General features: G+C 37.3%; 1 protein-coding gene across 1 annotated transcript; it reads right to left on the reverse strand.

The window, feature by feature from the left end:
* Positions 1 to 16,380: 16,380 nt before the first annotated feature.
* APOB (apolipoprotein B) lies at positions 16,381 to 51,975 on the reverse strand (the record flags this gene model as incomplete). Its single annotated transcript, XM_082302382.1, is given in 31 exon segments — positions 16,381 to 16,457; positions 16,460 to 16,584; positions 16,586 to 18,195; positions 19,273 to 19,456; positions 20,295 to 20,409; positions 20,849 to 28,420; positions 29,279 to 29,655; positions 31,310 to 31,455; positions 31,724 to 31,911; positions 32,037 to 32,212; positions 33,480 to 33,690; positions 34,259 to 34,380; positions 34,598 to 34,780; positions 35,301 to 35,512; positions 36,692 to 36,859; positions 37,642 to 37,833; positions 38,125 to 38,301; positions 38,849 to 39,086; positions 39,424 to 39,635; positions 41,111 to 41,257; positions 41,398 to 41,515; positions 41,702 to 41,929; positions 42,712 to 42,931; positions 43,676 to 43,761; positions 43,951 to 44,075; positions 45,055 to 45,210; positions 45,395 to 45,548; positions 46,520 to 46,665; positions 47,519 to 47,634; positions 50,207 to 50,245; positions 51,918 to 51,975. Coding segments are annotated over 31 exon segments (13,878 nt in total).
* Between the last annotated feature and the right edge of the window lie 20,114 nt (positions 51,976 to 72,089).

Genomic DNA, 72,089 nt, shown 5'->3' on the forward strand with positions numbered 1-72,089 from the left:
TGAGCATTTGATTCCTGTTTCCCAGAACTAAAAGCCGAAATGGAGGACAACTGAGGGAAAAGAGGGAAAGCAGCATGTTTACAATGTTAATCTATGTGGGGTATGAATGAATAAGGTTAAAAATGGAGAGGTTTTATAAGTAAAAAAATAGATTGAATAATGACCAATGTTTGCTGTAAATGCAATCACAGTTTAACAGCATTTTCAACTGTGGGAGCCGCAAAGCAAAAGCAGGACTGGAGTTCTTGTCTATGGCCAGGTTTCATCCTGTCTTCAATGGGACAATAAATGTGTATCAAAGTCAAGGCATAAACTCTGCTAATTCTTCAGTATAAGCTTTTCACATCACTTGGCAACCGCCCATTTAACTGAAAAACTGCTTTTGGAATATGCTAACAAGGAGATCTAAAGGTCTTTTTTATAAGATCAACATATCTTTTCTCCATATAAACTCTGAGAAAAAGAGTAATTAGTAAATAGAGCTGTAAATCCTTCTCAGTTTTTGAATTAAAATTTTAGCTTTAGTAATGTAGTAATTTTTCCTCTTCAAAATATGACAGAAGTACTACAAAAAGTTAGATAATTTTATTTTGTTAAAAAAAAATCTTTTAAGTTCTCTCAGATGTTGTTTTACTGTTTTGAAAAGGCAATTAATTATGAGTGGTTCTGTCAAAACTCGCTTGTTTTTCATTTTTCAATGTAATTGTAAAATCAAAAGTGTTTTTCATGCAAAAATGTTGGCCAACTATAACAATGCAATGTTTGAAAAGTACCTTTTTTAAGAAGAGCAATGCCACTCATGATGATCAGGCAAATTGCTGATATTCCTTGCTGCTCCTTGGTTTGCAATGAGTGGCATAGGAAAGAGGACTATTAAAATTCAGCTGATAGTCTAGAATGATTACTGTGTTTTATCCCCAGGGCTGCAGAAAAGGAGAGCTTTGTTGCTGCTAAGAAACATTTAGCTTGGATTGTATCAAGCAAGATAACTTCAGGAATTAAAAAATAAATCTCTCAGGCTCTGCTGAATGTTTTTTCCTCCAATTTCCTTCACAAAAAATCCCCCCCAAAATGGAGTGGAGAGTTTGAGTCATGCACAAGTTCAGTGCAAAGATACTTTTTAGCTATAAGAACCAGCTTGTTGCCAATTTCCGTCAAAATAATTCCCCAGGTTAAATCCTGGTCCTATTGAAGTCATTGTCCAAATGCTCATTGGCTGTGAGGGGAGATCAGGATTTGTCCCGTTCAATTCATTAGTGATGGTATAAACCTCAAGTAGTATTACACTTCCTTTAAAGAAAAAGAAGCTCCTACTTACTGTTTATATACTAACGTTATTTCTCACACGTTTATTGTGTTACTCTCCTTAATTTGGTGCCATGCTGGGTCCCTGTGGGATGCCACTCAAACATTATGTCAATGTTCTCAAAATTGAACTCCAATGCTTTATTTTACAAATGGCTTCTAGCAGATGTGTGGCACACTTTATTAACTTAAGTACCCATTAGTTGAAAATTTCATTAGTTTGGGGGAAAGGGATCAGTTTCGTCAATAGATCTGGTATGGGTGGACCCTTTGTGTCAACCTGACCCATATCAAAACGGATTATTGTTGTAAGTGAGACAAGTGACCTAATGTTCTGCCTATTATGCACACATGATCTATAACCTTTTAAAATACTAGTGTGGGAAAGGAGCACACTTCACTGCATCCCCAAACCATGGATTCTTAACAGGTGGCAGTCCCTCTCTTAGCAACGTTTGCCATGGGCTGTCTGCGCCAGCATATGAATTATCAGGGGGTACAGTTTCCAACCAGGTAACCGGGGAAAACTGGGATGGAGAATGAAAACAGAATAATGAACGGCCAAGCAAAGGTTTTAATGAGTGCAGGAGGCAGCTGGTGGACCTGGGTCTGCAGTGCCATCATCTGACTGACCAGTGTATTTCAGACGAAGTGTTCTGCATGCTGCCTGGATCTTTCGGGTTAACAAAGCCCCAGAGGTAAGGCTGGATGTCATTACAGCAGGACCATATGGTACATTTTACTCCACACTTTTAATATTTTGATGCTGTTTGTTCTTTGAATGATGGCAGCAGTAGTTTCCAATGCATTCCCTTGACCTTGTTTTGGAAACCATTTTAGGGCCAACTTGAAAGTCCATGCAAAAATATTTGGCGGGACCACACACTGGAAGGTGCACTATATAACCCTTTGGCTGTTTCGTGCAACAGCTTTCACACCTGCCTTGAACTCATTGACCTTCTGAAGAGGAAAAAGTAAATCTGTCTGGAAGCAATGAATCATAGAATCATTGAGGTTGGAAAAGACCTTTAAGATCATTGAGTCCAACCATCAATCTGGCACTGCCAAGTCCGCCACTAAACATGTCTCTAAGTGCCACATCTAAATGTTTTTTAAATACCTCCAGGGAGGGTGACTCAACCACTTCCACAGGCAGCCTGTTCCAGAGCTTGACAACCCTTTCCATGAAGAAATTTTTTCCCAATATCCAAACTAAACATCCCCTGATGCAACCTGAGGCCATTTCCTCTTGCCCATTCCTTGTCATTTGGGAGAACAGACTGACCCCTACCTGGCTACAACCTCCTTTCATGCAGTTGTAGAGAGCAATGAGGTCTCCCCTGAGCCTCCTTTTCTCCAGGCTAAACACCCTCAGCTCCCTCAGCAGCTCCTTATAAGACTTGTACTTCAGACCCTTCACCAGCTCCTGCACCTTTAGGATCTCCCTGTTTCAGAATATCCAGTCTTCCTGCACTTCTTTGCCCTTCAGGACTGCCTGCTGTTGTAGGGAAGGTAGTACAGCTCACTTCTGAGCTTTGCACACAGTGGAGTGGGAAGCAAGAGTTAGGCTGGATGAACTGTCCTGTCTGGGACAGCCCACTTTAAGTGCCATCCTTGGGGCAGCCCTTTCCCTGCCATATATTTGACACCAGAATGCTGGTGATGTGATTGGAGGTGTGAGAAAACCAGGAAGATACCAGCTGGGGTAAACAGATCCTGTTGGAGTCTTTGACCTGATTTGCAGCCAGTTCCTCCCAGCATTATCTGGGTAGCCCACAGATGGGACCAGCCAGCCAGAACTGATGTGGAAAAAAAAGTCTTGTTTTCAATGTTGTGAATCTGGGAGGTGACGGGAGGCTTGGTTGTGCTCAGCGTTTGCAGAGAGGAAATTGGTCATGTAGCCACCTGCTCATCCTCAGGAATAGAGAAATGTTTTCCTGGAACAAGACACTTCCCTCTGCTGTTAATTAAAATCAAAGGCAAGACACAGAATCAGTAAACTCCAAAATCAAAGGAACTGAGATGGGCAAACTAGATTTCCTAGTTTAGTGGCGACTTCCTTTCTCCTTCTGGCAGCTTTGATTGATTCTCAAAGTTTGCGTTTTTGTCAGTCAGACAAAACAGAGAGAGGTTGTCTAGCTGCTGCAGACCAGACAGGTATGCACTGATTCCTCTAGGAGACACAGGTTAGGTACAGAAAAAATGGCTGATAAAATCAGAAGGATGGAATATGTGCCTTGGCCAACATACTCCCATATTCTAAGTGGTTGTGGGACATTTAGTTCACATTTAGTTGCTCATGCTTGTTTCCCACCACTGAAATTTAGGTCTATTTGCCTCCTACAGGAAGTGTTTTCAGGTAGACTGAAGAAAAATTTATGAAAGAATGAAGTATGTCAAATCTTATACAGTGTCACATCATCATAAATCATGTTCTGAAACAAAACCATGCTAATGTTATTATGTTTAATCTTCTGTCTAGTGCTGAACAGACAAAGAATTTATGGAGATTTAATTCCAATCACTGCTTCTGCTGACAAGCTGATGTCCTCCCTCTCTCAAGTCAGTAGGGAAACACACAGTTGCTTCTTCAGCTCAGGTTCATTGCAGTAATTTCAGTGTATTTTGCTGGGAAGTGCTTTCTCACAGCCAGGTCTCCCGTGATACCAATATGAAGTGTACACTATATTCTTTCCCTGTTTCCTCTAGAGCCTAATATATTCTTTGCAGCACTTTCAGCTTGAAATGAAGTGTATGACCTAAAGTCTATAGAATAACATGAATCACTGTATAATAATTTATAGGGTCACCTCATAATTACTATTGAGTATAACATGACTCTGTTTATTGGAATATATACAGGAGAAAGGTTATTTTTGAAATTTTTCTTGTTTATTCAAGCCAACATTGCTCCAGATTTGAATGGATTTATTGACACCACATTAAAAGTAATCATTGTCAAAACAACTGGGAGAAAAAAAAAATTAAAAAGGTAGAAACTTCCTGCTCCCAAATGTTTGTTGCAGAAAGGTGGGGAGCAACCTGTGGCCCATGTCTTTTCTGTGAAAGGTGATTTTTTTTCATATCAAAAGAACGGAGATCTACTCAAGGGTTGGTAACAAGAATGGACTAACTGAATGATAACAAAGCATGTTGCATGGTAACGTTCCAAAAAATCATGTTTTATTTGGAAGGAAAGCAAAGAAGCAAAAGAAAGCAAAGAAGAAGCCAACAATTTAAAGGGGGGAAAATTATGTTTTGGGCTTGTTTTGCATATTTTCAGGTTTCTGCACTTACTATCCCTAAGTTATAGTTCCCCATGCCTTTGTCCATGGGAGAGGTAGAAGCAGGGAAGGGTAGAAAAGGAAGTGTGTTCAGACTAGTGGTAGTAAATGGAAAAATCTTCAGGCAATTCCAGAAGTAGTGTTGTACAAAAAGTCTACCTTTGGCACATGTTTGTGGGACCAGAACCAGAGAACTTGCTGAATTTTACTAAAATTTGGTGGGTTAAAAAGCACCAAGACTCTTCAGACCTCTGCGTCCACAGAGGCTTCACAAACAAAGAATATCAAAGCCTGTGAAATAAATGTAAGTGCTGTGTTCAGAAGCCAAATTTGTTGCTCTTCTGGTATTTAGAATCTCTTAATGCCATCACACATTCCAGATGTGCATTCCAGACTTCTCCAGTTCCGAATGTATGCTTGGCTTGACCAAACATGGAGGGTTTTATTCCAAGTAGAGATGTATTCATTTGCAGTCATCAAAAAAAGTGTATTTATGGAGGAAATTTTGGGTGTATGCCAACACACCAATTATGAATGTGTAGAGTAAAGAAGTACTGTCAGGCTGCATATGTTTCAACTACATAAATTCAGAGACCAAAATACTTAGAGACAGTAGCTGGATTAGTGACACATTCAGAAAACTATGGGTGCATGTATTCTGGTAAATTAAACAGTGTCAAGGCATGGGCACAGGCATTGGAATGTACTCATCCACACTGTTCAATTATTAGAACAGTCCTCAGTGTGGTTTTGGCCTAGATCAACTAACAACCTCCCAAACAATTCCTAGGTATGGCTTGTGAGTTAGTTCAGGCCAGGGACCATTGCCAGCAGGCAACATGCAGGCAGCTGTCCTGTGCTAGAGGTTAAGAGAGTTTAATATTATGGATGCGTCAGATTGTTCCAGATGGCTTGATGGCCCTGACACTATTTAGTTTACTAATATAGATTTAACCTTTAGGTTTTTATACTCATCCGCTTGGACCTGTGACTCACGCACACCAAACAAGCAGCTGTGGTGATTTAAGATGTTATTGCACCTGAGCTCTTTGTTACTGGCTCTTGCTGGAGGTTGCTGACCCTGCTGTAGGGCTGCCAAAAGTAATGTACTTCAAGTGTTTTAGGACCAGTGAAGGTCAAGCCACAATGTGAGGTCTGTACATGTACTGAACAGGGGGAAAGGATCGGTTTAAGATTCTTCCCCATGCCTTGAATCCATGTATTTAGAGAGCCTAATGTAACGCCAGAGCTCTCATTGCTGCTGTTGCTGTCTCACTCTTCAGCACAGGATGCCCTTAATCATGAGTGACCGTTTGGATAATGACCCTTTCCTAGAGCCACTTTGGATTCCAGGGCTGCACTACTTCTTGTGAATCTGTGTTTTTCTCTGTTTTTCCTGAATCTGTCCTTTCCTGATGTTTTTGCACAAGTTTTGCACCCTAAAATCTGTATACCCATGACATTTTCCCATTTGCAATCACTATTACCTTTAGAGACAAATTAGCTTTATAGCTAATCAGTTTGATGACATTAGTTTGATGTCTGTTCAGTTGTTCCAGGCAGGTTTATTATGAATAGAGCTTCCAGCTGCCAGGAGTACTGTGGTAGGGTACAGAGATGCAAGGTGGTGGGTGTCCCCTTGTCCATGGCTGTGAGGAACTGTCAGCTGCTGGTAGAACTACAATGTGGCACTGGCTGGGACTCTGCCGCTCCCTGAAGGGCAAAGAAGTGCAGGAAGACTGGATATTCTGAAACAGGGAGATCCTAAAGGTGCAGGAGCTGGTGAAGGGTCTGAAGTACAAGTCTTATAAGGAGCTGCTGAGGGAGCTGAGGGTGTTTAGCCTGGAGAAAAGGAGGCTCAGGGGAGACCTCATTGCTCTCTACAACTGCATGAAAGGAGGTTGTAGCCAGGTAGGGGTCAGTCTGTTCTCCCAAATGACAAGGAATGGGCAAGAGGAAATGGCCTCAGGTTGCATCAGGGGATGTTTAGTTTGGATATTGGGAAAAAATTTCTTCATGGAAAGGGTTGTCAAGCTCTGGAACAGGCTGCCTGTGGAAGTGGTTGAGTCACCCTCCCTGGAGGTATTTAAAAAACATTTAGATGTGGCACTTAGAGACATGTTTAGTGGCGGACTTGGCAGTGCCAGATTGATGGTTGGACTCGATCTTAAAGGTCTCAATGATCTTAAAGGTCAAACCCACTTGCCAACAAAGGGCAAAATAGGGAGAAATCCACCATGGCTTCCTACCAGACACTTCTGGGGCAGTATCTGAAGGGACATGAAAAGGGCATAAACAACTTTAAATAGAAGAGATTGAAGAAATTACAGCCCCCTGAAAAAGGTTCATGACCTCTGGTGTACACACAGCAGTGCTACCTTAGGAAGATGCTCATGTTTGCATGAACGGTCTTTTTTTGTGTATTTTTTCTCTGCGAGGACAGCATCCCAAGAAAATTATACTTGACAACCTGATAGCAGAAGGCAAGCTCAGAGGTAAAAATAATTGGACATAGGCTTTTTGTACTGCTCAGGGTCTCCTTGTTTTCCTACAGTGCTTCTTTGGCTGCAGAAACACAGCAGTAAATGTAATTTAAAAGGCATCCTTGACATTTGTGAGATCCTTAGCATCATAGCACATGCCATTCTTGCCCTCCAAAATATGTGGGGAAAGTGTGGTCATCTCACACAGTGCATAAGAACAGCTGCTGGTTAATGGTTCTTCTAATCACAAGTGCAGTCTAACAAACAAATTCTACTACTTCTTACTTTAAGCCAAGTTTATGTGTTTATTTTAAGAACAAAGGCTCAAATGCATAAAAGTATCAGAATTGCTTTAGCCAAGAAAATTGTAGACATCCCATCCCTCCCTTCCCCAAAAGAAAAAAGAAGTGTTATCTGGTTGACTGCAAGATCAACATTCTTAGATTAATCTCAAAAAGGCATCTAATGAGTAAGAGGAATGCATTACATCAAAAGATCATATTTACTGGCCCATCTAACCACCAAAACAATTTCTACATGCGTTGAAGATCACATCAAAGCAGGGGACTCTATGACTACTAAATGTCGTGTAGGGCAATTTTCTGTGACTTGCCATGTGAGTGGGAGTATTCACATTACACTGAATAGCTTTGGGAGCACAAGTGCTGAAGCCAGGTTTAATACACATTTGTGTTGCATAGTCGAATGTGAGTTCCACTGGAAGATTTTCCTGTATAGGACATTCGTAACTAAGATTTCCTTTGAGAAATCTCTACCATAGGTGTGAACTCACAGCTTTTCTCTGTTTTTGGGGTGCCTACAGGGTTTTAGTCTTATCATGAAATAGAGTAATTCAGAGTGTAACATACCCCTTGCGATCATCTGATCCAATACCCTACACAAAGTAGGACTAACTTGGAAGTTATGTTGAATTTTGAAGTGAGATGAAGTTGTTTGTGACTGTTCCCATCTGAGTTCTGAACATGTCCAAAAAAGAACATTCCACAACCTCTCCTGGATCTGTGTTAGCGTTTGATTCTTCACAGGGTAATTTTTTTATCCTTCTTACAGCTTTTATTTATTGCTTTTTGTCTTTCTGCTCTAAGAAGAGCTTGACTCTGTCTTCTCCATAATCATGTGACAGGTCATGAAAACAGAAATAATGCCTCTCCCCAGCCTTTTCCTCTTAAGACTCAGCAACCCACCCATCTACCTCTTGTTTGCTCCAGCCCCCTGAGTAGGTTGCTGGCCACTGCTGAACTGACTCTGGTATGTCCATGGCTCTCTTTCACTGGGGATCCCCAAACCAGACACAGTAATCCAGATGTGGTCTCACAAATGCCAAATAGAGGAGAAGGATCTCTTCACAGACCTGCTAGCTACAACTTCCCAGTATGTGGTTGGCCTACTTGGGTAGAAGATAATACTGCTGACTCAAGTTCAACTTCTTGTCACAAGGAGAATACAGACAGATGTAACATGTAAATATAGTTATTAGATATAACATGTAAATGTATATATTAGGCATTGCACATTACATGTTATATCTATATATATCCTAAATTTTATCCTCCCCAGGGGAGCACAGTGTGCTTAAAATGTTCTGTTGCAACCTTATCCAGAGCGGAACAAATGGGCTATCTGCTAACTACATTATGGTGGATATCAGTAATCACTATGGGAGTACTCAACTTCAGAAACAGAGACTGGCTGCACACCAGACCCAGAACAGAAGTGGAGATGGGGTGAAGAAGCAGCTGAGCTTAGCATCAGACTTTCCAATATGTGCTGACTTTTCAGTATCAATCTTTGCAGGCTATGCTTTTCTACTTTAAACACTTTTTTTTTTGGTTGCAATTATTTGTTTTTTTAATGAAAAAAAAGTAATGTAATCTTATTAAATAAATCATCTTCTCCCTGTAATATCAACTAGTTTGCATGCCTTGCTAAACATTAAACCAGATGAAATGGGACTTAGTTTCATACAGTTAAGTAGCACACTTTTTGTGAACGGTAAATGAGATTACTATTTGTTATTTTTAAACAAATGTTCACCCATAAAAAGAAACATCTCTATTAGACAGAAAAGTGACTTCACAAAGGTGCATTATGTGGCAGCCAAAAACTGAAACGGGTGGCAGGTTATTTCCAAAGTTAAAAGTTTATGGTGAAACCACGATATAAATTAACTGCTAGCAGCCGCTGAGTCCAGTCCTCGGATCATTTATCTGTATGAGAGTGTTATATGTTTGATGCCTGGTATGTATGATGGTTTTGGGGTGGACTAGAGTGTTTCTGAGTGATTTAGCACATGAAATCAACTCCAAATTACTAAAACAATAAACATGATGATGGGAGAGAGAAGTCAATACATGTATCTTGATTTCTTGTTGCCATTACAGTGTGTCTATCTACTTCATGGTCTTCAGCACAACGAGACTTATCAGATTGTCTCCACGTCATGAGTTAGCTTCATTCTGACAATTCCACTGAAAAGCAGAGAAGTATAATTTCCATTTTACTCATGGGAAACTAATATATGAGAAAATGAGGTGGATGAATGACGCAGCGGATAAAAAGCTGGTCTAGGAACTGAACCCCAATCCAGAATGTTAGCTATTAAAACTTGACCCTGTCTTTACAATGGGTTTTTAAGGAAAGTCAGACATGGGGTATACATCAAGACGATTTGTAAAAACCAAAAAGACAGTGATGTTCAGTGGAAACCTGAAGAGGGATGACATAGAATGCAGGTCATTACTGGGCTAGTGAAATATCAACAAAATTTTTCTTTGAAAAAGTGTGTTTCCAAAAGGATTGGAAAATTTCAGCTCAAATCCTTTGGAGCAGGAACTGGCCATTGTTGAATAAGAACAACAGTATCACTTTACATAATTGTGCAATGAATTCATCAGCACATTCCAGCTGAAATGGAGTGCAAAAAAAAAAAAAGGAAAGCTGCAGGACCCAAAATCTATAACTTTCTGATTCTGTGTTTAAACAAAAATTGAAGCTTTGGAAGATGAACCTGGTGGAACACCACTGGTGAAACTGCTGAATTAATGGGTCCTGAGTGGGAAGAGTTACGTCAGCTTACTGCTGACAGGCATGTTGGGAAGGCTTGGCTGGCTCGATGTGCTGAAATGAAGGGGATGACCTAAGGATTAAGGATTAACTTTAGGCTTTTAACTTGACAGTAATGTACATAGTACGTGTGCATGTGTTTGCATGGATGTTTGCACATATAGACAGATGTGCCTGAGAGAGAGACGTTGTGGGGTTTGTACTGCTGGAATATGGGCTATGTGTGAGAGATGTGTGTTCCTTCAGATTTGGCTGGTTTTCAGTTCTGCAGCTTTAAAATGAAATGCCTTTGCATAACTGTCCATATTGTTTGCAAGTAGTTATAAGCCAATTATTTCCATAGAGAAAAACAAAGGCTTATTAAATAAACAAATATAGTAACTGAGAAAGACCATTATGGAGAGACAAACAGCCTGCTAACAATGGAAAATGTCTGTTCAAAGTGTCATGCAGCACAGAGGTAGTAGGTGTTGGTGAGAGCTTTTTTTTTTACCCAGCTTCTCTTTGAGAACATTCAAAGGTAGCAATCTTGAAATAAATTAAATTAACACCTATACTGAACTTTGGAGACAGTGATACCACCTTTCCATTTTTCTTCCTTTTTAGCAGCATAATATGATGCAGTCTGAATGGGATTGTGAAGTATAAAGGAGTGAGCATATACCAGGGGAAAGGGGAGTTTCTGCCTAAATGCAGAGGTTTGATCTGGTGGCCTTAGCACAGGGGCCTAATAGCATCTTGTAACTGGCTTTGGATCTTCACTTCCAGCCCGGTGAGCCACTGATTTAAAACTTAAGAATATTACAGGTATTAGAAGGAAAGAAACAAGTGACCTTTCAGAGTGACTGGTGGACACTGTGTGGGGCTGTTTATGAGACTAGTGACAAAACAACATGTTAACAGATGAAACTATTTCTGAGGTTTCCAGTGCAAAAACCTTCCATAGATGAAACCTACCAATAGAACTACAATTACCAATGCTCTCAGAGCAGAGGTAGAGCTGAATAGGAAGATATCCATAAAACACTTTCTAGAGAAAACTGAATAAAAACACTATGAAGCTTTTTAGAAATAAACTCCTGTAGTCATTGCAAATACCAGAAAATATATTACAGCAAAATAACAAGTTAACAAGTATGCTAACTTTTTTCCTCTACTTGGCAACAACATTGGAATACATCTTAACTATGATAAAGGTAGAGGTAGTAGGGAAAATGTGGGGAAAGAAAAGTATGGTTTGGAGGCTGTTGCCTTTCCATCCTTAGTCAAAACTGAACAGAAATGATGGCAGAATATTACCCCTGTAAGAATAACCAGGTTGCCCAGAAACCCAGGAGTTACCAGCCTCTTTCAGTAGTGTAATAGAAGTGGCAGGCAGCACTTAGAGTTGTAGGTTTGATATTTTTCCCCATGCATGGCCTTAATTAAGACCATCTTTACTCACCCCAGTGGCCTCCTCTAAGTATCTAACCATGCCATTTGTAGGGTAGATCTAGTGAATATTTTCATTCTTCAAGCTCTCTCTGCTGTGCATTTGGTTCACTCCTTGCTTCAGACCAAGTCTCAGGTCCCCCAGGCACCTATGCTGCATATGGCTTTTGGCTCCCTCTTTAAGGAAACTTGGACACTTGAATAGAGAGTTGTTCCAAGTCCTATTTCCTATAGGCTATATAATGTTTGAGCTAGTTCATATCACTTGTTCAGAGACAAGAACTTGTTCCTTGAGTCCCAAAGGCAGTGTAGATTAATAGATTTACCCATAAATTCAAGACTGTTTCTAATATGTCCCCTTGAATTCATTTGCTGGGAAATCAATATGAGGTTATAACTTGTGGTGGGTCTCTGCTTACAGCAAACAGCTGGCAAATTCTTCACAACAGATGCATGGTGTAAGCATTTTGCATGACCTTTGTTACTTCCCCAAGTTGGTGGTGGAACTGTTGCTCATGTACTTGATCCTCTCACTCTGCCAATGCCCAGCCTAGCAGAGGACCCTTCTCCAGCCATTCTGAGACGTGCAGTTTGTTCTTCTAACAGCTACCATAACCCTTTTGTCAGGATATGAATAGTAATAATCATAATATCAGTTCCTGCACGTTGGGAAAGTGTCTGTGGTTTGGTAAGGCAGAGGAGCACTTCTGTATAAATTCACATGAAGAGCATAGAACAGGAAAGATACAGAGCCAGCTGAGAAGGCTTCAGTTGCTGGAATGCTTCAGGGTATTTCAGGATGGCACATGGTTGCAATCAGAGTGAGGATGTGTTTACATGCAGGCATACCATAAAACTTCTCTGTCTTTGTATAATGATACATTACAATAATGATGCAGCCAATTGCTCATAAGCCATTTACCAAAGGGTAGGTACAGTGTTTGAGATGGTAACCTAAAGCCATATAAATTTAGTCACAAGAGAATCACAAAGTAACTCAGGTTGTAGGGGACCTTGGGAGGTCTGTAGTGCAATCTACTTCTCCGAACAGAGGCAAGCTTTAACTCAGATTGTGTTGCTCAAGAATTTGCCCAGTTGAGTCTTGCAAACATCCAACACAGGCTTTTATTCTATAAGGTCCCAGTGTCCCTTAACACCTCGGATGGATAATGAAAGAAGGGAAAGGGTGATGAGATGTATGTGTATATTTCCATGTCTAAGGCCTGGGACCAGAACCTAGAATTCTTGGCCCCAGCAGACTTTCTCTGTGATACTAAGTAAAACTGGGTAAAAGCTAATAAAGAAGCTCTGGTTAACGTTGTACAGGCAAGCTTCATTCTGATCTGTCTCAAGTTTGTTAGTGATTAATTTTCTTGTCTGCATGTTCTTTCAATGATATTTTTGTGTAGATTTTAATAGATAATAATATAGCTTTGTCCTACAGGATCCCAGAGTGCTTCTCAAGTTATACACCTAACTGGCCAAAGCCTACTCCTGCTGAGGCCAATAGACATTTTGCTATCGATTTCATTTGGGCCAGGATTTGGCTGTGCAGAAATGGAATACAAGCAATTCTGTATGTCCGCATGGCCTTTAATAAATTCTGGTTTCCCACCTGGGCAATAAATCTGCCAGCAGAAGAGTAGTACAAATTTTTGTGTCACTTACTGAACAACTAAATATTTTAATATAAAGTTTGAAAGGTATCAGTAGGCCATAATGGCAGTTACTCTAAAAGTATCAATAGCACAATTTAGAGCCAGAGGTGGGTGATGGTGTGTGTGGAGGTGGATACGAGTGTAGAATCTCTGTATATGAAACAAACTATGCATGTACTTTTCAATCACTTAATAAAAAATTAGCTCTTGTTGGTTGCATAATCTAAAATTATGGAACATTTTTTCTGCCCTACATCTGCAAAAGTTTTTCATTTAGGAACACACACGTTTCTTGTCAATGTTATTTCTACAATCACTTAGTTAGAGCAGGGCATATTGTTCTCTCAATTTCTTGTTAAAATGTTTCACGTAATTAAACTTTTACAACCAGTTCTGCTCTATGTCTGATACCTGCTGTAAATTATAAAGAAAAGCCCCTCTGGCATTTATGAGAATTCAGATGATGAAGACTGTAGAAAAAAAAAGAAAATAAAAGAAGCAGTGTCACTGAGCCCCAGATAGTTGCTGATTCCCTGTTATCTCTCACACAATTGGATTTAATGAAATAGAATCTTTCCTATTATATAAACTATAAAGAAGCCAAAATAGAACTAATAATATTACAAATTATTATACTGAAAACATTTCATAAGTTTCAACACAATTTGAATAATTGTGGTTTTGTCTATATTTCTGTAACATACTACATGGAAAATAAGGCTAAAATTTTCTAGATCTTGAAACAAAACAGCAGCAACAACCAAACAACAGGAAAAAGAATGGAAATTAAAGTGACACCTAGTTGTACGTGCTTGTGGGACATCCACATACAAGCACAAACAGCCTCTTCCTGTGCAAAAATACTGCCCAAGTTTCAAAGGGGTACTTGAGATGATCTCTCTGGTGTGGAGATTTACAAAACAGCTAAGTTCCAGTAAGACCAATTTTGAGAGCAGTGTTCTGCTTCCAGGCCGCCCCCCCCCCCCCCCGACCAACTGTGGGATGACTGCAAGATGGCACATCGATTACAGGATTGAGAGCTTTAATCCAACTGGCAGCAATGCTGCTATGAGACTTGGAAATCTCCTCTAACCTCTAACCACAGCTTAGTGTGCAAACTATTGTGTTTGCTCTTGGGAAGCTTCATCCTTGCCAATAAGAGCCAGTATTTATACTATTTGGCGTATTTATACTATTTGGCATATTTATTAATCAGTTAACCCATTCCTTATAAGTAAATCCTTTTTTAGCATTTATAATCCTTCCAAGAATGACGGATGATGGACAGAAATAAATAGACATGAGGGGGAAAACAAAAGAAAACAAAACTTCAAATCTCTTTTCTCCCATAACTATTATAATTTATGCTACTGTCCTTTGTTTCACAGGGCTGTTTGTCATGACAAAGGGAAGCAACAATCATTCAGTGTCTGAGAAATCTGGTTGTGCTTAAACATTTCTGAAATTCAGGGAAATGAGTGGTGCAATCTGACATCCAATAAAGATCAGATGACCCATAGGCTTCAGTTTCCTTGTGAATGAAGGTGAAAGGGCTCTGCAGCTGACATCTTTTTTTACTGGGATACTCAGTAGAACATGTAAACAGGGATTTTTATACCTTTTGTTCCCCTGGGCAGGGTGACATATGCAGATTGGTTCTATTCAGAATCAAAACTTATTTTATAGTTAAAGGGGACTATTCTATCTCTCATTCTGAAAATTTTTGCTGTAATTGTGATGGGTGAAAGCTCTGAAGAGAAAATGGATTTACCTTAGTTTCTAAGAGATACCCACTTGCTGACAGCTAGATAGGTGTATATATAGTACCACGCTTGCGAGATTCTGATTTCAGGGTTAAAGTAGCTTATCTGATAAGAATCATTACTGGCAAAGCTACTCAGGTAATAATATTATCTATCAATAGGGATATCAATGTCTTGGTGCTCCATCACTTCATGTATGTACTCCATCATACCATGGAACGAAAGCAGATTCTGTTTTCCCATTAATGAACAAGCAACAGCCATATTACAGAGTGAACTGATTTTATCAAAACAGACATGTGCACAAACTTTCTAGTGTTCTTTGTCAAAAAAGTTTATTCTCAAAGAGGCAACATTATTTCAGCCTGAGCATGCATTTCTCTAGGACTGTCTATATAGTATTCCAACAGCTGAAAGTACACCATTTGCAGGTCAACATATATTCCACTTAAAAATAGGCTTATTTTGTGAGGGTCTTCTTCACCGTACTTTAAATTCACCTTTAAATGAAAATTCATTTAAATGAATGATAGGTTTCAGCCTAGGAGGGGAAAACTTTTTGACTCCCATCATACACAGTGATGTCTGTGAAACTTTGACACTTGACTAAACTCACAATAAGTAAAAGATAGACAATTTAAAGTGAAACCAGAAATATCATGGGGAAACAGGTGAGAAAACCCTGTATTTCTGAAATATAAAATAGCCAGTAGAAAGAAAACCCATCTAAAATTCTTGGCATAGTTTTCTGAAAACTGATGCAGGCATAAATTAATTTTTATTAAGAAAACCTTTGTATTATTATCTGCAATTTTCCAGGAGTCATATTTCTACCTATGTTTATATGTTAATTTTCAATTTTTTATGCCATTTTCAGAATTTACCATTTTTTTAAATTCATGTTTTTATACATGCCCTTTTCCTTACTTATCTATGAAAGTATTTTTATGCTGGGAACTAGATGTGTTTCCAAGTCTTCCTTCAACTGGCTTATGAATGTGACCTTTATCTTAAAACCTGTTTATTCTATGTATTCCATAGCTTTTGTGACTATTTACAATATGCATTGCACATTATTGACTTGATCCAACATACTGAAATCAAAGAAAAGACTTCCCATTGACCTTGAAAATTGTTGGATTAAGCCTTATGCTCCAAGTAAAAGTAGTTGTAATGAATGACACAAAAATGTAATAAAGAACTCATTTATTGGCTTATTAAGCTTATTAAAATAACCTAGTGTAGTTTATTAAGTTTTAATTTACAAATTCAGATTCAAACATATCTACCTGAAGCTCCAGTATACTGACTGCTGTTATATTTAAATACATTTTGGTAGAAACTTGTTACTTCTCCTCTTCTACATGTCCATTCAGGTGTTCATGCGCTGCTGAATATTTTCCATAATCTTCTGAGGACTCACTTGCTCAGTGTCAAGTTGTTCATCAGTTGCATTTCTTTCCATTTCCTGGAGCCTTTCTCAATGCCTTGCTGAATCACTATGTGTGTCATTTCCACTTTCTTCCTGAGTGCCTGTCTGCTTTTCTGGGGCATGTGGTAAATGGACTGCCAGTCACATGGGCACCTGTATTCTAAGCTCTCCTTGACGAACAGCTACATACGGTTTTATGCTCTCAGCTGTTATTTGCTCAAGCCAGCGAAGAAGCTCTGAGATATATTGCAGGAAAGCAGAGTAATTTTCTATAGTTAGATCAATTAACCTTTTGGCTTCACTGATGAGCTTTGCTTGGGACTGACTAAGCTGCCCATAGATCTCCCGGAGTTTTTCTTTGAGTTGCTTGTTATGTTCATCAATTTTCCTCTTAGCAGCTGCAGACCAATATCGGATTTTTTCCTGAGCAGCAGATGAGAGTTCCATGATCTTCTGTTTTCCTTTTCCTTCAAAATCAGTTATAAGATCATAATATTCCTGACTGTAGATTTCCACCAATTCTCTTACTTGGTCTGTCAGGCGTGTAACAATGCCAGCAAGATCTCCAACATACGTATTGTGCCAATCCACGAGAAGATCTATGATATCCTTCAGCCATTCCAGTACCTTGTCTTCCACCTCATAGTATTTCACTGACAATCCAAGTGTAGTTGGATCAAAATATTCCTCCCGCAATGACTTTACGTAGAGGAGCAGCTGGTGCAGCTTTTCTGAGAGGTCCTGGAACGTCTTCTGGCTGAAGTCTTTGAACTGAGAAACATATTTTTTAACATCTTTTGTCAAGGATCTCAGCTTCTGGGCAAAGTCTGAAGCCATTGCATCTTTGTACAGCTGTTGTGTTTGGACTTTAATGTCTTCAAAATTTTTGGATTGCCAGCTTCTAACCATTTCTTCTACCTTCTGAAAAACTTGTTGCACTACTTGTTTCAGTTGCTTCAGCCTTCCTGCAAAGTCAGCTTCCTGAAGAGTAGCAAATGTCTGCCTGATTTTTTCCTGCAAATCTTTCAGCATTGCTTTAATTTGATCAAGTACATTACGGCCTCTAAGAATTGTTTCAGAAGCAGGAAGTCTGACTTCCAGTTCATTGATAGCTGCAATCAAGGCATCGAAGTACTCCTGAAGTTTTGAAAGGCATACATCAGCACTTTTTGCTACCTTCTCTGTAGTCATGATGTATATTTCTGCACCACTGTACTTTTCAGACAGCCCAGGGACCTGGAATTTTGTGGTTTTCAGGAATTCAGTGGCTGAGTCAATTATGTGTTTTATTTTCTGGTGGTACTCTTCTATTATGTCAATTAAAACATCCAGAAGTTTTGCTTTTATTCTTTGATAGTCAAACTGTTCAGCCTGATCTGCTGCTCTTCTATAAAGCCGTTTAGCTTTGAACTTCAGCTCCTGATATTTGTCAGAGGCATCATTGGCGGCCGTGCGAAGCTGAGCATCTATTTCATCTATTTGATTTGCAGCAAAAGTGTATGCTTTTTCAGCATTATTCTGCACTATATTCTTCATCTTTAAGGTGGCAGCACTAATTTCCAGTCCCATATGCTCCTTATGGTACCGATTAACATACCTATAGACTGCATCTGTCATTTTAGGCACTCTTTCTTTCAGACCCAACAGCAAGTCTTTGGCAGCATCCTCATTCCAGTTGAATTTCATTTGAATCCGCTCAGGTTCCTTGAAGGATATCTCACCTTTTAGTATGTCAATGTCCTCCTGGGGAGCAGACTGAAAATACAAAACAGGGTAAGAAAACTCCAATATTATTTATGAGCGTATTTCAACATTCTCATTGTTGCATCTTTAATTTTGTCATTGATTAAGACAAGCACTCTCCAATTTTTTGTCCACTGTCTGTTTGCTGTCTGTCTGCTCTCATCTTGAAAGGTTATTTTGGAAGAAATTATCTCGTACCAAGCTACTTCAAGCTTCTTCAAAGAGCAAGGCTAGAACATAACTTAGTCTGGTCTTCTTTAATATCTGACTGCAAATAAGATTTTTCCTTCCTTTGTATTAAATGCCTATCATGTCTCATAAGGGAGGTGAATTACTTGGAAAAATGAGCCTTCTACTCATTCCTGAAATCAATTAAAGTGAATTCAAAAAGCATTTTCTTCATATGAAAATATTACAGGATTTAATTTTGTAATCATTAAAATAAATGAGACAGTTTAGACAGAGTAGTTACTAAATCCTCAAATGAGAATATATTTACATGTATAGTTTTTCCATTTTTATAGTAAATATTGAATTATGAGTTTCTTGTGATGCCTAAATTAGTATATAATTTTGGAAGGTAAGATTTTAATTCTGAAATTATTGTAGTATGCCAATAACAAAAGCATGTATTGTAACATATTAAAGGATTAAAAAAGACACTTCACAGATGCTCTAACCTCCTCTGGTGGCCTTATTCCTATAATGGTCACTTATGTAGTAATTCTAAGTAGCCATCAGGCTACTTAGAATTACTGCAACCCTGGGCTATGGCTATCTATTAAACCTGATGGGTAGCTTATCTAAAACTGACTTTGTACATTCTACCCTTTCAGTGGGTGTGCCTTCTTGACCATAGGAGATGGAAAAAATAACTGTGTGAAGGAGTTGAAAACACCTCTTTACACACATAGTACTTTTAGTACTGGAAAGGCCAGTGTAGGAAATAAAACCTTTTATTACTGATAATATAGTTTTTATTTGGTAGTTAATTTATATCTCAACATAAGCACACACAAAATTTAAAAGAGAACTTTTCCTCTGACCACATCAAGCATTTTTGCTTTCTATTGCTCATATCAGACTTACCTGAGTTTGGTAGTAAACTCTGGCAATGAAAATTTCATCATCCCCTTCAAGGACATAAGCAAGTGTCCCGGCTGAGGGTGAGGATATTGAGCCGGATGATTTCCTTTCATTCTCTTGGTAACGCACATGAACATCTGTGAAAGTTGGGCTGATGATATCTAGTGACAAAGTGTCCTCCAGGGCTCTGAAACCACAGTAAATACACAGCTATGAATCAATGCACAAAGCACAAGCCCAATGCTGTATGTCTGAATACAGTAACACATATAATTTCATATATATACATATATGTATGTATGTAAACAATGCCTTTATCGTGAAAATAAAATGTAGGGTTTACTATCCACATTTCTTAGAATTTAGCCTGACACATTCAAAACTTCATGCCACTGCAATTTTCCTGTTTTAGATAAAACTACATTGAGCTCTGTTGAGAATTTTCATTAAATTAGGGTAGCAAAATAAAACCTGTAGCTGTACAGTTGTCAGCTTTCTACAGATTTTCACAAACTGACTGCAATTTTTCCACCAACACAAGTGTAGGCACTACTGTTTATCTGCATTTGTACTTGCCTTCACCGATTCTGTCCCTTGGATGTATCAATCCAACACTTGCAGATCAAAACAGGCAGTAAGGCAGCCAAGTCTGACGTGGGCACTTGTGAGTAAAAATTACTCTATAATGGTTTGTGGTGGCAGAGGGATCCACTGAGAAGAAACCCAGCTATGTTGATGGTTAGATCTAGAACTGCTCTGATTATAAAATACCGTGTTTATGTCTCAGCGGTTTTCTGACATGGGGCTGGTGAGAAAAGCTGTTCTAGAAACCCTGAGAGGGAATAGCTTTAAAGTTACCTTGAGAAGGAAAAGGACACAGCCAATAGTGTGTCAAAATAGGTGGGGTAGATACACAGGTTCTTATCGATTACTGCAAAGCACCCTAGGGCATTAGAGATCAAAGCAACAACTCATCACTTGCAATTATGTCTATTATAAATTGTATTATTAGAGCAAATCTTTACCCAAATCCTGAAATAGTCAGATTTTCCTTGTAGTTGGCACTCATGTCACGATGTGAAAAGCTGCCGGTTGTCTTCATAACAAACATTCCTTCTTTATATTCATAGTTTGAAACAACTGTGAAAAAGATTTCAAATGTGTGTATTACCAACAAGCAATATAAAAGACATATCCAGTTGTATGTTTGATGGCCAGTTGTGGGGTATTTCACTGGTATGTCAAATTATGATTCAAGAAACTGAATGTCCGTAATTCCCAAATAAAAAGATCTGAAAAAATTTGTTTGACAGGAGCATTTTAAAATTCATATTATATCTCAGCATGGATATGACACACATATATATAGTCATTAGCCTTCAGGGTGACTGACTGAGACTCTGATAGTAATTTATGAAAAAGTGCCACTGCTGATAAAAGAAGTGTTCTCTAACAGCAACACTAAATAGACAGAAACACCTTCATATGCAAAGGCCTGGGGAAAAAAGATCTGAAAAAGCCTAGTCTACAATAATTTTTATCCCCTAAAATTATGGAATATAGAATTTTAAGGTCTTACCATTCAGGTCATATTCCAGGAATTGCAATGTTGAGCTGCAGGTGGAGTCAATGGAATGTTCAAAAGAGTCTTTCCTATTTGTCAAGTCTGTTCTCCAGGTGACATTATACAAAGGGGAAGACACTTTGAAAGATCCAGTCAAGGCACCAAATGATGGGATGTAAATTCCAGCAGGCAAGGATATTTTCAGAGGGGGGATCTCAATTTTCTGTTCAGGAATGGTAATTGTAGGCAGTTCAAAATCTGCAATTCTATTAGCTACTTCATCAAGGTCTACAGAGAAACTGCCAAATGAAACACTCTTTGGTAAAGTGAATTGAGACATAGTTATTTGGTATTCAGGTATTGTCACCTCAAAAAATGGCATTTTATATTCTTCTAAAGTAATATAATTTGCTCCTACATCCACTTTGGGGAATCTTAGTTTTGGCAGTGTGGGCAAATGGACATCAAATGGCATTGTGCTTAGTGTCTGTGGAATTTTTATGTTGCGCATGTCAATGGTGTATGCTGGGACCTGGAGAGTGGTGAAAGGAAGGCTGAACTCTGGAGTGCTGAGAACAGGGCTTGGGGCCTTTAGGTGTAACTCAGGAATAGTGACAGTGAAGCCATCGGTCAGCTTATTCACAGGTATGGGGAAAAAGTAACCATCCTCACTCTTTGTGTACACGAGGGATGCCGAACCATTCAAGTACTGTTTCCTGTCAGCACTGGTAGTGACGTCCAGCTTCCAAATATCCCATAAGCTCTTCTCAGAAATGGGACACTTGATGTCTTTGAGGAAATCCATGTATCCTTCCAAAGATCCAGAAATAACAAATTTTGCCTTTGATTTTTCATTTGATAACTGCATATCATGACTGAGAGATAATGAGTGAATTTGGCCTTCACCCTTCCAGCTAGCTTTCTGGTTTGCAGGACTGATTTTCACTACAACAACCTCATTAAGTGATGCCATGCCCAGGTAGGGATTTGGCTGAATGGCTTGAATCTGAAGATCTGCTGATACATCCCAAGGAGCCAGCTCTAAGGTTGCTTTGCATCTCTGAGTCCCTGTTGTTGTGAAACGAGATGTACATCGTGCATAGTTCTTCCCATTGTGCTCCCAGACAGCATAAATACGACGGGTAGATGCTTCAACTGCAAGTAATTCTTTGATTTCAATGATCCAGAGTCCATCTGCTTTAGAGTGGGCCTCAAACTTGAGGGATGACCGAGCTCCATTAGCATTCAGATAGGCATTTGCCTCATGGTCTAAACTTCCAGAAAATGCATTTCCAGTGTAAAATACTCCATCAATATCCCCAGTTGTAGAAGATTCTACTGATATGTAATATGTAAGGCTCTCTAAAGCAAATTTGTGAGCAATTTCTCCCTTAGCATTTGTACCATATTTGGGAGTATTAAAATCATACATTAATTTTATTCCTGAGGAAAGAGTGGGTTTAGATTTCGTATTTCCAGAAAGTTCTTGGCTGAAATTAATTTTTAAAACTGGTGTATCAACCTCTATATTTGTTGCCACTGAAGCTTCCATGATCCTCTTTAAGAGAGTGATAGTGCTATCATGGTTTCCTCCTAGATATTTGTTATTACTCAGGGACAATGCTGTGGCCAGCTTCAACCCCCTTTTTCTTGTCAAACTTGTTGAACCATCCAGCTTAAATCGCAGAGTTTCAATGACAGAAGAGGATGAGACACTGAGATGTCCAACAATATCCGACTGATTGAACAGCCCAGCATTTGCAGCTAAAGTGATCACACTGGATTTAAATGAGAAGTCATAAGTAATGTTACCCATGGCAGGAACTAAGACATGGTTTGCTGAGCTGTTGATTCTGAATCTGGGAAGCTTTAGTGTGCGTAGGTCCTGAGGGATATGAAGGACTGGAAGCTCAACAGAAGGTACGACTAGTGTGTAAGATGGAACTGAAAAGCCAATAATTGGGACTGTGAATCCTCTTGTGCTTATTTCTTTTGGAAGAGTGAAACCAAAGGCTGGCATCTCAGCAGTGAAAGGAGAGACTTCAATATTCACAATTGGAATGGTGTATCCTGGAATCCTGAGGGTCCGTGGTAGTTTGTTCAGTGACGTTTGTATTTTGTATTTGTCAAATTTTGTTTTGGCTTCATTATATGACTTTGTGAGAAAATCTAAAGCTGCATTTCTTCCTTTCTCAAAGTGTTTGTTGAACAAAAGGATGTTTTTATTAAGTACTTCATGCACTTTTGCTAAAGGAAGTGGGATTATATGCATGTCTTTGTTTTTCTCATACTGAGCATTCAAATTTAAATCAAAGGATTGTCTTGTTGTCTTCAATAATTCCTTCAGGCCTACCTGTTCCCACAGCGAATAATCTTTCAGCTGAGGAGTTTTGATTCCAATGTAGGGAATCTGAATCTGAGGAATGGTTAGAGGAATATTTAGGAAGTCCAGGTTGGCATCTCCATTCATTTCGATATGAGCTTCAATTCTGTCATCATTGTTGCCAGCAGACATATTATGGGAATATCTGTACTGATTGAATCTGCCAGTAGCTTGCCAGTTGATCTGCTGAACAGAAGAACTGAGGGCAAACCCATAGTTATTCAGAAAGTCAATTTTGCCAGTCAGTTTCATTGGGAAGCTGATTTTCACATTTCCATCATTGTTTGTTGAAAGACGAATTTCAGAGGGGTTTGCCAAGAAGGAAAGCTCATTATTTACAGTTCCAGTAATCCGTCCATGGAGCCGAGCATTATGAGAGCCTGTTAATTCTACTTCCATTCCTAGAAGCTCTCCTGTGCCTTTCACGTTCAGAAGGCTACGTCCCACACGCTGTGACTCAATTTCAGACTGAATCTGAAGTGCTGCAGACATTAAGGAATGACATTCATATCTCATAGCTTGGTTGACTTTCAGGTATTTATCATTTATTCTGTTGTTAGCAGAAAATGTAATACTGGGGCCCTCAACCTTGAAAGTGGCATGTGAATCATGAGTGCCTTCATCGGAGAAATTAGGTGAAGCCCATTTCCAGTTTCCTTTACCAGCAGAGGTAAATGATATGTATCCTGCTTCTATCTCTGTTGTCATGTTATTGACCAGATCAGCTTGGCTGGAGAAATCAGCTTGTGGAATATTCAGTCTGTGGGAATATGCCGTTCCACTCTGCATCCAAATTTTTCTTTGCAGCTTGACCATTAAATTATTCTGTAGTTCTATTGAATTTTTCTTTGTATGTAAGTTTGCTCTAGTTTCAGCTTCACCTTCTACTGAGGTCCCTAAAAATACCACTTCATTGGTGTGATCAACTTTAAGGAACCTATGGTTGACTTTCATGGCATTTTTAAAGTTCAGCTGCTTCATGTCAGGGGCCAGGAGACGTGAATCTGCAATCACACTAAAAACTAGGAAGTCTAATTTGGATGTCGTTTGAGCTGAAATGGAGGTCACAAATTCTGGACTGCTTGCAGATGTTGTAGTATTATGAAGCTCAGCTTGTGTAGACAGTGTGAAGAATGGAGAAGTGACTCTGAAAGCACCAGATAATTTGCCAAATGTAGGGACAGTCACAGCATGTGGGATACGTGGGAGCTGGAACTCTGGTATCTTTATGTTAGGAATCTGGAGTTCATTTAGATTTAGCTTTGGAATCAATAATTCTGGTATTTGAAACTGAGGCATTTGTATTTCTGGGAAAGAAATGTCAGAAAAAGGCATATCTCTCATCTTCAGATCTTTCAAATAGACATCGATAGATGGTAACTGAAACTCAGCAGACATGAATTTGTCTATTGTTCTCACAATCATAAGCTTAATCTCAATCAAGTCAATTGCAAAGGAAGGTACTTGAAAGGTATTTAGAATTTTAAATTCTGGGGTAGTAAATTTCATTGGGATTTTCACGTCCTTTAGTCTCCTAATATTGATCTCATAGGAGGGGACAAGGAGATCAGTCAGTGGGACAATGAATTCTGGTGTTCGAAATGTTGCTTCCCGAAGACTTCGGAGGCTAACCTCAAAGGCAGGTATGGTGACTATAACCATCTTGATTTCAGGGACTTTAAATCCAGTTTCAACAAACTGTTTTATATTTTCAGCCCAATTTGCTAGATCATACTCTTCAGCCAACGCATTGATTTTTTTTAAAGCTGTGATCCATTGGTCAGAAATGTATACGACAACTGAATTGTAGAATTGGCTTATCTTCTGAAGACACCACTGGAATTCTTGGGAAATATCCATTTCAGAAATCCTCTCTTTCAGGTCTTCCAGATGTTCATTCACCTTGGCTTTGAGATTAGCAAATGTTGTTGAGTCAATGAGCTCCCTGAGCCAGTTAATTATTGCAGCAAGCTTCGTGTCCTTTAGTTGTTCCATGTATTTTGAAATCACAGATCTAAAATCTCTTATATATTGTTTCAGTGCTTCTGCTTTCTGTGGAAGTTCTAGATTTCTGAGTTCCTCATTTATTTTCTGTGTCACTTCTCGAATTTTGTTATTTGTGTCATCAACAAACTGGTTATAATCAAAAGCCTTGAGCTTTTTAATAACCATATCAAGGAACTTGTTGACTTCCTTTATCATCTTTTCATAATCAAAAGTTTGCACTTTTTTGACAGCATCATCAACAAAAGCAACAACTTTATCAAAGCATGACTTCCCATCGATATTTTGCAAGTAGATGGTCAGTTTCTGGACAGTTTCTTTTATTCTGTACTTGTTAAGCAGTTCTATCATTCTGTCAATTAAAAAATATATCCGCTTATCAATTTCATATTTTACAATCAGTTTGCGCATATGACCACGGAAAGTGCTGATCTTCTCAGATACTTCATATTCCTCTATCCAATTTAGAATAAAGTCTTTGATTTGTTCAAGAATTTCATTAATTTTTTCGATTGGCAAAGATCGCTTAAATTTTTCTAAACATTCTTTAGCATCAAACGCTTTAATCTGTCGTTTCAAATTTTCTGCAATGCTTCTGACATCAATATTCTGAATCTGAATCTTGAGTTGTTCTAGGTTTTCCTGTATCCTAGCTGTAATCTCGTACTCATCATCTACATTTTTAATCCAAGCCAAAGTGCTGCTTCCGATTTTGTTAAGATCATATTGTCGGAAAAAACCCCACAATTTTTCAATGATGTTGATTACAGTTGTTCTTACCTGATATTTGTTTTCTAGAGCTGTCATTGTTTCAACTATTTGATCAAGAAGTTGCGCAGTAAGTGCTTTAATGTCATACTGCTCATAACAGTCTTTGATGTATTGCTCAATTTCTATCAGATAGATCTGCAGCTGAGACAGTATTTCTTGAAGATTGTCCATGGCTTTTTCCAGCATAATTTGGAGATCATCAGATGTTATTCTGTAGTCCTTTGTGAAAGCAATAAAATTATTTTTCATGCTGCTAACTTTGCCTTTGATATCTAATTTGTCCATGTAATCGCCAATGTCCTGTGGCAGTTTGTCCAAAGTTGCCTTGTATTTTTTCATGTGTTGTTCTATGTCTATGCTCTTCAGGTAACTTTGTATGGCCTGCAGTGTGGATAGAATGGTGCCCCTGAGTTTTTCAAAGTAAACTGGCAAATTTTCCAAGAACGGCAGGCTAATAACATGCATATCTTTATTTTTGTCATACTTCACAAAGCCAGAGATGCTGAATTCTTGAGGCTCCGATATGCTGTCCCTGAGACCCAATACATCAATTAAATTAACTTCTTGAGATGTTAATGGTAGTATGACTGATGTGTCCATTACAGAGAGATCTGCTAAAGCTCTTCCATTAAGTTCCACACCGATCCTTTCTGCATTATTAAAAGCACTGAAATCTTGTGAATATACATTATTGTTTAGCTGACTTTTCAATTTCCAAGCACTTGACTGCTCTGATGGAGTAAAAAGCATATGAACTTTGTTGTCAAGCAGCGTAGTGTACCTTCCTCTAGACTTCAAGCTATGGCTGGTAGAGCCTCGGTAATCATGGGAGATAGTGAAAGCAAGAGGCTCTGCTTTAAACAAGAATTTGCTGTACAGGTCTCCTGTGTGTTCACCCACAGCAACCAGCTTTCCATTGGCATTGGTGTGTATGTCAGCGGTGATGACAAATGGGGACATAGTAGAATGCACAGCATTGCTGAAACGGAGAGATTTGGAATCACAGTTTGTGTTCATGGTAACTGAGGAAGAAAGTCCCGCCACATCCAGATGAGTTCTGTGACTCACTGCTGCGCCTTGAACATTTGCCACGGTGTCTGTTTTGAAGTCTGCAGTTAGACCAGCACATGTGAGGGTGTAGGCGTGTCTTATTTCATCTTCTCCGTGGGCTCCTCTGACATTGCCACCCAAGTTCATATTCAGAGGCTCGAGAAGGAGTTCTGCTTTGTTGGAAACTTCTGTTTTAGTGTATTTAAAATTATTGCTCAGTTTAGCTGTTAGTGAGCTAGGCTCCAGCTGAAGGTCAAAAACATGTTTGTGGAACTTGTCAAAGCTGAAGCTGTTGTCTAATTTTGAAGCAAACGTTAAGGATAAGCCTGGAATATTTAAATCATTTGTGTACTCCAACTTAATATCTTTGAACGATCCTTGCAAATTATTTGAGAACTTGAGTCCTTCTCTATTAACTCTGAAGTTTAAAACGTGTTTGTTGTCCATACCCAGAACCGTACTCTGATATTCACTTCCCAGTGTTATTTCTGTTAGGCTCACTCTTCCACCTACGTTGAACTTTGCATTGTTTTTCCCATAGCGCCCAGAAGAGGACAGTGACATGGAGCCTCCAGCAGTGTCAAGCTTGGCATTCATTTCGCTCTGCATTGCCAAGGGACTCAACTGCACGTTGGTGGTTGCACTGCTGGCTAGACCATACCGATTGACATTGAGTGATGACTTATGTGCAGCTCGATTCTTCTGATCAGTCAAGGAGATATCGGTGTTGAAAACAAGATCCTGGGAATTGAGAGAACCTGCAAACAAGGCAAAATACTGGATTTGCTTGTAAGTGGCTTGGTACTCTGATCGAAGTGCTGCCATCTTCTTTGACAAAATTATTTCAAGCTTATTGACACCTGCAGTATGTCGATAGCTCCCATTGGTTACAGATGACATTTTCAGCTGGCTGTTTTCACACTTCAGTGAAGCTGTGTTCTTTAATAGTCCATTTTGTACATCAGAAACTGAAGTAATGGAAAATGAACCATCACTGTATCTACCAGATATCTGATTGGTAGCCTGAAGGTAAGAAGAATCCAGTTTCAGATTTGATTTTCCTTCTAAAACCCGTCTCCTTTCATTGTATGTGGTAGACAGAGTGTAAATGCTTCTTGCAAACACAGAAGCCACTTCCAGCTGCCCTTCCATTTTAATGTTATTGGTATTCACATTGTTTATCTTTTCAGAAAAAATATCACCGGAAAATGAAAGCTGAGGACTTGATGCTGTAAGTGATAAGGTGTAGTTTGTAACTGGAATAGGTTTGGAACTCTTTCTGCCAGACAGCTTAAAAACTGATGTTAAGACTCTGTGCTCCAGGTGATTTTCATATTCACAGATGAATCCATTTCTGTTATATGATGCTTCTCCAGAACCTGAAATAGGAAAAAGAAGACAAAAGGTAAGTGCCTCTGTACCTTTTTAAGAACTTGTCTGATACCACTGAACTTCTATGCTACTTTGAATTGCAATTACTGTTTTAAAGTTTTTTGTTTTAAAGGCCTAAGTGTTTTGGTAAATACTAAATATTTCTGTAAAAATGGCTACTATTTTGATATTTGAAGCTAAAGTTTTGAACTACAAATAAATTTTTTCTCTACACAACTAAATATAATAATGTGAAATGATACAAAGTTATGTCATTATTTAAACTTAAATTAAGAAGATGGACTCAAGAACAGCTCAGATCTAACATTCCTGGATTTTAGTGTTTTCTTTATCATGCCTCAGTCACAGTGAGGAGTTTAGAAGAAAATGAAGTCAGTTTGTCTTTTTGTAGTTTGAGAACTCAAACTGCAGTTTTAGGGGAACTAACTTAAAAATACCACTTATGGCAACATATGGACTCAGATAAATGATAAGGCAATTATATATATACACTTATAAATAGACTGAGAAATAAATTGTGGGCATACCTACACATACACCTACACTCCACTTATCAACTACACAAGTGTTTGTAGAATCGTGCCTTCAGTTTTGAAGGACATTTTCTTCAGTAAGGAATATCCAGGAAAATATGGACTCTAAAATTCTTTACTGAATGACTTCACCTTCAGTGACTGAATAAACAGACACATATCTTTAAAAACAAACAGAAAGTGATTTGAGATGGTGCAACACCTGTCTTTAAATGAGTGCAGGCAAATAAATGTACTGTACTTGCTACAAGGGAAATAAAATATTAAAGTAGGTTTGCAAACAAATACTGTAGTATTAGCAAACATTCTTACCCTTCACACTGTAGGAAAGCAGCTCAAAAACTGAATCTGCGTTTGTGTTGTAGGTAGCTTTTACACTGGTTGCTCTCTCTGTGGTGCTGTTAGTCACAGTGTACGCGGCTGTCCAGTTGTAATAGTTGCTGTACACATTAGCAGAGACCTCTAACTTGCCCAGCAAAGGCACCCGGAAAGGATAGGACTTTGGAACAGTAAATCTTGGGATTCTGTATTCCTGAGATGGCACACTTATTCCCATGGACTCCATTACCAGAGGAGGTGTTTTAACAGTCTGTGGCACCCATATCTCATCGGATGATCTTCCCGCAAATGGCAATGGAATGTCAATTACAAAACTGTTTTTATTTAAGTTGAATCTGACCTGGCCTTCGCTGGAAAATAAAGAGAACTCTGTTAGAAACTGTAAGTTCATAAAGTATATACAGGAATTTCAATATTTCCTACTCTGCCCATGATACTGAGCTTACTTACATGCCTATTATCAATGTCCTGACTTCAGTTTTAGAGAGAAATGCAATGATCAAATATTAATATCAATTTTTTTAAGCATTCATTTATCAGAATTTACTGAAAGTACTTTTGGCATCAGGGAATTCTCTCAATGTTTTTTCCTCTCATTTCATAAACAGAGAGACTTATAGGTCAAGTAAAAAATAAATCCTCCAAAAACACTGACATACTTGCAGGATGCCAAATACCAGAAAAAGGCAATTATGTTTTTTTAAAAAGTGATGTATTCTTATAGAAATGCATTAAATCATATTACAATTAGACATGGTAAGATTCTAAATTATTAAGAATTTATCTATCTCTCTTATTACAAGCATTTCAAAAGTTTAATCCAAATATTCAGCTTTTTTTTTTATTCTGAATAAAAGGAAATAAAAATCTAAGCATGTGACCAGGAGCTAGGACTGAAAAATGGATTGTTGGCTGAAAAAGTATAATTATGAAAAGGCAAAAAAGAAGGAAACTTGGCCCTACTTTGTGAATGAACAATAAGCTGGCACAGATACTTTTCTTGTTTGCCTAACTGGTTTTTCATATTGCAAAATCTTCAATTTTTACACTGAGCCATATCCTAAGATGAAAAATAAGCAAAAACTTCTGAAATTTGTTCATTTTCACCAAAAGATTTAAAAAGCAATGTAAAAGAACAGCAAAAAAATCCTATTATTAGCACAGATGAAAACAAGCTAGGAGAAAAAAGAGTTTCTTCCCTGCTTATACTTAGCTCAGGAACAAAATAGCAGCAAGAGATACGTGTCATTAACATACAATATCATGTTAGTACAATGAAAGATATTACATGGAAAAACAGATCTAAGAGATATAAAATTCAAGACTGTTCTCCATTTGTTTTTGGAACTCAGTCTTATACTAGCCTCTGTTGTTCTTTACATTCATTTCAGCATTTCATTTCTATGAAATTTGACAGAAGGGTAATTACATCCATGCAAGTCCTATGAAACTCTCTTTTAGGTAGAAGAGATGGGACCAAACTAGTACAAGCGTCCAGTCCATATGTGTACAACTTCCCTCTGAGCAAGTCAGGCATGGGAAGAGGTCAGGTTGCTCTACTGGTGGAGCTTAACCAGTATGTGTAGGGGAATGGGAAGAACTGTCCCACAGGACTGCACAGGAGAATGTAGAGCTGTGAGGGCTATGGCCAAAGTGCCTGCAGAGATGTAGGATAAAAATCTATGGGAAACATGGCTTCAGTAGTTCTGTGGCTTAAAGACTGTTGAATGCTGTATTTTTATTCAGTACACCTTATAATACAATACTTCAGGATCTATTCACATACTGCATGAAGACAAATCTGTATTAAATACATGCATGAATTCCTCTGTATAATTTAATTTCTCTGACCTTTAAATTCTTTGTTATGATTCCAATTTTATGCTAATGTCTACATCAAATCCATGCTGTTTTATAAAACCAAAGTAAAATAAAATAACACAAAAATATGAACAAATATCTATTTTCAGTTTCCTGTATAGCTGTCCCAATTTCACTCCTTACCTTTTCAGGAAAAGTTCTTCAGGAAGGCTGATAACAGGCAGGTTAAGTTTCTGAATGTTAAGTTCCTGCAGTGCACTTAGTTTGTCTTGCAGAGTCTGGGCATAGGGGACATCTTTTGATGTTTTTTGCAGCCAGGTGTTGGTTGCCTGCAACGAGGAGAAAAGTTTTAGAAAGTAAATAACAAGTTTTAGGACTTCCCAGTGAAGTTATCTGAAAGTTATTCGGACTAGCCAAATACTGAACTCTAGGTATCTGCTAAAGTGACTGGTTCTATCAAAGTTGAAAACACACAGCTTAATCAATCTGATGAGATATTTTTCAAGTAGTTCTTATTTTGGCTTCCATGGGGGAGGCAAGAATTCCTCAGGGCTATGTGGTGGAGCTGTAATATCTACTGAAGGTGGAAAACCATACCACAATAAATTGTGACACGATATGTCGCAGTGTCATATCTGTATGAGCCACTTTCCGATCCAGCAGTTCGTTGGCATGCTTCTCCAGGGTTTTTGGGTAGTCTGAAAAGTCAGCTGGGAAAGCAGAAGACAGTTTCTTCACAGCAGCACTGGCACCTGAATTCCACTCTAGCTCAACTTTCTCAGCATCTAAAAACCATGAATTTAAAAGAAAAGGAATAAAATTAGTAATATTTTTATTTTGAGATATACTATAATGTAAAAAGATGCTTAAATTTATAGGTTGTGTATGTGGATCATGTTTTTGCCCCTACCATATCTGAGAAGAACTCTTTTTGAAACTGAGTTTCCATGAATTGTTGCAGCTGAGCTGATCTGAAGGTATGCTTTGTTTGGTGAGTAATTAACCAATGCTTCACTTCGAAGGTCAGTTTGCAGGCGAGGAAAAGAAATGGAGCCTCTTAACAATGCCTCTTCCACTCCAGCATATCTGTGGAAGGAAAAATAAATGTGAATAAAAATATTTAACTGTACTTTTTCAGGAGCAATTTCAGCATTTAAATCTATAGCGAAGGCATAATAGGTGTTATAAAAAATTAGATTGAATCAAACTTGTAAACACTGCTCTAATTCAATGAGTATTTTCAGCTTCTGGTAGTTACTTTGGAAAGTCTGTAGTAGACTATTATAATGCTACTGTGCAGATACACAATGAGTAGTTGTAGGTACAGTTATGAGTCTGTGTTAATTTCATAAGAGTGAAAAGGATGGAAATATGTACCTGTCCTGGTAAAGCTATAACTGAACCAAATTCTGAATGCCTTACTCAAGCTGAATTCTCTACTCAGGATATAGACTGTGGCCATGAATCACATAGAAACAAAACACTTGACAAAATATATGATGCCACTGGGCTTAATTTTCTTTTATTCACATTTATTTTATATCTCTGTAACTTTGTTGACTCAAGCAAATGTCTAATATTATGTTAGTGAAAATGAAAGGGAATTGAGGTCCCTGACATCTGTCCAAAGCTCCCACTGATATCAGAGGCAATTCTACATGAACAGCAAAGACAAAGACTCCCCGGGGAACCATCAAGATCACAGAATTCCGTGGAAGATTGAGGTTTATTAAAGAATGTGATCAGCCCATTTCACTATGGGCTTGTGAGGCAGACAATTTTAGAAACCCTGGCAGGCTGAACATTTTTGTTAGCTCCCCTGTAGATGTTCCCGGAAATATTCTCATCGTGAAGCGTGGGAATTTTTACAGGAAGCTCTCAGTTATTTTTGGTTTTGTTTCTTACTGAGTGCCATTAGATTTCTTCATGGAGAGATGTAATAACTTTTTTTAGAGACAAGCATATCCAGTAAAAGATAATACCTCTCTGAACAAACCTTGCTTTGTTTATATCCTTGGATTATCACACCTGCAATAACAATAGTACAATGCATTCTTGTAGTCATGTGTGTGCAAACATGGAAGAACTACCTCAAGGAACTTGTAATACAAATTATATATATACCTATGGTAGGAAAGATCAAACAATGTATTATATGTATACATTTGATGTATTTCAAATAAAATACTTTAAAGTTTTTTAAATGGGGTTTCAATGGCAAGTTTATCTGTCTCTGTATTTAAGAAATTTCTCCAAAATGAGATAAAATTTCCCCACATTTTTACATCCAATAAAATCTTTAGCTATCTTACTCAATGGTAGCTGTTAAATTCTAAATGTGTTCCTGAGCTACCTTATCTGGCCAGTAAGAGTAACTTCAGGAGTCTTCTTGTTGTTGAAGTCTAAGACAAAGGTGTATGCTTTCTTCCCAGAAATGGATTCATCAGTAATTCTCAAGTTTGTACCGAAGTCAACATCAACATCTGGAATGTGCACATCACTGGTCAAAATCTTTTTGCCTCTGTTGTACCTGAAGGTCAATGTGGCCTCATGCTGGTTTACACCTAGAAAATATAACGTACTTTGGTTATTCACAACTACGGAATCTGTTTGGACTTTTCTTAAAGGAGAATAAAAAAGCATCAGCTGGTAATTCTATCACACTAAAGATCTAACATAACTTTTGATGAGTCTGATTAGCAACTGAGTCATCTCTTTTCTTCTCATCTTCTAAACACACCATGGACTGATCCATCAACTCATCAATACTTTTGGTTTTTAAATTATCCCACAGATGGTTTGAATGCTTTCATTCCATATTTCATCAGAAATGTATTTTTCTCTTGCTTATATAGAAACCCTGAACATCTCCTCATCCTTGCTTCCATGCACTAACATCACAATGTTACTAAAATCATGCAAAATACAAAATCAGCCTCTCATCATGAAAATCTTGCACTGGGATTGCATACATGAAAGGAAATGTTAAAGTGTTGGTGGTTTTGGGTTTGAAAATGGTATTCTACCTAATACTGCAAGAATGCTATTAAGATTTATTACTAAAAATCTCTTTTCTGGTAAATGCCACAGTTCAAAACCAAGCAAAACCACACAGGTTTTTTGGACTCTTACCTTCTGCCTGGACAGCAAACTTTAAGGTGTCTATCTGGTCATTTCCCTCTCTCTGCAGTTCGTAGTTTGCACTTGCAAAGTACTCCTTTACTTTGCCAGTGGACACTAATTCAACGTCAAATCTACAGAAGGAGTAAACAAATGTCTTGTGAATAACTTTTTTGTCCATGACCACAAAGAGAAGAAATCATACCGTTCTCACCAGCTCTCTTTCTGACCTGCTGTTGCCAGCCTATTTTGAAAGATTTTTAAAGGTAATCTTTATGTGAGAGACCACTGGAGACTAAGAGGGAAGGTAGTTAGCACAAAATAAACATAGTTTAAGTTGACATGACTTACCTGGATTCTCCAGTCAAGGGAAAATATGGAGCTGCCTCTGTGTCAGTGGAATTAGCGTATAATAACTTGGTGCAGAAATTCAGACCAGGAATAAAAGGCTTGCAAGAAGTTGAGGTTACTTGGCTGCCTATCAGAGTTGGAATCTCTTCAGTTTTGGCTGGAGACATTAAATGCAGCGTATTGCTGGAACAGAAAAGTCAGTCATTTATTCCCAGGACAGGTGTTCAGACATTGTCCTATTAACAAGGTTATTTCTGAATACAACTTGCTTATCAGTGTAGGGGCTAACTGAAATAACACCTGGTGTTAAATGATGTAGGTATTATTATTGATAATTATAATTTAACGTATTGAGGCATTTGCTCTCTCTAAAATTAATGTAAGTAGTTCATTTAAATTAAATTTAAAATATTGCTATTATAATAATTTTATGTGAAAGAAAACAAATTAATGGAAATGGTAATAGTCTTGTATAAAATTTCAAAAATAGCAACAAATAATCTGTAAGCCATGAATCTAAGTCCTCACTATTCTGGCATATTTGCTTGTCTCACAAAAGACGTTATCCCAGTTTTAGAATGTCTGGGTTTTTCTGAACTGAAAATTTCTCTGCGCCTGCCCTAGCCTTTCAATTCCACCACAACAAAAACCAAGAAGAGAAGGAAGAGCATAGCCTTGAAAGTTCTCATTCAGTTCTCGCTACCTGATACTGAGGAGCTTTACTGGAATCTTCGGAGCAGGAATGCTGAATTTCAGTTGTCCAGCTTTTACACTGACATGTGCTTCAATTCCAGATTCATGGAATATATTAGAATTCATCTCCACACCACTTCCAGCAAAATCAGGCATATTTATACCCAGGTGTGTCACAAACTCAACTGCTACTGAAGGTTTAACAATGAGATCTGCTTGCACCTATTTAATAAAAACAAAATAGGGTATTCGTTTGCCCAATATATCTTGCTGGTTATACAAAAAAACCGTAACACTCCTAATAATACAGAGGTAAGTTTTATAGAGTTGATTTTGCCATTCAAAAAATCTTGTTCCCAAATCACATAATCAAAGGGCCCATATAAGTGGTAACTGTGATATAACAAATTCAGCAAGATGATAACGCCAAGGATCCCTACCTATTTTAATGTAAAAATACTCATGCTTTAGAAAAATTTTATACATGGGGCTATTTGCATGTATTTTTAATTCTGAAGACAAGAGTCAGTTTTCCATTGTAAGAAAAATACTAGCTATTTTCAAAAACAGTGAGCAAACTGACAAAAAAGAAATAGATCCAAGATTTGAATTTCTCTAAACATAAATCAGCTTATTTTCAAGCTTTTGCTTTAGCCATAAAGAAAGAAGGGACAAAATGCAAATTTGGAAAAGATTCCAAAGGTTACTGAAGGGCAACAAGTCCTAAATTTGAGGACTTATTTCTTATTTTTATTTAAATCTTATATATGGTAAAAAATTAAAAGTTTAGATGAACTGAAACTACTAAGAAATTTTTGTGAAATATTGACTAGATTAGTGCAAGGTAGTTATTAGAACTGTAAAGGACGAGAAATATTTAGTTTTTTAAATTTTAAGTAGATAAGTAATTTTGTGTCACATGCTTTTTCAATGTTACAATTTTAAAATGTTTCCTTTCAGGTGAAAAAATATTTTACTTGACTCAATTTTCAATATTTCTTTTAACTGCTAGTCAAATTTTTTCACTTTGAATTGGCCACAACAAAATGTTCTGTTAACTTTTTGGCTTGAACACCAAATCTACATACTGCAGCTTTTCTACTGCTGTAGTTTGAGTGCAGGGAGAGAGAAAGAAACAGATTAAAAGGGTTATTTTTTAAAGAGTGATTGAAACACTTTTAATTCATAAATTCTATCTCATTCATAATTTATGTGCATTGCATCTTAATCTAATCTAAATGTCATCCACAAATTAACCAAAGACCTCGAATGAGTTGGGGTTTTTTTAATATCAAGAACATTTTGCAATCTTTAAAATATTTCTGGTGTTACAGTTTTACCCATAAATGAAAATGTAGATTATTGGGAGGAGAAAAAATATAGACAACTATTGGGACTTACACTTTTTTGATGAAGCTTTGCAACTACTCTGGCCCCAGGTGTTGCTATTCCAGAAAAGGCAAACTTCAGTTGCAAACCTGCTCCAGTTGGAAGCTCAAACTCATTGTCCATGAATATGTAGTGGACAAATAGATCCCTGTCAATGCCTTTTGCAATGGCTTGTGCAATCTGTGAATCAAACAAGGAAATGAACACAAAAAATCCACACTTTGGAATACGCACATTTTGTACTTTAAAAACAGAATGACTGCAATGCTAGAATTCAAAATTTAATTTCATATGGAGTAGAGACTATTATTTCTATAGATTCCTTGCTTCAAAAAATGTACTTAAGACTGCTTAGCAAAATCTGGACTTTAAATGAATACCAGATATTTTTACCAGCTTTGATACACACAGGTTGTGTGTCAACCTAAACCTTTATCATGCTAAACCTTAACATACACATGCAAAGGTGAATTAGTTTAGATACCACATAACGTTCTGGCTTCCCCAAAGTCAATGGCAAAGCATTTTTTACTTTAATGAGAGTATTACCAAAAATTTCTAAAATGTACTACATCTTCTTTTCTTTTTAACATGACAAGGATGAAATTTTTAATATTAACATATATTTTCATAATTATAAATTTAGTAATATAACTTAAGAACCAGTACTAAGATTTTGGACATTGTTCCAGTAGATATCTCAATAATACAATATGATCTGAACTTTCCTTTTTTCTTTACCCTCACCAATCCTCCAGGAGGACTCCACTTGGTTATTGTGGAGTCTTCATGGATTTCTCCGAGTCCTTCAACCTAAGCCTGGATATTTTATTTTAAATAATTTTATTTTCATGCTAGTATCAAATATTTTTACATAATAGTTAAATACTACCTAAATCTTAAGAAAAAATCTGGTAGACAAAAAAATATTGATAATGCATATTGGTGCATCAGAAACGTACCATTTCAGGAACAGTCTGAAGAGTTTTAACACTCTTTAAAATCAAGCTTCCCAGCAGTTTAAAATCATTGAGTTTCATGTACCCAAGCTCTTCTCCCAGGATTCTCAGATATGCTCTTCCTTCAGGAGCTTCTTTGCTGCCTAATTCTTTTATCAGTTTTTCAAGGTTAAGTATTATTCCTTTCACGATATCCTGAAAATTCAGTCAGACAGCAATAAAACAGATTTATAAGAAATATGCAAGATCATATATCTAGAACAGGTACTTAGTGAATATCATCTATACTGCACATGCACTTACAGACTTCTCTCTGGACAAAGGCCCCTCCAAATACAATTAAGAAAACATGTTCTCAAATAGCATTACGGGTTTCTGTTTATCTCACCAGAAGAGAAGGAACATATTGAGTAAAGCACCAAGTGCTGTAACTACTGTGTAAAAATGGGAATGCCGTGCTGCACAGAGAATGTTCTCAAGCTGTACCTGATCCTGCTTGCCATCTTGTGAGTAACCAAAATAGTCAAAAAGTGCCTTGGAAACATGCTCTGGCACTTTGCCATCAACCCAGTACAAGGCCTTGCTTGCAGTGTCTGGGAAAAATCCCTTCTCTCCAAACAATGCTTCCAGTGTTGGTTCAAACCCCTTTCCATCCAAGCCAAGCTGAAATGAACAGAAAGGACAATGCATAACTGAGACACTTCTCCCTTTTCTTTGGAACTTTACAACAAACAAACTTTCTGGGGAGCAAACAATGCATTTAAAGTATATCCTAGGAGCCCATGACTCTTAAGAGAACATACAGAACATTACATTTTTTTAATTAATTTTATCTTTGTGGTGAGGTTCAACAAAAAACCTATGCATAGGTTGTATCTCACTTAAAATCTACTATGAGTACTTCAGTGGGCCAGTAACGATTCATTAGCACAAAGTCAATTTGTTACAGATGGGTTCATTTTACCCTGAGCCCTTTAATAACTTCAACAGGGTCGTCCATCCAGTCAGTAGCAAGTGACATCACATAACGGATGGGTTGCTCTAAAGCCCCCTGAGACCAAATCAAAGTCCCCTTGTAGTCACAATGATCTTTATATTTCTCCCAAGGCTTGTAAAAACAGTACATTATTCACAGAAAGTTGCTATAAGAAAACAGAAATGTGAAAGAAAGCAGCTGAACACTAGCAAGTGTTTTTGATAATTGTTGTACCTCAAAGACATCACTTGGGTCAAATCCATAGGCATGCAGGGTGGTTTTCAGCATGGTTTCTCTAGGAATATAGCTGTTTGGGTCAAATACCACATTTCCTTCTACTTTGGCAGAGATGGGGTCAATTCCAGGTACAGAAACTCTTTTTGAAATCTGATAATTTTGTGAGAATTTTCTGAAATCTTTGGCTGTTGGAAGCTGATTTCCTTTCAGAGCTTCTTCAACTCGGCTTTTTAGACTAGGGAAGAGGATAGCAATTAAAGTATGATTAGTATATATTCCAAACACTCATTTAGTCTTAGTTAAGGGATTTTTTATGCCTCTTACAGACATTCATACAGCTGTGCTGATTGAAAATGGATATCTCTCTGCACATAATTAACAGTAAACATAAGACTTAAGGGAAAGACTATAATCTGGCACTGCTCTGACAAAGCCAGTTTACTCAGCTGATGTGCTTGTTCAAATAAGCAAGAAAAGCAATCAAAAACTCCATTGCTAGATAACTACTACTGCAACTGTGGTCAAAACTTTGTTCTTCCAATGAGACCAATAAACACCTAAATTTCACTTACTCTTCAATGCCCAGCTCTTCAGAGTCCAGGATGTTGGCAATGTGTGAGGCAACAAAGTTTTTCACTTGCTCGTTCTTCTCCTTTGTGAGGACTCTCAAAATCTTTGCGAGATCACTTGGGGAGGGATTTTTCATCACTAGGAGATAGGATGCTAGACGTTTGTCCGTGGGTGCATCCAATTCTTGGAATGCTTTGAGAAGAGCTGAACGGTCCTATATAAATAAAGAAAGGTTTGCATTGATGAACTGGCTCATGGATGATATTGCTAAGCCCTTTTGAGATTATACAGGGTGAAATAATCACAGAATCACAGAATATTCTGAATTGGAAGGGAACCATAAGAATCACTGAGCCCAAGTCTTTAGCGACTGCATACCTATTTTTGTACCTTATTGCTACAACCTATCACAACAGCTTCTTTGAAGTTATTTTGCTAAATTTTCTTTTGCTAGAAAACATCATAGAAGTAATGGCTTTATTAAAACTGATTTTCATAGAATCAGAGGATCATAAAATCATTTGGGTTGGAAGGGACCCTTAAGACCACCTAGTTCCAATTCCTCTGCCATGGGCAGGGACACCTTTCACTAGACCAGGCTGCTCAAATCCCCCTCTAAACTGGCCTTGGACACTTCTAGAGATGGGGCCTCCACAGCTTCTCTGGGCAACCTGTGCCAGAGCCTCACCACCCTCACGTAAAAAATTTCTTCCTAATGTCTAATCTAAACCTGCTCTCCCAGTTTGAAGCCATTCCCTCTTACCCTGTCACTAAATGATCTTGCAAATAGTCTCTCTTATCCTTTATTTTCTAATACTTCTTTTTATTTATTTTATCCCTAGTTTTTTTCCCCCTTTTCTTTTTTTTACCCTTTATTTTCTTATTTTATACATACAGATCACATTTTTACTTTAGAGTTCTGATTTTCCATTGTTGGGAAACATAAATGCAGATAAATTTTCAAAATGTGAAAAAAAAAAAAAATCATTTAATCTTGGAAAAGAAGGTGTTCAAAATCTACTGCTGCAGGAAAATTAAAAACATAGTTTAAAACTAATTAATAATTAAAAAATTAAAATTTATTAAACTGAAACTGAGGTTATGAATTTCAGGTGTTTCCAGTCTCCCAGACTTTTTAAGCCTTGTCTGGAAACAAAAGCATGTATTTTAGAGAAGAAATCTGTTGATATTGAAACTATCTCACCATACTGAGCAGAAATGCTCTGTATAATGACACCCATTCTGTAAGGGATGCTGTAATGTCACTGCATTGTAAACACACATCTACCCAGTACTGTTAACAATGACAATAAAATGCCAGCATAAAATAGGGACATGGTTTTTTCCTTAGTTAGACACATTAGAGTCTGGGCTAATTAATTGGTTAACATCACTTTTAAATAAGCAGAACTCCATTTCAGACACTAAAAGGAACAGATCCAAACTTCCCATTTAAACGGAGACTATCTATGCAAAGAAACTAACTCAAAAGAGCAACACCCACTAAGTCAGGAGGCTTCTCAGATACACGTATGGAAATTTACTAAAGGGGCTCTGAAAAAGTTGGAGACAGCTAAAAGGGAGATAGCAGAGCTGGAATAATGGGAATAGCTTTGCATATTCAATAACTCCTGTGAAGAGTCAAGGTGACCTGAGAACAGTTTATCCTGGTTCTTATGATCAATTTACCTCCTCAGCAATTGTCATTTTCCTGAATGCCTGGATGGCTGCTTTCTGAACTGAAAGTGATGCAGCTTCATTTCTGATACATGTCTTCAGAGAAGATTTCACACTGGGTTTAGCTTTCTCCATTACTGCACCCATGTTTCCAATAGCCTGTCAGTGATGAAAACACAGAAAGATGATAAACACTTCTTCTCCACCAAGAGAAGCAGAGTAATATATGTGATAATTAATATAATATAATACAGTAATATAATAATAGCCTGCATAAGGAAAGGAGGAAATAAAAATACCCGAAGTGTGAGGTATGTGAGTTCATCTTCCCCAGAACAATCAGTGCCAAGCAGGGATACCATGAAGTCTGCAACATCTGCTATTTCCTCTGTCACAATCTTCTTCTCATTGTAGAACCTAAAGAAATAGATAAACACATCAGAAACAGAAGAGGAAAATGGGAAATGTCTATATTTTATTCCTAAAGACAAAATTAATGAGAATAAAAATATCCCCTAAAAATGAACACTCTTGGGGGATACTCTAAGCACTGTAATGCTTCTTTGAGGTTATTTTGTACAATTGCATGCTATCATTACTTACTTAGTAACAGAATGACTTAAGCCATAAAATGAAGCTCTACTTGGCTGATACTGGGCCATGTTAAGAATTTCCCTTATTCTTTGTGGAGTTGGAGAAGGCAACAGTCCCAGGGTGTATGTGACCAGATCTGCCACAAGTGGATTCACATTTCCAGTTCTCAGGATTTGAAGGATTGCACTGTAACACTCTGGAGTCCCACACTGGGTCAGGGCCTGGATGGTGACAGAGCTGAAAGGTGAAGAGATGACTTTTATTAATTAATTCCCTGTAGTTATCGCTGTATGTTGACCATTTGAAATAAACATTTGACGGGTTTATTAAGGTGTTTTAATATAAATGATGTAAGCTTATGTGTGACTGGAAGCAAATTATGAAACCGCTTACCAAAAGAAGCTTCTTAGTTTTACAAGTTATAGTAATAACACAATTAAATAAGAACAACAAGTAAGTATTAACAATATCATCATTAAATGGACGTATATTTTTTTCCTTCAAAACAGAATTTTCCACAGCTTTAAGTATTATAATCTACTTCATTGACCCAGACTAAGCCTCTAGTCCCTTTACAGATGGAGGACATAAAGAATACGTAAACTGGCTCAAGTCCAGCTTGGACAAAAGAGTAAGGGTGTGGAATGGAGGGCAGAGTCAGACTAAACAATAGCACTCTTCCATGTCTCCCAAAGTCTCACACTCAAAACTGTGTTCATTGCTGTAAGTCACACTTGGAAGTTTGGAATTACAGCCATTGTCCTTGAGCAAAACTGCATGAAAGATATTTGGCTATAATAATGCATCCAAAGGATCGTGTCAGGCACGCACAGTTGATTTTACACTCCCTCCCTTATTTTCCTCTCTGGATAGTTCTCATAATACTTACCTTTCTGAAAGCCACTCTTTACATCTAATACACCTCTAATTTATAACAATTGCAGCAAATCGTCAGCTATAGCATGGTTTTGCCATGGCATTGATGTGGTGTTCTTGCACTGTGAACTGCAGTAACATACCTTGAGGTTTCCATCATCTTTGGTACAAGAGGGCCAAGAGTGCTGTTATGCAAACTTCTCAGCCCAGAAACAAATCTGTAAAAGAGTCTTGCTCTCTGCTGGTTCTCCTGGGAGGCTGTAAGTTTCTGCAGTTCCTGCAGGGGTTTCAGAACAGCATCACCCTGCCTGGGGAGTTTGGCATCTGTACTTTCCAGTGCAAGTCCCTTCTCTTCCAGTGCATCTAGAAATTGGAAAAATTGCATTCTTTATGTCTTTATCAGGGAGTTATGTTAACTTTTATCTTCTGTCATACATTCTGAATAAATACAAAGCCTGCAAATTATTTTATATGATAACTGTAGAAGTTTAATAGCTGAACAGTTTACAAAAATAATGGCATGGAATTTAATATAATTGTCCAAAAAGTTGAATATTTGCATACATTCTTTTACATTTTCATGACAATTATTCCTTAACACCTCTTATATTAGCATAGTTTGCTTTTTCAACTTTTAATAAATATATGCTATAAGAAATATGTTATGACTGGGATTAACAACTGGAGGTCAGAAAAGTACATTTCAGAACAAAATATATAGTAATAATGGATTATTTACTTTGGGCACTGAAGCTAAAAGATGCATAAGAAATTATGGGTAGCTGAAAAGGGTTCATTAAACTAATTTCCAGTAAGACTAAATGACTCCTCATGCAAATTATACCTTTTTAATTATAAAGAAGAATTCTAAAATTAAAATGGAAACACCAAGATTATTTTAAATTAGTGGAGTTTTTAAACTTTTCAGGTTTTCCCATTTTATACTCAAACTTTTTCCTTACTAAATTGATAAAATTTCATTAAAAATTATGGATTTATTTTGTCCCCTCATCTTTAATTAATTCATTATAAAAAAAATCACTAAAAAAATGTTCCTGTATTTATATTTTGTCTCTGTATTTATAATATTGAGAACTGCAGCTATACCTCCATCAAAATTTTTGTTAGTGATCTTTGGGGTATCTTCAAGCCTCAGGGTCTGGTTGACCTCTGTCATCACACCATAGCGATTCCTAGGAAAGAAAGAAAAAAAATCAGTGCTTTAGTTGAGTCCAAATGTTTTTGGGAGGTCTTGACATGCCTCCTGCCTTCTTAAAACCAAAATGTATATCTAGGGATGAAGTCAGGACAAAATGTGATACATCACCATTTAAAATGGATATTTGTAAATAAAGGGTAATGATAAATAGTGAACAACCTACTTGTATGAGGAAGGCAGAAACAGGTGTTTTTCACTGCAGACAGCATCTCTTATGTGCCTTTTCTTTGCATCAATATTGTAATGACAGAACTGAGTGCTCTTCAGAAGGGTAGACAATGGGTTGTTCTATAAAATAAACAATTTGGCAGTCTGAGCAGAATAGGAAACAATGATAGTTTGAAAGGCAGACACAGTTTTACTGTAAGATTAACAGTTATATATTGGAAATGAAGGTGCATAACTGGAATCATTCTTACACAAAGACAAAATTGTGCCAGTAACAATCTTTAGACTTAAGTCTCTTCTCAGGCAAAAATCCCACTGAAATGTTCCCTCAGGCCATATTGAGGTGTTTGGGTTAGTAGTTCATGATTGATCCCCTGCTGCCTACAACAAAGGCTCCTTCATAAAACCAATTTGTAATTTTTGGAGTAGTTCAGTCCCCTGTTAACAACTGATGCTCTCTTTAATTTCAGTCTCATGACACAAATTTTAAAGACTTCTACAACAAGCTGTAGAAGTGGCAGAAATTATAAAATGTGTTTTCAGCATTATATGAAATAATATTTTTGGTTTTTAGTTAAAACACCCAAAAGCACAGATTCCATCATATCAGAAAGAAATCTGACAATATTCGTGCAAGCAATTGCATCTGATCATTGTGGATTAACAGGTAGACTGAACAGTTTGTCAAACCACTTACTTCAGGGCATTAGAGCCCTCTCCTCCTGGACATCACACACACTTTAGAGTTTTGGTGGACTCCATGTTTTAGATAAAATTGGACTTTTGAAAATTTTGACCCACAAAACTAAAAATTTGGCTCTGCTCTGATAGGTTATCAAATAATTAACGGTACTAACTTCATATATGAAAAGCTCTCCTTCGAAAAAGAGAAGAACGTGAAAGAAGGTAATTACATGCTTGCTCTGCATCTGTTTTTCTCTACTGATGGCCAACAATACCACAGTCTGATCTAATGGAAGGGTGCAGAAAAACTAAGTTTTCAGAAAATAAATATAAAATTTAGTCATGTTAGTAGTTGTTTATCGTTTTAAGTGCTGGTGTGCATGTTACATTATATAATTTTTAATGGCATACTTACTAGTCCTTTTACAATGGCAATAGGGCTGACATGATCTCTGATGGGACTGAAGTTGTCACAGCCTTTCAGGTATCTGGTAATTGAAATATCTTCTGCAACATTTCCTTTTCTGGATTTGAATTCAACTTCACTGTCACACTTTCCGTATACTGTATCCTGGAAAGAGAAAAGAAGTCAGCATCTCTGCTCATGTTGTCAGACATTTTCTGATCTAGTTGAAAGGCACCCTTTCTGATCTGAATGTCCAGGCCTTTTGAAAATGATATTCAGGAATAACTCTATCTAGGTAAGCTTTTTCCATTGGTTAACACAATAAAGTGAATGCTTTCAAAAGACCTACCATTGGAATTGTTTTTATGTTTTCCACTGTTTCTGTTGGCACAAGGAGAGCTGAGATGATACCTCTCTTGAGATTCAGTACATTCAGAGGCTCATCCTTCTCTGGATACAGCTTGACTTTTGTTCCATCCTGAATGCTGAATTTTAGCTCATTCCTGTCCCCCAGGAAAACAACATTAGTATGAAATCGTATTAAAGCCACACAGTGAAGAACATGTTATCAATAACCTGCTGGGCTATAGATAAAACATCATGTTTATCTTGGTCTGTCATTATTTACTATTCACTGCTGTTACTCACAGAAAGTATTACGAGTAATGCAGCAAAATTCTAACCAAGGACATTTTGATTTCACCAGATTACGTCATCTAAGGGCAAGCAAATACCAAGAGCAATGGCTGAAATTTGGAATTGCATAAATTCGAAGAGGAGATAAGTAAATTTTTTAGAATGAGGCAATTATTAACTACTGCAACAGGCTACAAAATGATAGGAAGGATTCTCTACTAGTTGGAGTCTTTAAATAAAACCTTAATTGTTTCCTGTATGACTACTGAGGCACTGAAAGAAGCACGAAGGTGCATGACTGAAATATGCACTGAGAAGCACTAGAGACTAGCTGGGTCGAGGGAGTAGAAGAAATTAGTTACAAAAGCAGATAAGTAAGGAAAAGATTAGCTACACAGGCCATTAGAGATTGGGAGTGGAAATCTGGACTTCAGTCTCAAATGCCTTTCTGTTGCACAGTCTGTTAGCAAAGGAAAATGATCTTAAACCGGCTGCATGCAGCCATTTGAGTATGTGCTTACAAAAAGGAACAATAATTACACTTGCAATAATCTTTTGGGGCACTACCCAACAACTTCCTGATGTAGATGACAGAAATGAAGATGCCATTCCAGGTGAAAATGCTGTATGTAAAAAAGCCTTCCCTACTGGCAATTGGGAACTATGTTAGCCCTAAAGTGTATCAGGGAGAGCTGTGTTGTGGAACCAGCTTATAAATCTACCATGTTATCATGAAATGTGTTCCATGCCTAGGAAAACATAATCAAGGTGGACTGTTGACACTGCAGCCTGTTCCATGTTAAGGTCACAAGTACTGATGACAATTGATATTGCTTACTCGGACATGGCATTTGCAAACTCCTCAGAGTTCTTGGACTTTTTCAGAATAGCCCTTCCCTCAGTGTCAACTCCAAATGTCTCCCTCAGGGAGCAATGCATTGTCCTCAGGGTGAAGCGGCATAGCTGGGGTACCTCCAGTTCAACCTGAAAACACAAATATTATGTTTTTCTTTTTTGCATTATCACATTTCCAGGATCACCCAGTTACTGCTTAGAAAATTCCTTGGGTTTTGTAAAGTGTCAGGATCACCTTGCTACCAGCTGTTAGGAAATACTCCAAAGTGCTCTAAATAGCTTAAGGTAACTCCACAAAGAAGATATGAGGGCAAGTACTTGCTTGGCTAATGGCATGGAGCAACATGGTAAATGCGCAACTTAGTTTCTGAGAATTTCAAGTATTAGAACTGTATGAAAACTTGAGTCATTACACTGATCAATGTTTAGACTCTATCAGAATAATATGTGCTAAATAAAAAAAATATTTTTCCCAGTTACTCCATTTCAGGAAAAAAAACCCTCAAAACCAACACCATGATAAGAAAGTTTTGGGCAAGATAAGGTGATGTTGGGTAGTTAAACGGCCTATGGGACTTTTTACTTCTACAGCCCTGGTTCTGTCTTGAGATACCATCATCAGGCTCTCATGTTGTCTTCATGGCACCAATGACTCATTTTAATTGAGCTTCTAGAATTGTTTAACGGACATTGGTAGACTGAGCCTGGGAGTGAAGGAAAACTGAAGTACCAGGTCTTGCCCCTTTCTCATGTAAAGTTACACCAGATCGGGATTGAAATGCACTGGCACAGAGGTATGAAGGACTTCTGCCATCCTCAGTGCCCCCTGTGTAGAACAGGGAGGTCTTCATGATTCTCAGTATCTTCCCTTCAAAAGGATGATCTTGTTTGGAAAAACACTGAAGGATGCTCCCCAGCTGCCAGCTCCCATGTTGTAAAGTACACAGTCCCCAGCTGGCTGTATTTACTCCTCTTTGCCTACCTTGCACGTGATCTTTGAACCGCTCCGAGAATCTGATGTTCCTGTGATCCCACTTGATGTCTCTGCTTCATATGAATAAACATATTTTCTGAGCGGTTTAAATCTGGTTGCATCCTCTGCAATTGGGAAAATGAGAGTGGTTTTATGACCTGGGTAGGATATACATGTGTAATCCTTACAGTACATGCTTAGTGTTGTGTAACTAAAATGAATGCCACAAAGAAGAAGCATGAAGATCCATGATCCCACTATTTCCTTTTACAGAATATCTTTCAGACAGAGAAGTGATGCCTTCATGTCAGCTGGATACTTTCTGAAGCATAAGACAAAACTTGTGGGGTCAGCATAATTTTTGGGGTGCACTGCTCAGATGGGATCTGACAGTGTGACCCCACCTGTCCTTCAAATCATGCCCAAAAAGCAAATGAGAAAAACGAGAAAACTTCAAAGTGTGAAACTGTTTTAAAAATTACCCTATGGCTTCTAAATTGACCCTATCAAATTTTAATTTTCAAATTGGTAATAAAAAGATTCCTTTCAGCTCAGATTTTTCCATCATAATGCAAATACAAGGAGCTGCTTTACCAATCACATGATGGAGACCAAAAGCAAAACATCACAGAAAGAGACAGAACACCAAAACTACCATTCTTCAATATCATTTCACCTGAATTTATGGAGGATCTTTGTGCCCCAGATTCTCTGAAATATGATTTACTCTAATTCACTTCTTAGATCAGAAAATTTTTCTAGGGCAGACTATTTTTAAGGGACATAAGCTTCATTTACATGAAAAGCATCCAGAACAAGGGAAAAGCACTAAATTATGCCTAAGACTACTGCAGGAGGGAGTATTTCCAGAGGTGTTTCTCTTTCTGTCAAAGGAAGCCCCAAAACCTAACAGGCTTCCTCAAAAGAATGACTTTCACTTGTCTTTAACCTCTCCCTGTTGCCCTCAGAGCCAATCATCTATAATTTTAAACCCTGCAAGCAGGAATGAATGTGGTAATAGAAATATAAAGAAAAAAATAGTGTAAAATACAGAGATATAAGATATTCCTTTGGTGTCTGGAATGAGTAACATAAGCCAAACAATATCTTCAATCACAATCCACTCCCACTAAAACTACAGGCATTGTTTCAAGCTAAAGATGCCGACCAAGCACTTGAAGTGCCTGCGTTGGAGCAGTCTAGAGCAATCTGAACCAGAAATTACTATTCCTTTGGTTTAGACTGAGCAACTCACCGGAACTGTGATTCTGTTGTGATCCTGAATGAAAAGCAATTTCCTAAATTGCTCCTCTGTAGTTATTTGTAACTACCTGACCATATTGGAGTCCTGATCTACTTTTATAGAAAAAACAAAGATCGGTAATCCCACTGTAAACCCAAATGCCCACCATCAAATCTGTATGACTTTGACTGCTTATGCCTGCATGAATGTAGGTTACTCTTCTTTTATAAAATCTTTGTCAAAGGCCAATGGCAATGCTAACCTTGTCCTTTATGTCACACCATTTAATACACAGGAAAGACAACAGAATAGTACTATAAATCTCTTATTTCCTCTCAGCACAATCACTTTTACAAGCTTTACATACTTTAATAGTGGTTTAGCTGAGATTATTTTCATGTAATTGCTAAACAAAATTATTTTAACAAATACTAGCTGTCATACGGTAATCAGCATCTTACAAACATTTGAAAACTTAATTAAATTATCTATTTAACCCTAAAATTAGCTGCTAACCCCGTCACTTTTGGCTACCCTGATCTATAGCTGTACTCAGAAAAATTTGCAACACCAGTATCTACATTGCTAAAGTGAAAATTTTTGCTTCATATCCTGTTTTCAAACAGAAATCAATGAAAAAGTAATAGAGAAATGATAAGCTTAGAAATACAAATAAGAAATAATTTATTGTATCAAAAAATGAACAAGAAATTGGCAATGAAGCCCAGCAGTCTTTGAGGTGTTTCAGTCATCTGAAGTAAACCAAACTGCCTGGAGATGGTGCTAAAGCACCCAACAAAGGAAAAAAAACCAAGACAAAGAACAAACTCATTTAGTACTTTGACCCTGTGGTGGAACATTATGTATCTAACCGAGCAGTCAGGGCCAGTCAGAGTTCATTATAAAGATAGTGCATAAAGTCAGCACTTCCTGACTCTTGGCTTGTTTAAAGAAATTGCTGTCCTTGCTGACAGAGTTGATGATTTATTCTACAGGTATTTAGTTAGATATCTAAGTGCAATTCTGTGGGCTTAGCGGCAGCTGTGAAGGGTAAATAAAACGTTGAGATTTAGTCCACATTGAAGTGCAGTGTACATAACCTCACAGTTAAAGCTTCACATTTGATAACCAGAGATTACTAGATTAAGGAATTTGAATTTGACAATTAAGAAATAAATAAATGTAAAAACACAAACCCACAAACCCTATGGAAAGCAGTTTCTTAATGGGAACTTTAAGAAACTCAACCTCAGCTTGTCCATCCTTAGGAAAGTCTTAAAGTTATTTGAACCAAGCCTAATGGATAATTGAATACTTAAAATAAATGGCAAGGACTTTAGAATATTACCATCACTTTCATTTAAGTTATTTCAGAAGAAAAGTCAGGCTTTGAAAGATGTATTCATTAAAATAGTGGCATAAGATAATGAAAGGAAATGCAAGAAAATACTTACTTGAACATCCTGGATTTCCACTTTCAGGTGATTCTTCTTCTGTAAAAAACCCAAACAAACAAGCATTAAAAGCTGGAAAAGCAGTTTACAAAAAAAGTTTGTAAAACAAGGGCTATGAATATATAAATGTAAATACTTCATTTACTAATACTACATTGCAATGCTACATAAGACCTTTTTAATTCATACAAACTTCTGATATAGTTTGGCCACAGATATAAGTAACAAAGCTACCATTAACATTGACAGGACAGAGCCAAATCTAAAGGGAGGTAAAAGCAGTTGCCTTGATATAGAACTAAAACCTCAGAATAGGATCTTTAATCACTGAATTAAATTAGCTTGACTTAAGCTGAGAAGGATCAGTATTTTTTAAAGCTGATTTATTTTATATTATGCAAAATAGTTTGTAAATGATGGGCACAAAATGTAGAGGTAGACAGATGATATGTACCATATAACACATTTTACTTTTTAATTTTAGTCTATTTGACCACACAAAAATACTGCAAAATGGATAAATGGCTATACTGTGGTTTTTGTATATTTAAAAAAGGATAACTTTGAAGGTTAATACTAAAATTCTCTGCCAATAAATTTTTTCTGAATATTGAGAGCTCATTCTTTGGAGGAAAAGAATGCTGGTTGGAAGCCTATTCAAGTTAAAAAGAATCATTTGCTCCAATCAGTCTTAGATATGTTCCATATGACTGTATTAAAATAAAATAAAATATAATAAAATTAAATTAAACATAATCTAGTAATTTTTTTGCATTTATTGGATGCTATATCATTCTTTGGGATATTACACATGAAGACCAGCACTTTCACAATGTTCTCTGCACACTTTCCAAGTTTTCATTCTGGAAATTCTAAGTAGACCACTCTATAGAAATAGACTGTAACATTAGTCACAGTAACAACAATACCATCAGAAATACTACTATTGCTCTTAAAATAAAATTAATAATATTATAAATAACCATATTTGTCTAGCAATAAATTTGTGTAATGTCAGTCAGCAACAGAATATTAGTTTAACAAAGATGTATTTATGATGAATTAGATCTGAATATAAAACCAGATCTGCATAATTAGCTCTGGAATCGCTTTTCTCTTTAAGCCCCCTGAAGCCTTAGTTAACACTACAGCGCTGTATTCGAAAAAGCCACTTCTTGGGAAGCAAGGATAGCTCACAATCCATAGCATCATATTGCTCTCAGTTGTCTTTTCTGATCTTAGGAAAAAACCCCTCTACTGGCCTACCCCTTTTACTGATGAGTGTGTCCCTTCAATACAAAATATTGTATTTCAAATAGCCTGCCAAATATAATTTGCTTTACTGCTCTCTCTCTTCACATTTGCTGGAAAATAGGCTAGCAACAGGTGGTCTAAGTCTGCATGGTATCTCCAAGCTACAGTAGCTCCATGACGGTTTAAAAGGACAATGCTACAGAAAAACAGTGGATGCCTTACAAATTGCAAAATAAATTAAATCTGTTCAAAAGCCACCAGGCAACATCCATGACTTTTCTACACTGGGATCCTCCTTTGACTGCCCATTCCTATGAAGGGAAGAGATGATATCTTTGCCACACTGAACCTTTCTAATTCTATAAGCCATTGTCCTTTCAATTTTTTAAAATATTTTTATTTTAATGGGCTCATAAATAAAGCAGCACAGAGCACTGACATAAAAGAGAGTACTTACGTGTGAGAACACCATTGCTGAGCAGCAGGGAGAGCAGCAAGAGCTGCACAGGGCCCATGGTGAGCCCCGATCTCTCTTGCTGCTCTTTCTTTTCTCTTTTTTCTTTCCTCTTCAAGTCTTCCCTGCTGCCTCACAGGGAGAGTGAGCCTTCTGACTTGGACCTCCATTTATATAGTCTGTAGCAAGCAGCTGAGTCAAACAGTTTAGAAAGCTCAGAGCAAATTGCCAAAGGTCCAAAGGTGAGAGTCCCAGATCCTCACTGTGCTCCACACCATGCCCTGCTTTGGTTACTGATAGTCACAGAAACATTTAGGTTGGAAAAAACCTCTAAGATCATCAAGCTAACCTCCAGTAAACTGGGGATTCTCCAGTTAGCCAGGACTGCTCATAAATGATTGACAGTGGCTCAGTGAGCATTCCTGCTAGCTCCCCATCCTTCCTCCTCTGAGAATCGAAAACTATCATTTTGTGAACTCCATGATTTCATGATGAATCCAAACACTCCTAAAACACAGGGCTATCTAAATACCTTTCCTTCCTTATTTCCGCTTCTGAAGAGTTTAGAACCCTCCATTATGGCGGTCCAGCAACTGAAGTCATCCCACCATGTTCCCATGATGGCCACTATATCATGGATTCCCTGCTGCACAACAGCTTCCAGCTTCTCCTGGTTGTTATCCATGCTGTGTGCATTGATGTAGGTGCACCTGAATTGTGCTTCTGGTCCTGAGGGGAGAAGCTCTAATTCCTATGTGCTCATTCTCAGGTGCCTCCACTTTTTCTAATGCATCAACAACTGTTGTGTCTTTGCTGCCACAAAAGCGGATCTCTACACCCTAACTCCACTGAGACGGCAGATCAAAGGACTGTGGTAGGATACGGTCCCTCAAACACTGGCATGCTGCCCCCAGGCTTATCCGAAGGCAGAAGACTGAGCTGGAGATAAGTCACTCTTCCAGTTCACTGGTCTTTTCCTTAAGCAGAGTTTTAAGGGCAAAATTCCCCAGCTACAGACTCTAATAATGTATTCAAATAAATGTACCACATCTACACAAGAATGATTACAATGCATAAGTTAGACATGGAAGAAATTATCACTGCATCATACTTTAGTATAGACGTTGAGAGGCTCAAGAATATAAGTACTTGAAAAAATGAGAATATTGTGCAACTACTGGCAGGAGATTGAAAGTTTTTTTTCCTTTGGAACAAAATTTGTCATATACCTTTTAAAAGATATTTTAATTTGACTTGCAATATTCAGGTAAACCAGGTCATGCCTAGGTTGGAAGTAAGCTCTGTACAATTCTTTTGTTTCCTTATTTTTAGATTCAATTTTTTGTTTGCTAATAACAGCAAAAATATGAAAACAAGATGATAAATTTTATCTGAATGAAGAAGATAAACCAATGAAGGAGATAAACTTGACGAAAATGCAAACAAAACCCCCTTTTAAGGGTTATGTATATTGGCAAAAAAGACAGGGCTTATGTCATGAGAAATTCTAGTAGTTTGAATTCTTTCTCTATTCATATTTATCAAAGCTAACTGCAGTCAAAAAATTGACTGTGGAAATATTTAAGAACATTTTGTTCAGTAAATTTAATTTTCATATATCTGATCAAATGGAAATGTTTTGACATTCACATATTTAGATATTTTTCCTTAGCTTGTTGAATCAAAAATCAAATTTTGGCTTAGCTAAGCAGTAATTTCTATAACCCTGCAATGTTAGTATTTTACCATACATCAGGGTAGTTATCTTTAAAGTCTCATATTTCTTCCTACTCTTTCTCTCTTGGACTTAATAGCTGGATTACATTTCCCAGGGTGCACTGAGATCATGTAACTCCTAACATCAGATGGAGCTCAGCCAAATGGTAACCACTGATGTATGATGGCGTTTATTTTCCAATAAGGCAGGCATCTGTCTTGTAATCAGGATTTTGTCTGATGACATTAACAAAAGTATGCCATTTCATAGACATTTCTTGCAGAAATTCCTTTTGTGGATTCATCAGTGTTGGAGGCATCAGAAAAAAAGAATTTCTTTGATTTCACCATTTTGGTTTCTGTCCTTGGCTTATACCAAACACAGATACAATAAATCAATAACAGATTTTTATTTTTCACTTCCAAAAAGCAACCATTTTTTGTTTACTTTTGTGTCCACAGCTGCCCCAATATATGTGCTTTGATACGTAAAAATAATTTTACCTTATAGTATGATTGTACCAAAGATACTGCACAAAGATAGCATTTTGTTCATAGCATTTGATTCAAACATAAAGGTTTTGACTATTTCTTAAAATCTATTTACTTGTTCACTGTAGCACTGCAGATAAACAGAGCTCTGGAGTGCCCAGCACTCAGAGTTAGCTATTTCCCTATTTTGCCTGCGTCTCCTCACTGCTTTCATGTGGTTATTTGGGCTGAAGTTGAACCTGACTGTACTAATATCATGCTGCATGGCTATAAAAAGACTACAAAAGTTATGACTCAGCCCATAAGCATGCAGGTAACATGAGTGCACTGTGACAGGTTTATACTGCTGCATTACCTAGTGTCCTGGTTTTGGCTGGGAGAGAGTTAATTTCCTTCTTAGTAGCTGGTGCAGTGCCACAAAGCCCATTGCTCTGAGCATCCATCAGACATCCCGTGTATGGACTAAATCAATGGTCTTATGAAATGTAGGAACTAGGACAATATTTCTGATATGCTGAATTAATTTTATACAGAGACAATTTGTGTGTGTGTATTATGGATGTGCAAAATCTCTGATACGCTGTGGAAGCCTTAGCAATTGTGGAATTATTAAATGTATACAGTTAAACAAAAAGCCCATCTAACACTCAAACTTTAACTGAGCCTATTAAACATATTTGGGTTTAAATGTTGTTTCTAAACCACGTTGTACATTAACACTTTATTTTTGAAAACTCTTAGTTGTAGTTCTCCTGACATTTCGAATCTAGATTTGTTTCTAAAAAGAACAACTGATTTTATGAAACTCTGTCTTCAGACTTCAACTTCTTCTGCAACTACACAAAGAAATCTGCATCAAATCACTCATCTGAAACTGAATTCACTCCTTCCTGCACTTGTGTCTTTCAGTAAAGAAGCTACTTTTGTAGTGTCTGTTTTGGCAATGCCAACAATGGTTTTCTTAACATTAATATAATTAGAGAAAATCCATTAACCTTTAATTATATCTTCTATAGTTTATATTTCATATATATATATAATATATATTACGTATATGTATTTATTATATACATGACATGATATATCATAGAACATAGTCTTTTCATCTGCTTGGTGATACTGAGAACTTTTTTGTTTCTTACTGGAGGTTGGTCAGATGTTTTGACAGTACTGTTAGGAGAGATTATTGCATACTCTTAGGATAAGACTTCTTCAACTCATTGAAACACTTTATTAAGTTTTGCATCTCATTTTCATTCAATGACTTTTGCAAGAAAACAAAATAGACAGTTTTTAGAAGGCTTATGGTTGGTACTAAATTACTTATATTCCTTCCTACTTATATTCTAAAGAATCCTTTTGTCTTTGCTTCTGTCCCTCTCTCTTCTCTTTTTCTTTTTTCTCTCCTTCCTTCTTTTCTCTCCTTTTTCTTCCTTCTTTCTTCTTTTCTCTTCTAAGAAATATACCCACTATACGGTGTTCAAATTTATTTTTATCTCATTCAGGTCAAGGCCCAGCACTTCTGTTATTTGGGAAACACTGGTCTCAGTCTTCTGCTGTGTTTCCCAGCTCACAGTGTCATCTGTTTAGGTCTTAGCATGTCACTCATCAGAGAAAAATGGTTGTATTTTCTGGTGAAATACCTATGGTGTTAACTATAACCCAGTGGCAACTGGGGGAAACTGTGTCTCCCCAAGGAGGTGTTGGAGGTGCATAAACATACTCTCTGTTTGTCTAAGAACTGCTGCCAGAAGCCTGCTGAGGCATCAAGAGTAGAAAAATATTTGCCATAAGCCATCTCCTCCAGAATTTCTCTCCTTGTAGGTAGTGGAAAATGTCTCCTCTTTACAAATTTATTTAGTTCTTTTGAGTATATTCTTGGGCAAGGGGTCTGACGTCTCTTAGCACTAACAAGAAAATGTACTGAATCCTTTGAACATTTTATTCATACTCTCCTTTCAAAGTATTAAACCTCCTCAGTTCCTTCATTTTGTTTTGTCATTAGGCAAATAAATTTGCTTTTCAAAACTGTGGTAGGTGGGATCTCTAAATTCAGTTTTGAATTTTGCCAAGAGATTCCTACAAAGACGTTGCACACCTGTAATTTATTCTCTCTCATCAACAAGGTGACATCATGAAGTGCTTGATGTATTTCTAAACCAGCACTTTTCCCCCATTTCTTTCTTATTTGTCCATACTTTCCATTCAAATGCTTGCTTTTAAGCTCACCACTGGAAGACTAATCATGTATTGTCTCTATTAGTATTAATAATAATGTGTCTGGTACAGATGTTCAGTGCATCTGCAAAAAAGGTAAGACTAAGAAATAACCCATTTACTCTCACAAGGACAATCTGGGGATTTCCTGTAGTAGAATTACATGCTGCTGTTCTAGTAAGTTCCATTGAACCAGTGGCATTTTGTCATCCTTTCTGTCCGGGTTGTAATGTTTTAGTATTGCCTGCCTTGCCAAAATATTGTACTCATGACATAAGTGGTTCAGTGAGCCATGGTTTTGGAGAACTCCAACTTGAAACTCTGTGCACCTTTTCATTCATCTCTCCCATGGTTTCAATCCTCCATCATTTTCATACTGCTGGAGCTCATGCTGTCTCCACAGGCTTTCATGTACACAGGATGCCATACCTGCCTGCAAAATTCTAACTTCTTTCCCAAAATTACTTCACACCACCACTGTGCTTTCTATGATCCTTTTCCTCATCTCCTCATCTGGCCAATTCTCAGAGACTCAATTTGTTTTCCAGACTCAAAGGTTGAATCCACCAAAACAGAAACAGTTTCTTTCTTTAGGTTCTGGGGTTTTTAAAAAATGATTATTGTTATTTCTTTTCAAATATTTATCTGCCACATGTCAATTTTCTACAGAACACCATGTTCCTCAAAGAAGCACACTATAGTAAATACTGAGCCTTCTGCACTTCAATTAAATGGAAGCTCTGAATGCAAGAATTATCATTTATAGTAATACTGCCCTGCTGTTTTTCTTTTTGCTGGCTTCTGCTGCTCACAAATACACTGAGGAGTAATGTTTAAATATTTTCCAGTTGTTTTGGGAGGTTCATTTTTTCCACCGCTCTGAGCAGTTAATTTTTCTTTCTGCTTTTGAGAACTGTTCAAAAATTATTCAAAGTCAAAGAGTCTGACAGGTTTGTTTCACTCTCTCTGAGCTGATCCATCATTTTGATCCATCAGTTTTAACTGATGGATATTGTGCAACACAGATTTCTACAGAATATTATATGGACTTTTACTAGATCAGTCCTGAGTCTTTTTAGGGCACTGTTCTCCTTGGAGAAGGAAAAAAATCCATCTTCATATTAGTAATAGGGAATAAAACCACAATCGGACTAACTTGCCTTACAGAGCACAGGAAGCCCTTACCACCAGCTTTCTCCTAATGTTAGATAATTAATACTGCAGAAGATGCCCCCTGTGACACACCAGGTGCTTGAAGGCCACAATGAAGTCTCATGGACTGAACTCACACATGACAGCTAAGGAAATAGGTTAACCCAGTGTCTCATCTGAGGAGGAGAAAGAGATACCTACACATAATTTATCCCTTTACTAAGGTGCAGATACTATACGAGGCAGAAAAGCCATGAGTCAGTGCTTTTGCATGATGTTACCAGAAACGAAAACGAAACGCATGAAGCCACAAGAGTGATGACAGCAGATATGACTGTCAGGTGGGGACTGAACTTTAAACTCTATATTGACCAGGTTATAATTCTCATTACTGGATGATGAACTGCACCTGTTGGGCTTGAGGCTCTGAAAAGTTAGAAAGAAGGGGGACATATTCTTCATCTTATTGGTACCGACATCAAAGGTTTTTCACTTTCTGGTCACGTTTGGAAATGTAACCTTAATGAGCAGAGGGTTCAATTCCCTTCCCTGGGTAAAAATGTTTTCAAAATTAGAAACATTACGGTAGTGGTTGTGATTTTAAATTCTAGGACAGACCAAGAGTCACAGAGATTTGAAGAAAACCTCTGCCTTTTATCTCTAAACATGGATTGTATCATCCAAATGTCTTCAGCTTACCCATACACCTGAGTATTTTGCTGATTAAACAGCACAATTCGACTGATGATACGCAAAAATTCTTCATTTTTAAAAGGCATCTGAGAAGAAAGGACTTTTTATCCTCTGAGTTCCTTTCTAAACTCAATATTCGAGCCTAGATTAACATACAACTAACAGGAATGAAATTAATATTTTAAATATCTTTTAACATATTTCAATATCACGTTATTTTAATTATTGCATGAAATACTTGTATCTTTACTTATATGGGACAATATATGGGACAATATTGTGGTGCATAAAAATACTACAAACTTCCGTATCACAGGAACAAGTCATCTAAAATATGCGGTCAAATCTAAAGCTTTTTCAATGTATTTTAATGTATTTTTGTAACTAAAGCATTTGCTGTACTTAATGAATTTTTTATTTATTTCATTAAGTTTTACTTCTTTGTTTCTCTGTTTCTATGAGTCTGATACTATCAGTTTGGATTTAAAAAAAAAAATCACTCTTCTAACTAGGATGAGACCTTTTTTTGTTGTTATTGTATTGCCAAAGAAGGAAATGTATCTCCTAAAATCCATATTAGTAAGAGTTATAGGTTTGCAAATGAAGTTCAGTTTTGATGAATTATAACCTTGATGGAATATAAATCAGCATGTGAGAATTTATTCAGAATACTAAGTTTTCTCTATTATTTCACACAGCAAATGCAAGTTCTACTGTAAATATCTTACATGTGGAATGGTTATTTCCTCACTTGTCTATAGATACACACTTCCATGCATTGATTAATACAGACTTCTGACAAAATCAAGGGGGTTCCAAATCTGAAGTTTTGGTCAAAACTTATTTCCAATATTACTACATTTTTCTTAGTAAAATCTGTTACTTTTTAAACTCCAGCACACAGCCAGAAAGAATGGTGCTGGAAATAAGCGTGCTACCCTTTGCTGGCCCTGCCTACACATTTGATGATGTCCCAGGGGCTAGACTGACACTGTAACAGGATTCCAATTTTAAGTATCAAATTATGTGGTTATAGTCGCACATTGGGCACAGAATTCCTTCTTTATAGAGCTTCTGTTTTGCGGTCTGAGGGTTTGAAAATCAGTCCATGACATCTATGGAAAACATGCCTCTCTGGACAATAATGAGTTGCAGACAGTTGCCACTTAAGCTAAAACTCCTTTATTTAAAGAGTTCAGTGAAGATGGAGCATTTTGTTTTATGTTTGTGCATGACTGTCCAACTGTCTCTGCTATCAACAATGTAGTGATTCATTACGCTGATCACTCAAATGAAACCAAACCTCATTTAACACTAAGATAAGGTATAAACTGTGAAAATAGGTTACGGTTAATCTTTCAATAGCAGCTGGGGCTCAGGGAAAAAAGAAGGGAACATCCTGTTGTTCAAATAGTATTTAGTTCAGATGTTATTTAGTAACAGAAAGAAAACTTTCAGAAGTTAATTTTTTTTAAAGTTCTTTGCAAACATGCTTAATCAAAGTAAATAAAACATCTAACTATTTATTTAGTTGGCAAGAATGAAGATTTCTGAATTGACATACACTTCCAACATATCAGGATGCCAATTATGGCATATTTTAATGAAAAAGGAAGGGTTTCTTAGAGACATGTGACACTAGGATGAATTGGTGACGGTGATGAAGTTATGTTAATCTATCCTGTCCTGATATGAGGACTTGGCTCTATTCTGAAGCTGCCTTTTTGTTTTCATTTGATGTTCTCAGCAGCTATTTCTCTGTTGAGTGCGCCACATTTTGCTTTCTGTTCCTTGACCTTTTGCCATCTTTTCGCTTATATGTAGTATCTCTGTTTAATTTTTCTTTGCTACAATTGCACCTAAAGAATTTTATTTTCTAATGTTGTTCTTTCATTTCTTCTTCCTCAGCACATCACCCATATCCCACACTATCTCACTGTTATCTTTACTTCTTCCTCACGGTTAGCATTTTGCTAAGTCTTGCTTTAGTGCTATACTGCTGAAATCTCCTCATTTTCCTGTTCACTAAGCCCTTGTAATCCATTATCCTCTCTGGAATTCCTCTGCTAGGACAACCTAGCAGATTCTTATCATACACTACTTCAGCTCCTTAAATTGCCCACTTTTGTGGCATTAAACCATGCACATAACCTCAGAGTGCTTTGCTGTGGGGCTTCCTGAAATATCCCTCTGCCCATTTCCTAAGCTCATGATGCAACATTTTTGCCTTGTTTCCTAGTCTAGTGTAGACTTCAGGCCTACAGGGTTTGGATATTAAATTCAGGTAAGATGAATTCCCCTGTAACAGTAAGGATTTGGTGGGCAGAGAACCTGCACATAGTTGTGAGCAAATCAGGATTGTGGTCAATGTGGGGAGGTGGGCAAAAAAGCAAAGAAGTAACATAATGAAGGAAGAGAATGGAGAACAGTGTTAAAATATTTTATCAGTACTGTAGTAATGCTATCAATGATATATTCTCAAAAGCAACAATAAAAATAATAGAAGCAAACAGGGCTATTATTCAGTTCCTGTGGTTCCAGTTCAATGAACCTGTAGTGGAAGCTAAGAAGGATCAGAGAAACACAGGTCAGAGCTACACCATCTCTTATCTGAGAGAGACTGAAGAGGCTCTAATTGTGTGCTTTGAAGAGGAGATAAGAAGAGCTAAGATAAAGGCACACAAACCAACTAGAAATGGCTGAAAAGCACTGAGGGTCTACTCTTCTTGCACTACTAGAAGACATTCGGAAGGTGCCTGTGTGTGAAATCCATTCCTGATACAGTGCCAGCCAAATGTACTTTTAATTCCTTGGATATCTAGGACACTTGTATTGTGGCTGGAAATAATATATGGATTTTACAGGAGATTTGCAGCCATCTCAGCTAGCAATTGATGCTCAAATAAGACAATCCACCATGGATGAAATTATACTAGATGCACAGGCCTAGTTAATCTTGCATTCAGTGAACTTGAGAGTTGGCAATATATCTGAATGTAAAACCTTATCTAACTGAACAAAACCAAAGAATAAATATGACCCACAGGTAAATTTTTAGATCTCTGGTTTAAATCTATTTATTTATGTACCTTCTGGTTTTGTTTATCTCCTGGAAGTCCTATTCTGGTTGGACTGTGAAGTAGTGTTTTATAAAGACATAAAAGAAGACTTCTTTCCTTGACTGAGCTGGTGATCTGAACACAACCTAAAGATACTGAAGCAGTCAGATACAACAATACAAGAATACAGAAAGGATACAATTTATGTATTTGCAAACTTGAACATCTTAAGTAATTTCATATCCTAGAGGATCTTGTCTTGTTTCCAGCTGCCACATCAAAAGGTTAACAACCACTTGTTGATAAGATAGCTGCCATTACCTGAGGAACACAAGGAAATTCAGATAGCACTAGGCACTCATCTGATTAAATATTTCGATCTCCACAGAGTATAATGCAAATATAGACATTTAGTTTACCTGCAGACACCTACATTACTGATAATAGTTTTGAAATGGTCCAAATTGTCATGCTTAAGCATGTGAACTAAGAATTTCCCTTCAGAGCAAGATAATTCTATAGCTCCTCTTGATAGTTACCAGCATATCTCTCTTAATCACCTGACATTGGTAGGGAAAGAGTGTAGCTGTTTCTGTAACTCAACTTTATATTCTATAAAAATTCATCTTTCAGTCTAAATACTAATTCATAAGGCCTGATTCTAGTGGGGCTGGAAAATAAATTTAAAAGACTCAAGTATGTTCTCACAGAGAATTTTCTCTCAACAGACTTACATAGATAGACATCTCTTTTTCTACCTTATGTGGAATAATTCTTGATGCACCCAAAAGTGTAGAATGTAGATTAAGAGAGGATGTGGAGGGTAGAATGAAGTTACTTGTTGACAGATAGTAGAGTTTTAAAGAGGTATATATGAGAATGTAAAACATCTCCAAGTCTTTGAAATGGAAGTTGTGCTTAGAATTTCCAGTTAGCATTTTTATTATTCAGTTTCATGGGATTCATATAAAGCCTAATGTTGAATTTCAGCTACCTGAGATTTATGTTGGGAAAGTGTTTGAAATTTTCCCATGACTTTACACTTTGGTAAAAAATTATTCTGAAGCGAAGTTACACATGGGCTTACCAGTTCTTAGCCCAACTGGTGCTGGAAATTTTCAGCCCACTGCTGATAGACATCCAACTCAGTCAAAGCACAGAAGTAGGATTAGATTGAAAGACCAAATGGTCAGCAGTCAAATAGTCTACAAACAGGTCACTTTGGATTGGATTTCCCCCCTCTTTCGTTAAAGTTAGGGTCCACAGAGAGAAGGTGATGATGGTTAGGAGAGAGAAGGTCCAGAAAGCTAGAATGTGTATTATCTTTGCATGACTACCTGGATGAAACTATGTATTTGAAAAAGTAGAATATAAGGGGAAAAAATGTCTGGGGAGTGGAAAGATGGTGTTCAAATAGGGATGGAACAGAGAATTTAGGAGAGTGAATGTGATGCTCAAATATTCACACTCCTAAAGATGCCCAGAAATGCAGATAGTTAGGAACTTTCATGAAGAGAAATTCAGACACCCCTTGCTACAGAAAGACTGCTTTGACAAACAGATTTGCTGTAGTGGATAATATGAAAGACACAAACAGAAAATATCTGGCAAAGAACAGAAATTAAACTTTTTCCAGGGGAAAAGGGTGATGAGAACAATTGGGTTTGTTTGTACTTAAAAATGGGCTCACACATAAAATGGGCCAAGGATAATTTTCCGGGTCAGAGTCGAAGTGTCATAGCATAGTCCATGTCCATCAAGTTAAACCCACTTATTGACATGAGGTGCTCACATGCAAAATGTGTACTGGGAATGATTCCTGACTGGAGAGAAGTCTGAAATGGTGGCTGGGCACTAAACCCTGCTATTGACTCTGCTATTTAACTGTGAGAAAATTAAGGCTCAATTGCCATAGTTCTGTTTAGTTTCCTAGAGCAGGTGTAGCCTGGGAGAGTAGAGTCCAAGGAGACATGAAGATAATACACAAAGACCTGCAGTGGAATGCCATGACCTCAGGACCAAAGAAAAGCAGGGAGGAAAAATGCTGGGATTCCTCTCAAATCCAAGAGAGGTCAGATCTAAAAACCTGGGAAGCACCTCACCTAGAATTATTCAATTAGCCATCAACGTCACCATATTTTGTCCCCAAAGTGTGGGCAGTGAACAAAAGTATGCAATGCGAGACAAAAGTAAGGATATGAGATACAAATCTGAGAAAACCTGGAAAACTTTCTATTAATTTTTAGGTGAGGAAGTGGAAAGAAATGATTCTGCTGGTTTCATACTAAAGCAGGTCTATTTAGTTTAGTTTAGGGAAAACAGTCAAGAAAGTGTTATTTCCAGTGATTCTCCTAGTGCAATTAAATAGACTTTTAATTTCAAAGGAGAAGAATGAAGACTTTACAAGAGAAGGAAAACAGGTAGATTACTGATTAATAAATCAGAGAAATGTTCAGCCAAAAATAAGCATTTATGAAAAGAGAACATTTTCAGGGGAAAAAAGTCAGATTAAGAGACTGATCTGCAGCACATGGAAGAAGAATGTAACTTCTTTAGAGCAACACTACTTCAAAATTTCCATATTAAACAAGTGGACAAAACTTGAAATGAAGAACTCCCAGCCTAACTGAATAAATCAGCATGTCAGAAAATACAATTAAAATAAACAGAATATTAACAATGACTAAGAAAAGAAGCAGGAAAAATTTATATCTTGGAAGGTTGAGGGAGACCTGTCAAAACTCCAGAGGGAACGTATGAATGCTGCAAGAAAAAAACAAAGCAAAGGAAGTGTAAGAAGAAAGTAGTTGACAGAAAGATACTGTTAAGCTTGGTTTGAAAATAAAATTGGCATCAAACTCAATTCTCTATCAAAGCTTGGGGCACACAGTAGCAGAATTGCTGTGATGCTTTCCAGTGATAAAGAGAGGTACTTCACAATGACACTGCCATCAGAGATGGGGAGCAACCCAGCACAAACAGCAAACCGAAAAATTAGACTGGATCCTATCATACCTCTATGTGGATCTAGGCTATAGTCAACATGGAAAAGTTCAGAAAGTGACCCAGAAAGGGAGTAAATTATCTTAAGAATTCAAATATTAGGAACAACATAAATTTCTGTAGTACAAAGGGAAAGTTCATTCATTTAGGAACAGATAGGAGGAACTGAAAGTATTGTACTGGTGGTACTATTATGCACTAGAATACAACAGTAATTACTGTTTATTTTCACTGGTACTGCTGGGATTTCATGTAGAACAATCTAAGCACTTCTTGTTCTTTATATTCAGCAAACATGAATTCAGACTAGATGGGAATGGAAGGACTATCCAAATCAATATGGAAGCAAAAAGTCTTTTCAAGAAGAGAGAAAGCAGCCTGACACTTCTATCTAGAAAAGTCTGAGAGGGTGATTACTGATCCCTGTAAATCCACGGAAAGACAGAAGAGCCATATAAGCTTAAGGATGGTGTTGTTACAGGCACAAAATAAAGCAGACAATGGTACCTCAAGGCTGAAGACTGGAAATTATGCATTAGTCTATGAGCCTTTGCAGAAAAACAGTGGCATTTAAGGAACCAAACCTAAATATTTTTAGAGCCTAGTTTAATACATTTATGACCAGCATCAGAAAACAGTTGCTCATGATAGGAGGTAGTCCTATGATCCTAAGGATTTTGATAGTCCTTTCCATCTTTTTTGCTTCAGAAATGCTGCAGAACTTAGCTAAGCAGAAACAATTAAGAGAATGATGAAAATATGCATTCTCTGCTTCTTAGACCAAAGATACAGAGTTCTTACAGAAAAACTTTTTGTTTGCATACATTTACACCTAAGGTTAAACATTACCCTGAAAGGTGAAGCCACTCATTGCAACATCAGATGGTATTTTTCCTCAAACGCTAATGGGTTTTTAGAAAAACAAAAAGAAAAAAATCCTACTAACCACCTATATCAAAGATTTAATGAATGTTTCTAAAATAAAAACTGTATCTATACCTGACAACTATGCAGAAAAACACATAGTATTAAAGTCCTATGACATTAAAATACTTTGGTCCATTGCACTTTTTATGTTTCATTATTAGATGCATAATTATGTCAGGGAATGCAGAGGCATTCCTAAAGACAGAGGAAGACAAGAAGAAAGATTTTCAAATGCACCAAGAACCATTAATCAATGGAAGGGGTGACTAAATGCTATTCCCCTTTTGCATATAGATTTCATAATTTCTGCAATTAATGACGTACTTAGGGCTACCATTTATATAGAAAAAAATCCATGCAATCATAGCAATAAATCTGGGACTCCTGTCAGAGCAACTGCTCTACAACTGGATATCTTTTTTTTCTCTGAGAAATTCTTTCCCTTAAAATCTTTAGTCAAATTTTGCCTTGACTACAGAAACTGGCTTCATTGCACCTCCAGCAAAAAGAAATGCTTTCATAATGCAAAACAATATTATAACAGACCTGTTATGCTACAATGACTGGAATTGGTAGAAAACAGCAGTTTTCAATGAGGTATCTAGTTTAATGTGACAACGTTATTCTTCTAAACTATCTGATAAACCCAAGTCAGTCAGCCTGCTCCCAAAAACTCTGCCTGCATAAGACACTGCATTTATTAAACATTTCATATTATTAATTAATGTAGCTGAATAATGTTAAAAATATCTTCTGAACTATTTAATAAGATCTGGAGCAAGTGGTGGACAAGATTCAAGGAGATTCATTCCCACGGATTATCCCAGCTCCCTTCAGCAGGAGGGTTAACCACCTCTACTGTCAGTCACCTTGCTACATTCCATTTTGCCCTTTCCTGGCTTTTCTCCCAGAATGCTAATAATTTTTTTTCCCCTTCAGTGGTTATTTTTATTAAGAAATTTTATTGAGAAAATCAACTTTCTAGATTGCTGCTTATTAGAATATATGTGACAATTTATACCATTTTGTGGCAAGAAAAGAATTGTAAGGAATAGAAGGCACTTCAATGAACTATTCAATGACGGCAGAATTCACAAAAATCTCTGAACTTTAATTTGTCTTTCTGGCATAATTTGGGAAATGTGATGGCCCTGCAAACAACCTAATAAAGCACTAAATGTTGTAAATGAATGTTGGCACTTTACTGGTAGAAAGTAGTGACTATTCTCACATTTTTAGGGTTGTGTGTGTGTTTATTACTCTATTATGCTGTCATTACTCATGATAATTCCTATTAATATTGTAAAGATTTATTTTCCATTGGCATATAGCTGGCTGCTTATATAAAACAAGGAATGATATTCAGGTGATGTGGGGGGAAAACTTGTATATTGTGCTTCACTAGCAGAGGAATAAATTCAACTGTGAAAAACTCATTATGTTGTGAAAATAGTGGAAAGACAGACATTCTTAAGTTATATATTTGCTATAGATATAGATGAACTCATAAAAGTTAATGATGGAAAGGATTTTGAAAAATGACAGTAACTAAAATGAGGCCGCTAAGTGCACTAAATATGAGTGCATCGTTAACCAATTAAAATAAGCACCACAGAGACTTTTTTCAAAATCAAGTAGACTCCATTACATTTTAAAAATTGGTTAAAAAGTTGACTGAAAATCAGTTTCCACTACTAAATACAGACTTGGGAGCCTAACTTTTTGAAAGTATTGTAAAATTTAAAAAAAACTACAAACAAAAAGATTTTTAAAAATGACTTACTGATGTCCAGTGGTACCTTTCATTCATTTTTGGGGTGCATTTTAAAAGGCACTAGTGAGATGTTTTTTGTTCACTAATGTATTTGAAAAACTGTGGAATAAGATAGTTTTCAGAGCTCTTAGCCACAACAGTGAAAATTTCTCAAGTGTCTAAAATTGCTTAAATGTTATTTGCTTACTCCTGACATACTCATTGCATCTGAAATGTGTGTTGAGTGTTGACTGGGAATTCATGTGAAACCCTGGAGAGAGGCACAGGCTTAGAACAATTGCTTCTTGGCCAGAGCAGCAGCTGCTTCCATGGAATATCTCCGAGAAAGCAAGCAGTGTCATCAAAAATACTTTGTTTTTGAATCTGCATTCAATTTAGCTCGATGTATTTCTGCAATTACAGACATTAAAGAAATACACAGCATCAATTATTTCTGCATCAGTAAATCTGCTAAGATATTAATTTCCTTGTGTCTTGCTACAATCCAAGTATCAATTCTGGCTTTTAACAGTAAAATAGAGGGAGGGGCAATTTTAGATTGTTATCAGTCACGACAACAAAGCAGCAAAGCCCACCTTAGAAGTTGGGTGACTGATTGGCACCAAAGGTGCTCTGAGCTCTGACCTGTGCTGGCTCTGCCTGAGAACAGAACCACAATTACTGAGTTCAAGATCACCTCCATGCTCTGCAGCCATTGCTACACAGATACATGCCAAGCTGAGCTCAGTCTAAGGAAGGGGTCAAGGAGCAAAGTACACGGGATAAAATGAAAAAAGATCAAAGTAAAGACACTCAGCATAAACTTGTTAACCTAACAGATAACAAAGGCATTTAAAAAGAAGAAACTAAATATAAAATTCACTGTAAACAACTATCGAGTTCATGTGTGATGCTCCCCACTCAACATTAATTACAAATGAGAGGAAGTCAGCATTTTCTCGTGTTTGATATGTGCAGTATAAAAATGAGCGCTGCTTGAAGCTCTGTCTCACAAGAACACGTGGGGAATTTCAAGTGCAGTCTAAGTATGATACATTTCATATGTTTGTACAAGCTGGTAAAAATAGTTTTCCTAAACTAAAAATCATGTGGCAATGAGTGCAAAGAAAATTGTTTTATTGAGTAGCTGACTTGCAAATGCTTTCATTATAGGATGGCAGTGGAAATGATTAGACAAAAGTTGATTACTTCACATTCTTATCAGACCACTGTTAAAGATTCTTGCTGCAGCCCCTGGTTAGGGTCACCAGTCCTCCAAAGACATGCTTAAAAAAATCCAGAAAAAACAGCTTATGTAGAAGTCTTCTCCCTCTCCCTCTCTCTCTCTAAGGCACGAAATATGTTTTCTGTGGCCCTTACAGGCAGGAAGAATGATTTCAAGACTCCTCTTTGATAAGAGACATTGAGAATTAACATAAAAATTCAACACTTGTATAAGACAATTTTCTCATTTGCATCAAGGTAATTTGCAGATGTGTTCCTTTGAAGCAGAGAGAAAATGAACAGACCACTGCACTAAGTCTTAGTTAACTCCATACAGGAAAGTTGTTTCCAGAACATGTATGATTTGGGGTTTTTTTTGCAGAAAGAAGTCAATAGTGGGATACTCATCTCTAACCCAAACATAGACATAAATGCCAACTAATTTGTAGATAGCTATACAATGGAAAACGTATTAATTAAAATGCTCATATTGCCTCATATTTTTAAACTGCAATTTTAAAACTTCCTGACATTTTCATTTGCACTCTGTTAACCCCAGTTGTTATTTTTCACTTTCTCTTGGAAAAAGGTAGAATAAGGACTGTAGAAAAAGAATCCAGCTCTCACTTACTTAAACATTAGAAAATAGCTCATAATCACTATAAAGTCCTGTGCCATTAGATATATAGCACCACTCTGCCACTTTTTCTTTATTAATTATTTCCTTTTGAATAGCAATCAGTGAATCCAGATGTTTGAACGTGAGAGATCTTAGCTGTGGCATCTGGATCCTTCACTGATTCCAAAAGTAAGTCTGTTATTGGCATTTAAACTGAGTCACACTCTGTGTAAGTATTTATACTGCCTTTGGCTTGCTGTGTTATTGTGCATTTATTAATAAGCCGGTGTGCTTACATTTTGACTTGGGAATACTCTGTGCACTTTGGAAGAAATCCTATCCCCATTGAAGTCAATGGGAGTTTTGCCATCAGCTACAAGAGAGCCAGGATTTCATCCTTTAGTTTTTGTTCACAGAGAGCAATGGAGCTTGCCTTAGGAAGGGCCTTCAAGAACCTTTCAGGCCTGTAAGATTTCATTACTTATCCATTAAAAAAATCTGCTAAGGGAAGAGATTAAGCCAAAAAATCCCAGTTGCTCTGTCTTTGTGTTATCAGCACACTCATAGATCTCTGACTTGGACAAGGGTTGGCACAGAACATGCTCAGATTGAGGCTCTCAAACCAAACAGGTGACAGCAGGTAAAAGCTACTCAAATACAAAGTCTTTGGCCCAAAGTTACAGTCAGGGTCTTTTGGGATTACAGCTCTCCTAGAATCCTCTGGCTAAAAGCAGTTATGTGCCATGTTGCCATGGACCCTCCCAGCGGTGGGTTTGCATTTCTGCTCCCTTACAACACTATGCAGAAGCCACAAGTACTTATAGTTAAAGATGCATTATAAAAGCAAAAGTGCAAAATCAAATTGAAACAAAAAACCCCCACCCAAAAACCCAAAGCAAATCAATGTTTAAACTGAGATTCACCATGTTTTTTTATGAGGTTTTAAATACTTTCTAAAGACAGAAGACTCTTCCTAGAAAACCCTCTACAGATTTAAGAAGAATTTCTCATGAAAAAATACTAATAGAAAGCAAAGTGTATTGAGACCAGAGCCTTTTTTTTTTAATTTTAAACCATTGTTTTCCATGAAAAGGGAATGAAAAGTGCTGGGAAAACTTCTGTGTGTTTTTCAGTGTCCACGTTATTTTGCCAAAGAAATCTAGGGCAAATTTATTTTAGTTAAACATTTATTTGGTGACCACTGTTTCTACAAAGCTTATTTTGCTATCCTCATCATTAACCATTTGTTTCTCTGAGTGCCAGTGAGTGCCCCACCATTCCATCTACAAAGAGGTGTAAGGAAGTATTGTCTGTTATACATAAATTGCAGAACTAGTTTTCATGGTTCTAAATCTTGGAGTTTGCAGCTTAATATAGTTTAGGTCATGAACCATTCCCACTGCTCTATAGTGAATCATAAAGCATATAAATCCCTATTACCTCAAAGAAAAGAAATAATATGTAAGGTACATGGCTGTAGGGTTTTTTCATATGACTGAATGCTTATCCACTAGGAATAGAATGAAGGTTTAGTTGAAAAGCCAACTTACCAGAGTAATTCTCCATGTGCTCACTCCCAGCTTGCAGTAAATGCAACTCAGTGTCAGGCTAAGTTCACATCTCCATAGGGTTAAGCATATGTATGCCAACAGCTAGATCAGCTTAGCAGACATGAAATAACTTCTGAAGCCAGAATATATTGAGCCTTTATCTGAGCTAGAAGATGAACACTAATATTTAGTGGTTTTATTTTAATAAATACAGTATTTTGGTCATGGATTTCTGAAGTGGACCACAATTTGATTACAATCCTTGTGATCTATCTGAACTTTACATCTACTCCTCCTAAAAGCTGCATAAGCAGTAACAAATAGTCAACACATTCCTACCAGGAAAAACAATGATGTGAGGGAACAACAAATGGTGAAGAAAGAAAGAATTTCATATTAATCTTACAAATAGTACTCTTTTGGAACTAAAGCTTTGCTCTGCCACACATTGACAATAAGGAGGTGCAGGCTTATACAGTGCCTAACACAAATGAGGAAAAACCCTGCGAGATTCACTGTTCTTATTCAGCCTCCTGTTCTTGGGAACTGATCTGGTTAATCTTTCAAGATTCACCTATAGACATTAGAAAGATGTACTTTCTTCCTGGGCATTTATCATTCTACTCCTTCACCTGCAAGTGCTGCATATCCAAAGGAGTGAACATGTGGAGCAGAACTCCCCATGCTGAGGACCCAGTAGCCATAGCAGGCACGTTTTGCAGACTCCAGACTGGTTTTGATCTGGTCCCACAGACAGTGCAAGGACTGGAGATCTTAAGGTGCACTCCTGCTTTAATCTCAATTCAAAGGAATACAGTTTGTGCACTGCAATACAGCTCTGTGATGTGAACCAAAGCAGAATAAAGGGGAGGTTTTCTTTAGGAGCATGTACTGCTCCAGATTAAAAAGTGAATGTAGTTGCATCTTCATATCATCTGAAGTGATTTACTTCTTTTTAAAGTACCTACCTGCATCACAACCCACTTCTCACTCCCCTGTCTCTTCCTCCTAATAGAGATAGGCAGAATAATAACCAAAAGGAGTGTCTTGTGTCTCCCTTTACCCCTGAAACACTGCCAGCTGTCACTGGGGATCTTTAGCTATTTGTGGTATGGCAATTTTGTTTTTCCTTTTTTTTTCTGTTTCTTTTGGTTGCTTCTTTTTAATTTCTTTGCTTTTATTTTGTGTACTTAGGAAAGTAAAAGGGCTATAGTGTCTCTTCCACTAAAGAACAAGTAAGATTAAGAATCACTTATCAGAAAGTGATGTTTTAAGCTAGGGTTAATTCAAGGCATCAGTATATTATCACTATTATTGACATCTCCCCAGGAATTGAAAAGATGGTGTTAGCCTTCTTTTGTCAATGCTACCTTTGTAAGAAACAAAGCTCAGCCTTGTAGTCTTTGCTTGCCCAGGACTCCTTATCTAGGTAGGAATCTTGACACAGCATGCAATGCTGGGCTATGCAACACAGACCTAATATATGAATAAAAGTAAAAATAAAAATGTTCTTCAAGTCCATTTTCTAAATTATTGAGTAAGAGGAGTGGTAACTGGTTTGCATTACATCTTTGCCTATCAGATAAGGGGGTGAGCAGTCACCTGGAAGCTGAGGAAAGTCAAATAGAATATGTATGGACTGAGGAGAGTCTGGAAATCTTAACTTCCATTTCCTGGACAGTCGGTTTAACTCTCTAGACTGTTATACACAAGTCTGATGCTTCCTCCAGCTGTACTCTTGGATGAAACTGTCTGTGACTGCTGTACTTT

The sequence above is a fragment of the Coloeus monedula genome (genome assembly GCF_965178545.1).
Source record: "Coloeus monedula genome assembly, chromosome: 2".
Classification (NCBI taxonomy): domain Eukaryota; kingdom Metazoa; phylum Chordata; class Aves; order Passeriformes; family Corvidae; genus Coloeus; species Coloeus monedula.